General features: G+C 33.0%; 5 protein-coding genes across 8 annotated transcripts; all 5 read left to right on the plus strand.

The window, feature by feature from the left end:
- The first annotated feature begins 13,473 nt into the window (after positions 1–13,473).
- Positions 13,474–20,659, plus strand: LOC132276522 (Golgi SNAP receptor complex member 1-2). The gene is made up of 6 exons (XM_059777979.1): positions 13,474–13,845; positions 15,845–16,041; positions 18,147–18,236; positions 18,312–18,383; positions 20,169–20,298; positions 20,379–20,659. The coding sequence occupies exons 1-6, from the start codon at positions 13,722–13,724 to the stop codon at positions 20,474–20,476; spliced, it is 711 nt and encodes a 236-aa protein (XP_059633962.1). The 5' UTR covers positions 13,474–13,721; the 3' UTR covers positions 20,477–20,659.
- Positions 20,660–30,619: 9,960 nt separating this feature from the next.
- LOC132276523 (axial regulator YABBY 1) lies at positions 30,620–34,275 on the plus strand. 2 transcript variants are annotated; one of them, XM_059777980.1, is made up of 7 exons: positions 30,620–31,008; positions 31,222–31,374; positions 31,692–31,812; positions 32,638–32,686; positions 33,430–33,505; positions 33,714–33,788; positions 33,926–34,275. In XM_059777980.1, exons 1-7 carry the CDS (start codon positions 30,901–30,903, stop codon positions 33,992–33,994), a joined length of 651 nt encoding a protein of 216 aa, XP_059633963.1. In that variant the 5' UTR covers positions 30,620–30,900; the 3' UTR covers positions 33,995–34,275. The 2 variants fall into 2 exon arrangements, with proteins under 2 accessions (XP_059633963.1, XP_059633964.1); XM_059777981.1 differs by lacking the exon at positions 30,620–31,008 and adding an exon at positions 31,027–31,122 and having other exon boundaries at positions 31,227–31,374.
- A 2,683-nt stretch (positions 34,276–36,958) lies between these two features.
- Positions 36,959–46,173, plus strand: LOC132276524 (probable tRNA N6-adenosine threonylcarbamoyltransferase, mitochondrial). 3 transcript variants are annotated; one of them, XR_009470895.1, is made up of 14 exons: positions 36,959–37,368; positions 37,488–37,532; positions 39,529–39,603; positions 39,749–39,845; positions 40,144–40,234; positions 40,513–40,562; positions 42,055–42,245; positions 42,339–42,424; positions 43,610–43,685; positions 43,821–43,904; positions 44,033–44,147; positions 44,800–44,888; positions 45,622–45,834; positions 45,924–46,173. XR_009470895.1 is itself a non-coding variant. In XM_059777982.1 (13 exons), the coding sequence occupies exons 1-13, from the start codon at positions 37,087–37,089 to the stop codon at positions 45,754–45,756; spliced, it is 1,416 nt and encodes a 471-aa protein (XP_059633965.1). In that variant the 5' UTR covers positions 36,959–37,086; the 3' UTR covers positions 45,757–46,173. The 3 variants fall into 3 exon arrangements, 1 of the variants encoding a protein (XP_059633965.1); XR_009470894.1 differs by having other exon boundaries at positions 36,960–37,368; positions 45,914–46,173; XM_059777982.1 differs by having other exon boundaries at positions 45,622–46,173.
- Positions 46,174–48,843: 2,670 nt separating this feature from the next.
- On the plus strand, positions 48,844–53,293 carry LOC132276525 (transketolase, chloroplastic). Its single transcript, XM_059777983.1, has 7 exons — positions 48,844–49,450; positions 50,145–50,235; positions 50,331–50,436; positions 50,548–50,830; positions 51,256–51,404; positions 51,493–51,646; positions 52,011–53,293. The coding sequence occupies exons 1-7, from the start codon at positions 48,950–48,952 to the stop codon at positions 52,968–52,970; spliced, it is 2,244 nt and encodes a 747-aa protein (XP_059633966.1). The 5' UTR covers positions 48,844–48,949; the 3' UTR covers positions 52,971–53,293.
- Positions 53,294–58,783: 5,490 nt separating this feature from the next.
- Positions 58,784–60,670, plus strand: LOC132276527 (UDP-glucuronate 4-epimerase 3-like). The gene is made up of 2 exons (XM_059777984.1): positions 58,784–60,333; positions 60,447–60,670. The coding sequence occupies exon 1, from the start codon at positions 59,003–59,005 to the stop codon at positions 60,311–60,313; it is 1,311 nt and encodes a 436-aa protein (XP_059633967.1). The 5' UTR covers positions 58,784–59,002; the 3' UTR covers positions 60,314–60,333; positions 60,447–60,670.
- The last annotated feature ends 278 nt before the right edge of the window (positions 60,671–60,948 follow it).

Consider the following 60,948-nt stretch of genomic DNA (forward strand, 5'->3'; position numbering starts at 1 on the left):
ATACCAGATATAGTAACTCAATTTGAAGAGATTACAGCGGAAACGATCGTCAACCTTCTCCTATGTCTGCAAAACTGGATAATGGATTCCAAGGCCTTTTACGCATATATATAGTGAGGGTTGGGACTGCTTCATTCATAGGTGAAGAGATGTGTTGGTTCCATCAACCGACACAACTTTTTATATGTAACTATTCATTCTAAGGGTGCAACCTCTCTTATATGCATATATAAATAATATATTTAATTAATTATTGACAGACTACTAATTTGCTTACATTCTTCCACTTAGTCTAACAATAATTAATTCCGATTACTTAAAGATCATAATGATCATTAAGTGTACGACAAAAATTAATTCATATATTTATAAGAAACACCTCTACCATTTGGAGTACCTTCGAGTTTACTAATATGGGATCAAGGGTGTCATTATATCATCAATGATATAAGACATCAATGGTCATTGATACTAACAAACTCAATTCCAATGTCATATATATTTTGCATGTGCATCTATTCAATACAATATTTATGTCATGCATCGGTCCTACCGTGTCTCAATAAGGACACACCGTGTCTCAAAACAGGACACTTAAGTCACAAAATTTTCCATACACACGTGCACTAATATGAAAAATCTAGTAAATGAGGATAATAACTGTGATCACAAAATAAAATTGTCTTTACCTGAGCCAAATACAACCTCCCACTAACTAAGTAAATTAATGTTGTCAAAAAGAAATTTGCATACTTACTACACAACATTAGCGGCAAACCTTTAGTTATGGGATCAATAATCTTTTGTTGGGTATCAATGTGCTCAATCAGACACTAGCTGGTTCTGTATCCTCTATTTCACAACAAGGTATTAACGGTCATATTTTAGACCAACTTGAACTGTTGTTGTTTCTTTAATATAAGATTGTAGCAGTATTGACCTAAAGTCCAAAACTGATATTTTATAAAGCATGAAATGTGGCCTTATAACATGCAAATAAACTACACTTCTATAATTTATCATAATAGTAAAACAATACTTGAAGTGGATTTGTATACTGTCCTGACAACCAGCAAAGTCAATTTTCACCACTCCTAAAAAGATATGGTTCTTAATTATTTGCAGATACCTTATAAATTTCTTTACCGCGTACTATAGATCCAAACTAGGATCACTGTGATATCTGTTTAACTAGCAAATGCTATATTATAATTAACCATATGCAAAATGTAATACCCCTAATTTTAAAAGGATAGTCTCGGCATTTAATTATTATTTTTATTGTATTTTTGCGTGATTATTTGGTTTAATTATTTTTATTTATTAATTTTATGTGACATGTATTTAGTTGGCATTTATTGTTTAAGTGTTTTAATTGTTTAATTATGAATTTTTTTTTCGTTAATTGTTTCTTCTTTTCTTTAATTGGGTTGTGTATTTAGTTATATGTGTATTTTCTGTAATTGGATTAGTTGGTCATTCTAATGTGTAAATTGGTTTATATAAATATTTTAATTAGATTAAATTATAGTTTAAATTAGTATCAGTTACTGTATTAAAATAAATTACTAACTGGTCTAATTTTAAACAGTAAGGTTTCCTAAGAGGTTACGCGTATGTAGCCGAGTATCTTATAACCTAGATTGCTATATGGGCCGACTGATTAGAGTTTCAGGGCTCTGGCTGAATTAAACAAAGCTTAGGGTTTAGGACTTTTACGCCTATTTATACATAGTTGTATCTGTATTAAGGGTTGGAAAACCCCTACTCACGTAACATAGAGACAGAGAGTTACAGAGTGAGGCTTTGAGAGAACAGAGCAAATTTGTGAGGTTTCCAACCGAGGCTTCAAGATTTGGCTTAGGAAAAGGGAAGAACAGAAGTAATAGGAGGCTAGACAGTGTTGCAGTGGTTGCCGGAAGTTAGGACGACGGCGACAAAGTTTTGAGTCCAAAACTGCAGGCAAGTTCTTATCTTCCTCTTTTCCTTTGGCTCGTGTTCTGTGCACCTAGATAGTCTCTAGGGATTAACTAGTTAGTAATTGAAACTTATGTGTTTAATGTATGCTTGTTGATGATCTGTTTGCATTGAATTCAAATATGTTTACAGTTCGTGTATTGTTGCTCCCAGTTCTATTCATTAAAGCATATGAAAATCTGTTGAGATTTTAGTTACGATTCTTGCTTTATCTTCTGTAAACAAACCCTGGGGATGTTAATGGGATGATATAAGACTCCTAAAATCAGTTTGTGAAGAGGAACAGAGAGGTTGGAATAGAATTAGAGTTTCAGTTTTGTTCCTAACGCGAGTTAGTTCGGTAGCAAATTTAATCTCTGTAATTGATTTTAATTGTTGTTATCAAGCCATTGGGATGCTACTAGGTATTAATATGACACCTAAGATTAGTTTTAAAAACTAACAGAGTGATAGGAATAAGCCGGAGAAAGAGCACAAAAGCTGAAACGAAGCACCGGGGACTGAAGGCTTTCAAAGGAGGTGAGAGCCGGCTCCATAGAAGTGGGAGTTGGCTCCCACAACAAGTAGAGCAGGCTCTAGGCTGAAAGAGCCTTCTCCCAAAATTTGGAGCAGGCTCCCTTTTCATTTTATGTTTTGTTTTAATTTTTTTTTAGTTTTCTACGTACTGTGTTTTACTATTGGAGCATGGGATTTAATCTGTTGGTTCTGGGGTTCCACAGAGAGATTAGAAGGCTGAATTTGGGTGTTATTAGGACCTTAAATTAATTAAGGTTTAATTCTAAATTGTCGGGACAAACAGTGTAAAAATTAAGGCACTTCCTATGTTGTTAACAAATGGAAGATAAATTAATTGTTGAATTAAATTTCAGCAATTTGATGGAATATAATATGTTTATAAAACTTATTTTAGAATGCATTCAAATGCATGATAAGGTCATTTAATTATTAATTTTGATCTATGCATGCTTAGGAGGCTAGTTGCTGAATTATTAAATCGTTTCCTGCAACTATATGGTTAATGCTTGGATTTAAATTGCTGAAACATTAAACAATCTTCTGAAATTGTTTTAGCAATTTATTGGATAATAATAGGATTATTTAACCTATTCACATGCATGATGGAGTCCCTGACATATTAAATTTGGTCTATGCATGCTCTGGATGTTAGTTGTTGATTTATTAAATCGTCTCCTGCAACTATATGGTTAAATGCTTGGATTTAAATTGCTGAAACTTTAAATATTTTTCTGCAATTATTTGGATGGTGGTTTTTGGTCTGTAAATTATTGAACTGTTATATATGTTGTAATTTACATGGATATGGAGGATTGTATGTACCGGTATGGGACGGTGACATACTAGGGACGGTTTAGCTCAAAACGCATAAACCTAACCTAATGGATTAATGGAATGGATTGAAAGATATCGAATCCTAATTGTGACTAAGTCAGATCAGCTGTAACCAAGTTGGATGACTTCCTGGATTAACGGATAGTAGTTAAGTCATATCAACTGAATAAGTTGAGTGACTAACTAGTTGGTTTATTGTATGTCAGTTTAATAAATAGTTGAATTACATACCCTGGATTTGGACGGACTTTATATATATGTTTATGGTACCACGAGTTGAGCTTGAGTCTCAGACTCATTGGTTAGGGTGCGTATATGTAGTGGATGCGTAGCTGGTTATAATAGGTTAAGGTGTACCCTGTTTGGTCTAGGTACTCATGCCCACCTTTGGGTGCGTATTCGCATGTTACCTTCTATTTAGGTTGAGACCCCTATTATAGACTAGTGAATGTCCCTTAGTGTGGATATATTTATACGTATGGACTAGATAGATATTGTGAGGTGTCTACGGTGTATCTGCGTATCGGATCGCTGTATGAATTGCAGTTAGATTAGAACTTGCTCGTGGGTCTGACCCACTCCTTCATTATTCTTTTCAGGTACAGGACGGTTCCAGCCTTAGAGCTTGATCGTGCTTGTCGAGGACAGTCTCACCTTCATCTGATTACGTAGGACTTCTCTCGATGTTTCTAGCATTATCTATTTTCAGTTTTCAGTTTCAGTTGAACTTTTGGTTAGGGGTCCATCAGTGGATTCCCAAGTTGTAACCTTGAAGTTTTGGAGGATTGGAGTTTCAATTTTCAGTTATACATGAAGGGTTTTATTATTATTATTTCTTTCAGCTTTATTCTATCTTTATTGTTTCTTTTTGTCATCTGTGTTCGTTTTAAAATACTTTAATTGTTTGATATTCCCTCAGGTTTGGGCCTGGGCCTGATCAATCCGTGTCTCGGATCCGAGGGGTATCACACAAAACCTGAGCATACATTAGGTTCCCAAAGGCGTAAAAAATGCATTTTGCCTAATACTACTATAAATATTTTCTTCGTAATTGGATTACCAAATCTCTTAACTTTTACAATGGGTGCAATTCTACCTCTACAGTGTTATATGTCAAATACTTTCAGAACTTTAATTAAGTAGGTTCTTTCTAATAATCCAAGAATTTCATAAGATTCATTTCGGTGAAACTTAATGCCAATAAAAGGCTTCACCAAGACCTTCATCTCAAATGCTTGAGAAGTTAAATTGTTTAATATCATGTACAATAATGTCACTGTCATCCACATTCACACTAAAGATGAATTTTACTCCTACTGACTTTGAGAATAACTAAGGCCATACATTTATAGTTTAATTGATGGGAAGGTCAACTAAACTTTCTAGAGTTAATTAAATAATGCCTCAAAATAATTAACTTTGAATGGGATCAACATAACATATAATAATCTTTCATTTGGGCCAAAATTATCATGTATTAGTCTCCCACTGGTGAATTAACTTTCACCTTTGAAGTTAATTAATCATAGAAAATACAATAACAACTTATGCTTCTTTGGGCGTAGTGAGTCATCAGTTGTGTCTTCTACACTAATTATTTCAATCCTTTTAGTTGGACAAATTCAATAACCCACGTTTGGGCTTGATCATTGCTCGTCTTTACTAAGCGCCGACACAATCCTTTAACTTTAATAAAATAAAAATTTTGCCATTAATTACAAATATCATTAAAATTTTCACGAGTGTGCCACTTTAGTGACTAAACACCCGATCAAACTTAATGACACTTGTGCTTAAAATTGCAAAATATGATTCAATTTTCCTGAATGAATCAAACATATACATATACATATTATGCAATAATATGAACATAAGGCACATGCATAATTATGTATATAATTTCAATAACATGTATAATTTCACAATTCATATATACTATGAGACCAAATATGTAATCATTAATTATGCCATGTATATCATTAAAGATATAAAATATTTAAATAGTGATAGATGACATAACTAATTAATATTTATAAAAGATTACTAAGGCACAAAATTAGATCTCAAGCTTTATACAATTTATACATGCTATAAAAAGAATATTGGGACTAAAATTGAATTATGAATCTTATTTCAGTCATGTAATTATTTTTTAGAACAATCACCCACACTCTAATTGAGTTTATAGCAAAACACCTTTAAAATACCATGCATATAACTCTTGGTGCATAGACACAAAGCCTATGTATCGGTGCATGCAACATGCATGACTCTCTAGGTACAGAGACATGTCTGTTGGTTCAAATCCAAATATATATATATATATATATATATATATATATATATATATATATATATATATATATGTCGGTTTGGTTTAAACCTAAAAAGACATGTCTGTTGGTTCAAATCCAAAACGACATGACTGTTAATTTGAACTCCATAAATTATGACTTTTGAGAATATTTGTAACCTAAACAATTTGCCATGGTACTGTTTCACTTACAACCATCCCTTAAAGATTTGTGCAGATATGTCTAACGTGATATGTATGGATACCAAAGAAGAAATTACATTTACGTCACATTCATGTTACTGTCTAATATTACAGTAACATTACAGTAATATAACATTACAGTAAATTTATTTAGTTTTCTAAATAGGAATCTCTGAGTTATTCATTCTAAACAAATTAGAGAGAATTCAGTTATAATAAATAACTGCGTGTGTAGGAAAATATTCATTTTGTTGTCATCAACACCCCAAAATAAAAAATGTTGTCCCAAAATGACATTTACTTTATTGTCAAACACATTCACGTTGTTATCAAACACATCCACGTTAAAACAACTATGATAACAATTGTATAAAAACTATTCATGTATTTCATATTCAGTACATGCATATACATTATCTTATTGTACAAATATTTGTCCCAAAATAATAACGTACATATATTAATATATATGAATATCAATATTTTTGTATGCACATAAATTTTGAAGATCTTGGGCAGACATGTTTGTAATATAATATAATTGTACTAAGATATTTGATACTTTCACGCATACATAGTGTGTAAATATGCGTATATATGAAAAACAGAGTATATATATACATATATATCTGTGTCATTTTCCATCTCAAACATGTATTGCATATAAATTTCATACTATACTATTAACAATATATTGTTAATAAATAAATTAAATTTATGCATTAGAGTCCATGTTGGCTCTAATACCACATGTAAGAAATTTCATTATAAATAGAATTCATGGATCAAATGCATAAACTTAACAAGAAGAAGACATACCAGATATAGTAACTCAATTTGAAGAGATTACAGCGGAAACGATCTTCAACCCTCTCCTATGTCTGCAAAACTGGATAATGGATTCCAAGGCCTTTTACGCATATATATATAGTGTGGGTTGGGACCGCTTCATTCATAGGTGAAGAGATGTGTTGGTTCCATCAACCGACACAACTCTTTATATGTGACTATTCATTCTAAGGGTACAACCTCTCTCATATACATGTATAAATAATATATTTAATTAATTATTGACAGACTACTAACTTGCTTACAAGAATGCCATGGATTCCTCCACTTGGCTCTTGAGTCTTGACTTGGTGTGTGTGAAATTTTAGAACTTAGGATTTGGCATAGCTAGTTAATGTGATTTGAAAATAATATATAAATGATAAATTAATTTATTATAGAATCTATTTATTGGGTTGGGTACAAGTTCAGGACTATATTGTAAAATTTATTATTATTATATTATAAAATATATTCTAATCATATATAAGATATATTATTATTATATTATAGAATATATCACATATATGTAATTTTATACATAGGTAATTCTATAAGATTAGAATATATTTAGTTATCATATATATACCATATATATATATATATATATATGGTGTATCTATTCATCATGCATAATCTTTGCTATATAGACCCATTTTATATACACATTAATACAATATACAGAGTTCTTTGTTTCTCTTTTAATTTCTAAAGACGATAAACATAAATAATTGTAAAAGATTGCAATTTTTCATAATTTATAGGGCAAAGTACAGAAAACCCCCCCTCGACTTGTAACATTTTTCAGTAAACCCCCTTTTTCTATTTTTTTTTTATCAAAGAACCCCCCTCAACTTGTAGTATTTTTCCAATAAATCCCCCTTATCTAATTTTTTTACCAAAGAACCCCTCTCAACTATCTGAAGGGGGTAAAATAGTTGATATTTGGACTAAAATACCCTTTAATTTAAATCTTAATTTTTCCGAATTTCAAAAATTCATATATCACAAATCGTAAATTTAAAAATTGTAAATGATATATGCACGGAAAGCTTATAAAATAAAGACTCTAGAAATATAAGATTTGTAAAACAAACCTTCATAACCAGAGAGAAATAGGCAATCTAAAAATCTACTCTAATAATCTTATTTTGTTTTAAAAAATAAAATACTCAAGATATTTGTAAGAAAATTTTCAGAATTATTCACTTACATATGAAGCCAAATATATAAAAAAATTTAGCTCCAACAGAGATTGATTTCATGAGATATTATATTTTGCGTCAAAGTATTTTTATTCTTTTATAGGCTCACACTTTAAAAATGAATATTCGGTCTCTATTAGGGCTAATTTTTTTATACATTATGCTTCATAAGAAAATGAATAATTCTTAAAATTTTCTTGCAAATAATCTGAGTATTTTATAAAAAAATAAAATAAAATAAGATTCTTGCAGTAGATTTTTAGATTATCTATTTCTCTCTGGGTATGTAGTTTTGTTGAACAAATCTTATATTTCTGGAATTCTTGTTTTACAAGCTTTCCGTGAATATACTATTTACAATATTTGGATGTACGGTTTGTGAGATATAAATGTTTGAAATTCGAGATAATTAAGATTTAAATAAAAGGACATTTTGGTCCAAAAATCAACTATTTTACCTCCTTAAATGGTTGAGGGGATTCTTTGGTAAAAAATTATATAAGGGGAATTTATTGGAAAGGGTTACAAATCGAGAGAGAATCTTTGATAAAAAATTAGACAAGGAGGGTTTATTGAAAAAAGTTACAAATTGAAGAGGATTTTCTATATTTTGCCCTAATTTATAATATATTTGTCTACCTAACCTTCTTGGTTTAGAAGCCTCCTTCTTGAACCCGTCAAATTATTTGAATTCCCATATACATCACATTATTTAAAACGATAATGAATGGAATAAGTTTTTATCGTGTTCGATCTTTTTCAAAGTCGAGCGAGTGTGTGTGTGTCTATATATATAAATATAAATATATAAATATATATATATAGATATATTGTTTTGAATGAAGATGAAGTCTCACCCACTGTCAAACACGTGAGTCGTACTTGAAAGTGAAGACGTACAGGTATATGGATCTATGTTGCACTGATCGTACAATTTCTTTTGAATTGTGTAAGGTATGCTAATAGTTGCTATAATTTTATTCTATTATTATTATTAATTTTTTTTTGGCAATATAGGATAAATAGTAAAATTAATACATATATATATATATATATATATATATAATTTTATTATTGTTATTAATTTTTTTTGGCAATATAGGATAAATAGTAAAATTAATACATATATATATATATATATATATATATATATATATATATATATATATATAAAATCATAAAAATATTTTTTAAAAAATATCCATATTATTTATTATGTACATATAAGTCTCTAGCATCTGAAAATATTTACAAATTATTCATTAATACTGTTAATGAAAATTATTCATAAATTTTTTTAAAAATAAAAATTCTAAAATATTCTTAATAATTTCTCCCTCATCCTGTAATAAGTTTTTTTTTTAATTTTTTATTCTTAAATAAATTTTAGATATTTCAATCTTTAAGGAGGCTTTTTGAATGACAAGGAGTACTTTGCACTTTATCATAAATATTTTATTGCCTCGATTATATTAATGATATGATATTACTAACTAATTAAATATTAATACACTTACTAAAGTAAAATATTTTTGAAAAATGAATTTTACACGAATGAATTTGACCGATTACTTTGATAGAATCTATGTGGCACTAGTCGATAAAATTTACCATTTGTGTTAGTGTTTCTATTAAGTTAATAAGGCATTAAAGGCACAAATATTTTTAGACAAAAGTACCCTTTCAAAATATGGGGACACTGTTGGGCAAAATTATTCTTCTTTCACCTCTTTTATCTTTCTATTTTATAGTACCCATATATACATATATAAACGACTATCATCCTACCGAATATACTGACAACTTCTTGGTGTTTAAGCATATGTGAGGACAACAATGGAGGGGTCGATATTGGCACTGTATGAATTGTATGGATCTCCACCTTTGAAACCTGCCATGAGTAACACATTGTTCCTTTTCGTCGATCTGGAACCAACCTCCTTATATATATACATATTCAATTCAATTATTTTAAGTGACTTTATTTAAAAATCAATAATTTTTCATATAAAGTATATAGTTATGGACGAGCATGCTGCTTAAAACAAACTATTCTCTGAAAAAAGATTAATTACATAACCACCGGCGTAGTCTATGGCACCCCAGTGAAACAAGAAGCCACCGCCACCGCCCCATATGCTAAAAGTCCCCACTACCAGCTTGAGTTTAGGGCTTGATTTGGTTGATAAAGTCGTCCGCTGGGGTGCTTCTTCTATGGAGGTTTTGGGAATAGGAAATGATGAGAAATATGCTGAAAATCTAAGGGTAATTTTGTCTAAAAACTTGTGCATTCCCAAATATCTTTTAAATATACATTAATTAATAGAGTCCATGTATTCTGCCACATAGATTCGGTCAGGGAAATAGATCATTTGATTCGGTGCAAGTATCATCACTTAATATTTTTACTTAGGTGATAAAGATTTAATTAATTGAAGCCGAAATCATATCTTCTATTGCATTTTTATTTATTTTTATTGGGCTAGAATGATAGTGTGCTGCGTGTGATTAGGCCAACGACAACACTTTAATTTTCGTTCAACCATAAAGAGACATGAGTTCCTTTACGAATCTGAAATTAGTAAAAGAGTGTTGAACTATCGGTCTATCACTAAAGAGTCCGTATTGGTGTATGGGTTTTCAATTAAAGTTTATAATATCTATGTGTGTACGTGTGTTTGTAACACGATAAGATATATATAAAAAATTATTAGATGGTTAGAGATCATCTATTTTCATTTAATCACAAGTAATTAATATATTAAATAAAGTTATATATTTAATTACGTGATAGCTTGTGATTAGTCAGATCATATAATCCCTAATCACTTAAATATTTCTTGATAAAATAAATTTTATTCATTCTAGAAAGCAATATTTTTCAACCTTTCATCCTCTCATTAATATTATTGACAACCATCACTCATCATTTACACATTGCGTGACTTCTGTAATGTAATATCTTCAAGAAGGCATTGCAAAGAATCTCCATGAAGTAGTTAATTTGAGAACCTAAATCAAACCAGTGTCTTTCATAATGGATCCCAGACATTTAATGGATGAGAAATGTAATTATCACATAAGGGAATAAGACCTATTCATTCAAAAAAAAAAAAAAAAAAACGAAAAGAAAAAAAAAGAAAAGAAAAAGAAGTGTTTTTCTATTTTTTAAAAGTGAATTACGTCTCTCAGCTAGGGCTACCCTTTATATTGTTTAGAATCTTACCCAAACCGTTCATTAATACTATAAGTTTAGTTCGAGAGGTAGTCGCATGTTTTTCTGAACTAAGTTAGAGATCTGGTTGAAAAAAATTAAAGACCAATCTGAGACATGCTCATGTTTTTACAAAATGCAATTTTCATGAGTGGCATAGTTTGAATCACTTTTCAATTAAAAATTTAAATTTTTTTTTATAAAATATTACCCCGACTTTTAAAGAGTTTAGTATATATTATTCTACTTAACTTTCTACTTCTTGTGTGGTGTTTATGTTTCCAAAATTCTCTGTTGGACGCATACTCCAGTCATATTATCCCAACTCCAACCTTATTATACATTATACGTTACAAACTAGTAGTATTCTGCTTTATGGTATTTTATCATGTACCGAAATAAAAGCGTTGCCTGCTTCATTACAAAAACATTGAAAGGAGTATTAACAAACCCAAACTAGCTCTCATCGACATACAACCGCTTCAGAATAACAATATTCGAGTTTGCGCTCTATCAGTGTATTGCGTTTCCGAACAACAATATTCGAGACACCGCTCAATCATTACGATTAAGAATAACAATATTCAATTTACCTACAACAATGATGTCGTAATACTAACAATGATATTAAATTACTCTGCAAAGAGGGGAAAAAAAAATCATTATAATAGTTTTAACTTTAAATACCAGAGCATAATATAAAACTACAACAATTAAATCTGATAGAACTATAAATTAAATACTGGATTTCATATCTCATAACTGACATTTACATCACTTGTCTACAACATATGGGTAGAAAGAAATCGCAGAATCTTCAAGAAGAAAAGAATTTCAGCGAACTCCCTTATTTACAAAGTTCTTGAATGCTAAACTTTCGTTGCCGGATCCTATTTGCTACACCTATTTAGTTTACTCTTTCCATTATTTGTTGCATTTTCAATGAAGTTTTGATCGATCGAAACCCAGTTCGATTGATTGTGTGAATTTATGGCTTTTCATCTTCTATTTCGATCTGTCAAAGCTCATCTCAATTGATCGAAATCCATTTGGATCGATCAAAACTAATCCCAAGGATTCTCTGAGTAAGAACCACAATTCTCACTATAAAAGGGCAATTACCCCATAAATCTTAGTTCCTTTGAACAATTACGGACTTTTGAAACCATTCTATAATTTTGAGTTTCAAATTTTCATTTTAAAGTCTATTTTAGGCATTTTTGAGGTTCGAATAGGTCGTATTTTATATCGGGCCTCATTATCGGAAGAAAAATGTTTCTACTAAAAATAGTAATTTAGGAAAGTATGTATATTTATCTTTTTAATAAAGTATATTTCTAAGGAATCTTATTTACATATCTTCTCCCTTGTTTAGAAAATATGGATGATTGGTGTAGAAGATCATCTCAGCTCCACCTTGCTGCTACCCAATGGCTGTTTTACCGGATTGTGGTGGGATTAACTGTCATGTTTGCTTGCTTTGGGACTAACTGTCATGTTGGGCCTCTTATGGGCTGGGTTTTGTTCTTCTATTTGGGTTGGGTTCTTTTTTGTAATTCGTATGTCCTAGCCTCCTCAGGCTAACTTTATGTCTGTACATATTTTCTATTTATTCAATTACCTTTTATCTTTCAATATATATATAAATATATATATATATATAATTGTCGCTCCACTTTCTTTTCTTTCTTTCTTTTTATTTTTTAATTTAATTACAAAAGAGTCCATGTATCAAAGAATTCTTAATTCTAATATTTTTGATAACATGATTTTCATTCTCTATAACATCTGACCTATTATTAGTTAGATTTTACTTTTTATGTGATTAGGGATAAAAGTATTTGAGTTTGAAGCAAACTTTATAACAATGAAAAAAAATCCATCTCACAAAACATTAAATTGAAAGCAAATCAATTTCTACTATAATAATAATTTTTAATTGATTTTTTTTTTTTTTTAAATGTATGCTTAATTGAATTGAAAATCAAAGAAAACCTAATTTTTTTCAAACTTAGATGATAAGTGAATTTTCCTATACTAAATATCTACTTTAATACATTTTAATACATTTAAAAGTTACATTTTGAAAATTATTTTCCTTTTGAATCATATTTTTTTTTAGAAGAAAATTGTACATAAAACTATAACACATTTAGTAAGTTAACTAGTGATAACATGATTTATTTTTCAATTGTTAAATTTAGATATGTAGATAAAAAAAAATATATAATAATAATAATTAGAGGAAAAAAATAAATAATAATTAGACGTGGCTGCTTTGAGAGAATAATGTACGGATTTTTAAATAAAAAAAAAAGTGTATGCCTGAATAATTTGCAATAAATAAATAATTCTATATTGAAAAAACAAAACAAGGGTTACAAATGGTAATTTAACCCAGAGGATCCCAAATCTCAAATGTCTCTCCGCGTATGTAAAGCCGATCGAAAACAGAGGAAAGAAGCTAAGCAGGTGTGCAGAGCAGTGCGATTGAATGGGCATTTGGTTCCAACTGTAATAACAGAAAAAATAACCGTCTCTTCATGTAGATGTAGAGAAGAGAAGTAGAAATAATAGAGCAAAGAACACTTGAGTACGAAGAGGATAAAGGAGGAGTTAAAGGTTCGGATCCATCGAGATCCGGGTGGGAATGGCGGAGTTGTTACAGGAGTCGGGTTGGGAGGAACTCAGGAAGGAGGCTCGCAAGATCGAGGGCGATCTCGACGTCAAGCTCTCTTCCTATGCTAAACTGGGCGCCAGATTGACTCAAGGAGGTTTTTTTTCTCTCTCTATATATGTTATTTGTATGTTTACTTCTGAATCTTAGATCTTATTCTGTTATATTTACAACAACTAAGCCAAGAGTTAGAAATTGTCCCTGGTAATTGACATTGTTGTGATTTGTCTAGATCTTACTGAATTGAACTGCTGACCCCGAATTCCCAATATATATATATTCCTTATACACACACACATGCGCATGACGTTTCTATAATTGCATTGCTTATAAGGAAAAAATTACTTTACTTTATTCTTCACTTTTGAAGGTCTCTTTTGGGTTATGAAACTTCGTAAAAGCATTCGTAGTTAGTAATCTACTTGGAAGCTTTGACTATAAAGAAAACACATGGGGAAGTAATGACCTTTCATTTTGACTTAGATGCAAAAGAGGAGAAATTGGAAATTCTTTTTACTTTGTAACCAAAACCTTTTGGGAATTGGACGTCAAAAAGTTGAAGGAATTTCAAAGGATTTGAAATGAGCTAGAATTTAAGATGCTAAAATGGGGATAAAGTTGGATAAACTGCAAATTGGTTTACTTAATTCCAAACGCCAGAAACCTGACCATTTTCATGAGATTTAAAAATACTACATTTTAATATTTGAAACCCTTTAAATCTTATCCCATTGTCTACTCAATCCATTCCAACAATCGGAATTCTATTGCAAAATCCAAATTCTGTCAAATCACGTTATTCCAAGCACGCCTTAATTTTTTTGTTCTTCAATTTTCTGTTTGAAAGGGTTGAAACGAGGTACCATAAAGCCCTCATCGAGGTTCCTTTCCAATCTAAAGGAGCCTTCATGTAAACTCTGAATGCATTATCCAACCATTTGAAAGATGCCACTAGAAAATTTTGAATGTAGTTATGAATCCATTTCTTATTCCACAATATATATATATATATATATATATATATATATTTGATAAGTTCCACAATAAATGTTTTCTTAGATGATAAGTTTGCACTACCATCTGCTTTGACATGTCCCAAACTATCGTATTCATAAGGCATCCTCCAAGTGCTCTTGACCTAATGCCTATTTGCTTCCACTTGGATATTTACTTGCATAAGTAATAAATTTCAAGGTTCTTTCTATTAACATGTGTTTTATGTGGAAGAAGGCAGGGGAATACACTGATCACCTCTTCCTTAATTCTGAAGTTGTTCTTTAAGTGTGAAACCAAGAAGATTTGCCTATCCAATACAAACAACCTAATCATTATCTGGATCCATTTCGACAAATTTTAGATTTTTACCAACCAGATTCCTCTTTTTACTTAGAAATAGTGTGTGCAAGGACCATGGGGCAGGTGCCCTTGTGATGTTGCGAAGCAAAAGAAAGTAGAGGAAGGACCTAAAATGCTCGAACCAAAACCTAAACCTTGAATCCACATGTCAGCTGAGAAAAATAAAACATCATTTAGCGGAAACTAAATAGTGATCTATTTACAATAACATTCTCCAAATCTTTTAAAATAAGAAAAAGCAAAAATCCTAGAAAAATGAACACATTGGCAATTTGATTTAGGATTTTTAAATAATACATATTGACACAGTAATCATGAAATGATACATATCTAAAATTTTAGATGTAATGAATTACTATTTAGCCTTGAAAACATTTTTTTTTCTCTCATCTTGACCACTTATACCATGGTTAATCCAGACCACATGATAGACATTGGCGTAAATTTGATCCTTAGTTATAACTATGAGTTTATGTTGTTTGCAGATGCAGAATTGTTTTTCCTGTTTACTAGCTGTAACTAAAACATTTTGATGTGTTTTTTGTTGATTTTGCAATCAACTGATAAGGATATTATTATCATAATTTTGGGTAGCTTTTAATTAACTGCTGCTAAATTTATAAGTCAAGTGGAGCAAAATGCAGCAACACAACGATGTAGCTTATGGGTTATTACTGGTTCACATCTTCCACATTTGGCAAGGCTTTCTGCCTTTCTTCTGATTATATATATGGGTTCAGGTTATGTCGATAGCGGGTCACCAACTGTTGGATCCGGCAGGTCATGGAAGTCCATGGAAATGGAAATTCAATCTTTGCTTGAGAAATTACTGGATACCAATGATGCTATGAGTCGATGTGCTGCATCTGCTGCACCTACTACTTCAGTTACCCAAAAGCTTGCAAGGCACAGGGACATACTTCACGAGTTTACCCAGGTTCAATTCCATTGTTGTGCAATTCCTATTTTGGTGATATCTCGTTATCCTGAACATTTGCCAGTTCAGAAAATTTTTTTCACTTCATAATCTACTAAGGAACTTCTTAAACTTATTTACACGTTGCATGTTCGATGATCTAATGCTCATAATTTCCAGTGCAGCTCTTACCTTTGAACTTTTTTTTTTTTACTTTGCATCAATAGTTATTAATTGCTAATATCAAATTATTACACAATGCAGTCACAATTTACATTAATGAGCAGGCTTTGCTGAAGCCACTGGTGTACCGTAGTAGTGAATTAGAACTAGTGAACTGGTGTGTAAAGCTTCTATTTATTTCCTTGATGCTATTAATTGGGCAATGACTGTGCCTCATACAACTCTTCTGGAAACACGTGTCTCTTCAAAATTCTTTGATATGATACATAAAGATGCAATGGAAAATTTTCTACATGTTTTCCTTGTTGATTTTTGAAATAATAAAAGGAAATCATCATGTGCTGTATCTGCTAACTGAACAATATCATTTTGGAATACTAAATTAGAAAGTGCACCATAAATATAGTTATCTCCTTTTAAATAGAAGACTAAAAATGCTAAATATTGCTAATGCTATAATCCTACTAGTTGTAGTTTGAAAGAACCATATTTGTCTTCTATGGTGTTGGATTGGTTTTTAGTTTTTACAACTTGGGACTTGACTCTTCAGTAGTTCTGCATTTATACTAGAGCACCATAATGGAAACAAATTGCTAAAACTTGTTTAAACTTGTAATACGGTAATACCTGAATTAACTGAAGCTGAGAATAGTTCTAAAGTTACACCCCCTTGTAGACCAACTCTGATTATGGCATTATGCAAATCCAAAACCTTTCTCACTTGGCTGTGGGGGAAAATGTAAGTCCAGAATCCGTCTCACTTAGCTGTGGGGCAGGTTTCCTAGTTGACCTATTTTTTCCTATATAGACCTTGAACTGAAAAAGAGTAATCCCTAGCTCAGCTGGAAATATATTTGGCCCTGCAATCTGGTCTTATGTCCAACTCAGGTTTCTATCTTGCAAAATATTCCTGAATGAGCAGTTTCTGTGCAGCTCGGTCATTTGTTTTCTTGCCCCTTTTGCTCCTGTTCCTTACTTTTTGCTCATGGCTTGGGCCTAGAAGGGTCTAAATTTATTTTGTGAAGTTTGGTGTCCATATGAGTATTTTAGATCAGTGTTAGTTGTTTTTCTGGTCCCATGTGGCCGTGCCCTCATAAAAAGTAAAGATTTGTATGATCAATATACTTGCATTTCTTGTAATGCGCAAAACTAATAATTGTTTTCATTTGCTTTGTTACAGCAAATAATTTTATAAATTACTTCTTATCCACAGAAGAAATTTGTGCTCGCTGAGTTATAAAAAATATTATTTTGAACATGGCAGCGTACAATCTCATGTTTTTTTGTTTTTGTTTTGTTTTGGAGAGCATAAACGTCTGTTTTGTTTTTATAAATGCTCTGCAGATCTGATGGGTTGGTAATTCCTCATTTATTAAATTTAGCCCTTCCCAAATGAGCATGCTCTTTCATGGGCTTGGGAAGTATATAATACGCGTAGATTTATATAGTGAGCTTAATGATGGGAATTGGATATATTTTGGGCACTCAAGAAATGCTCATAGAAATTTCACAGTTGCCTATTTTTTGTCATGAAGAAAGTACAAGAAATGTTTGGCTTTTGCTTCTCTAGAACCAGCATAGGCCCTGGAAATACATTATTTTCTGCTTCATAAGGTTAGTTTGGTATTTTCCCAGCAGCATTTCACTCTAAAGTCCTAGCCCAACCTAGGATCCTGAATTACATCTTATTGCTAAGACTATTTTGTGTATATTTATTTGATATTTGGAAGTTCGATCTCACAATATGCTGATGTTAGTCTGGTAGTTTTTAAGAGTGTTTCTTGTAGTTCTATCTCAGTACAATTTCTTGGAGGAGCTAGAAACCCTCAACTATGCTGCCTGCACACTAACCTTTTACTGCTGTATAGGCATTTGTATTTCCTTAACTAAGTAGTTGGATTTTTCCTTTTGGCCACTGACCAAATATCATGTTTTTCTTTTAGGAATTTAGACGAACCAAGGGGAATATAAACTCAATGAGAGAACATGCTGAGCTTCTCAGTTCTGTAAGAGATGATATCAGTGAGTACAAGGTGAGCGAGATTTTATTAAACTTTTATTATTACCACCACTGTTGTTTCTTAAAGCTAAGATCCGCCTTTATGCAGGCATCTGGTAGTATGTCTCCAAGAATGCAGTTACTACGGGAGAGAGCTGCCATACATGGAAGCATTGCTCATGTAATACTTCACTCAGTTCACTGCTCTTAGATCTATTTCCATTATATATTTGTTAAGATGCTTTTTTTGCCATACATGGAAGCATTGCTCATGTAATACTTCACTCAGTTCACTGCTCTTTGATATATTTCCATTATATATTTGTTAAGTTGCTTTTTTTGTTGAACTTCCATAATGTTATCATTGTACTGTTGAAAAACATGGTTTCAATATTTGTGACTAATCACATAAAGCTGATCACACAAACAACATAACACCACCTGGAGGCAATTGATGTAAACAGATAGTCCACATGGTAAAAATGTTTAAGACTAGTATATGCTTGCATAATCTCATAACATTATTAATGCTGCATTTGGTAGGAGTGAAGGAAGGGGAGGGAGGAAAGAGAGGATGGATGGAACAAGTCTACATTGTTTGGTGCAAGGGAGATTTTGAGGGAAGGAATAGATGTATGAGCCATCTTCCCCACCATTTTTCATCCCTCCAGAATTGGACGGAAGAGAGGAGGGAAGAGAAGGATAAGTATTTATATATTATAATGCGACATTATTACTCCTCATCATTTCTTCTTTCCTTCCAGATTACCAAATAATAGAGAGGTGTCACCTCTTTTTACTCCTTTCACCCAACCAAACAAAAAGATAAACGGACACCTTTCCTTCTCTAGGTGTACTTTTAAATTGAATAAATTTGTTTAATTTTTTAGAAATAATGTGTTTAAATATAATATTACAACTAATTTGAAGTTTACTGATATTTCACATACCCAATACCTAAAAGTAATAGCTCAGTCAATGTGACATAGCTTATATGTGTTAAGAGTTTAATGAGGGGTTCTACTTTGGCGGGCTTAGACTGTTACCAATTTTACCTGATCCCATCCCAATCATTACATGCAGCGAGATAACTAGACTAATTTAAAGAGGCATAATAGGAAGTCACCTTGTGTAATAATAGATATCTGTAGGACTCAAATATTGTCAAACTAACCATTAGATTCAATATTTTTATTGTGATCATGCACACCAAATACCAAGTTGATCGGATATGGTAGGTATCTGATTCAAAAGCCTATTTTTCTATCAATAAAGTGTTAAAATAGAACTATAATTATAATGTGATGTCAATGTAATAATAGTTCTGCATATTTGATCAACTTGTGTTTTTGAATGAACCACAGAATAGTATTGACATTTAATCCAATGTTGAGGTTGACAAAAGATGAATTGTCCAGAAAATAATTTATGGGTGTTTGAATAGAAATTTCTACACTAAATGTAATTTGATCTTGCCTCAGATTGTCATGCCTTTTTAAGGAAAGAAGTAAGAATCAAGCTGGTGTTGATATTATTATTTACTAGTCTAACCTGCACAAACCAGTTTACTAGGTTAAGTTATGTTTGCTCTAATCAGATCATTCTTGTAAAAGGTTTGGCCTGGTTAATAGAGTGGTTTGGAAAAATGAAAAAAATTAGTGTATGTTGTGTTATTTATAAATAATCATTTTGAAAAGCTGTTAACTGATTTGTGAAACAAAGTTTGGAAAATTTTGATTCATCTACAAAAGAGAGAAAGAAAAAAGAAAAAGGAGGAAAGAAAAATTCAGACGTAATTGATTGATAAAGTTGACAAATTTAGTGAATTGATCTAGAGGGAGAGGAGGGACCTTTTCGCATCATTCTTGAAAGCAACAATTGCACTTTACTTGATTCGCTGCTAATCTCTGTGAGAAGTTTTTTCTTTTTGTTATTTAAACACGGTGTTGAGTTTACTTCTATGCAGATGGATGATGTGATTAGTCAAGCTCAATCTACAAGGGCAGCCTTGGGTTCACAGAGGGCTTTTTTTGGTGATGTTCAAGGGAAAGTGAAGCTACTAAGCGATAAATTTCCTATTATACGTGGTTTACTTGGTAATTTCTTGAAGCCATTATTTGACTGAGTTCCCCTTCTTTAAAATTAGTTTTCATTAATCTTTTTGCTGTGGTTACAGGTTCAATTAGGAGAAAGCGATCAAGAGATACTCTCATTCTGTCTGCCGTCATTGCAGCTTGTACATTATTTCTTATTATTTATTGGCTTTCGAAATAACTTTGTCCTTGATTTATAGAAAAGACAAGTCAGAAAGATGGTGGGTCTTATTTTCAGGAATTTTGCATATGTTACTTGTTAGAACAAATCAAGTTCACTGTTTAAAGATTGTGGTACCTTTTTGTGGTGCCGTTACCTTACAAACTTCCCATTGTGTATTTAAAGTAGTTTCTCTCTTTCAAACTTTTGCCAAATATTGTTATTGGCATTGCATAGACAAATTAAAGGAAGAAATAGAAAAAGAAGAAAAGTAATGCACGTGTCTGCTTGATTGTTTGTTAAATTGTCTGGATGGTACACCATACATGCGAGTGCTTATCTTGCTAACATTTCATTTGTGTGGATCCATCCATGTCCCATTCCTTTGTGGTCCAGAGAACTTTGCCGTGTGCCAACTTAAACCTAGCCCCAGTAGATATTCTATAGGCCAATAATCTACCTTGAAATAGATAGTTTTCCTTGATCTATTGTCTCTACAATCTTAGAAGTCAACAATATGATTCCATGCATACAAGCTTTTGCAACTGTTTTGCTATCTAGTGAGTAGCGAGTCCTATGAATGTACACGGTAGCTTAGTAAAATTTACGTGAAAACATGAACAAGTGAATATTGATAATTTGGGACACCTGTTGATGATAATTGTGTTGTGATGAGCATTTTGGAAGTAAAGAGAATTGAAAAATCTACAGAATTAGAATGATGGATGAAGTGGATGGGACCCTGTGGAGTTGTTGTTTGGATAGGAGGTATTTGGCCTCTTGACCACTCAACTAAACCTTCTCAAAACATGCGTTCCTTCCATATGGGATGTTATAGTATTGAAATTTGGTCCTGCTTATTTGGAATGCTATTTGGAGAAGAAGACAGGAGATTGCACAACATTTGGTATTACTGTGTAGTGTGTAGAGTAGAGTAATTATTCAAAAAAAAGAAAAGGACATAATGTTTGGATATGTGTGTGTGTGTGTGTGTGTGTGTGTGTGTGTATTGATGGACAACTGTGTTCCAGTGATTTTTGTGCTGTCCAATTATGTAGCTTAACACTTACAGGGAAGATTCATATTGCTGATATGGACTTGTGTGCTGTGTGTAGGGGACACCTAGTGTGAACATACATGCTTGCAATGGCCACTCCCCCACAAGGGCTCTAAGACTCTAAGTATAGGGTGGGTCACGCATGCCTTCTTGGCTAATATATGAGAGAGGTAGGATCTTGGATAGAAAGAGAATTAATATATGGCTAGATAATAGATATAGGACATGGTACTACAAGCCGACACTTGCTTATCCATAACCAAGCCTAGCCCAATTTTTAGGACCCCCCTCTCCAATTAGGGTTTCTAAGATTGATTACAAACAAACATCAAAGTATGATGGCAAAAAAGTAGTACCTGCTGGCTATTGCTGATTCTATTTACCACTTTCCTGGCATGGGAAGTCTGTGTAGCGTGTGTACTGTAGTCAAACACTGGTGAGGAGGCATTGAGGTATCTATAGCTTTAGATACCTCTCAACTTGTATATTATGTACTTTGTGTCTAAAGAGCAGTATTGAGACTCGGATGCCAAAAAAGAATCAGCTTCTGCAACTCAGTAAATGTGTCCTTTTATGATTTTTACCATATTTATATTTACATATTAATTTAATAGAGAGAGTGACCCAAAATATTTAAGGCAACAAAACCTCCTTCCTCATAGCGCTTTTTATAAGAGAGGAAAGCTGTATACATTAAGCGTGAATGTAAGTGTATTGGCTTTGGTGTATGCAGCTACTTATACTTTATCTGACAACTGCATATCATAACCAGAAGAAATATAAACATGGATATATATATATAAAGGGTAACTTACACTGATCTCCCATGATGTTTACACACTGGTAGAACATTTAGTCTTTATTATTCTGACCTCTCCTGAGATTTTGCCATTAATGAAAATTTTAAAATGACTAAGTTACTATTTTCTTGTGTTAAAAGACTTTAATATCCTTATATTTTGACATTTTTTCTGGATTAGTACTTATATGTTGACATGAAATAACAAAAATACCATGACCTTAATATCCTGACAAAAATATTATTATTTTTTGGTTATTGACATTTGATTAGGTTTTTTATTTTTTATTTTTTATTTTTTATTTTTTTATGTTGACATGAAATAACAAAAATACCATGACCTTAATATGACAAAAATATTATTATTTTTTGGTTATTGACATTTGATTAGGTTTTTTTATTATTTTTTATTATTATTTTTTATTTTTTATGTTGACATGAAATAACAAAAATACCATGACCTTAATATCCTGACAAAAACCTAATCAAATGTCAATAACCAAAAAAAAAAAAAAAAAAACCTAATAAATGTCAATAACCAAAAAATAATAATATTTTTGTCAGGATATTAAGGTCATGGTATTTTTGTTATTTCATGTCAACATATAAGTACTAATCCAGAAAAAATGTCAAATAAAAAAAAAAAAAAAAAATTAGATAAGAGTAATATACTAGTGTTTGCAGATGCCTCGATAGCCTAGTGGATTAGGGTCTTCGGTGAATTTTAGAGTGTCGGGCTTCGACTCTCTGCATCTACTAATCTAACTTCTAACAATTCTTGCCTCGTAATATATATATATGTTAGTGTTTACAAGATGGGAAAAAAATGGTTATAAAGTTTTTTTTTTTTTTTTTAAAAAAAAAAACTACCATTAAATTAGATAAGGGTATAAAAAATATTTAACATTTTTAGAGAAGATCAAAGTTAAATATACCTATGAAATTTGTCCAAACCTCAAGGGAGGTTAATGTAATTTACCTTATAATATATGTAACGGTATCATATATTTACACCTGCATAAAATTTTAATATATGGTCTCTTATTCTTGTGATCATGGGTTTTTGATATGTTTGTATGAGATAATTGAATGTAACTATTATGAAAATATATATATATATATATCACACGAACATAAGAAAATTATCCTCTATAGTTTCACCGAAAAAGCCTTAATTTTCTTTATTTAGATATAATTATGGGATTCGGGTCATGACTTGTTGGGTTTAAATGATTAAAAGCTTGAATTGAAGGGGGTTTTTAGTATATTTTAGATTGGAGGCCCAAGGTTTTAAAAAATTTGGGGTGACAAAGATGTAAATTACATGAAAATATATACAATATGTACAAAATTAAAATAAGAAAAATTGGTTGTGTGTTCCAAAAACGGGGAGGAAAAGAAGAGAAAATTGATCAAATTAGAAATGATGAAAAAAATGATAGAAATACTATCAAATAGATTTTTTAATTTTATTTTTTAATTTTATTTTTTATGACAAAAAACTTGGAATCATGGAACTGGCAGGAACCGCATTGAATCAGTCGCATTGTTCTTTTATGATTAAGTTCTCATTCCAATTCCGATTTCAAATTTATTGGAACTAAACCGAACCGTAAATGATAATACTAATAAACAATAATATAATATACAGAATGTCACAAAGACAAAAAATTATACATGAACACAACAATATTTTTTTTAGACTACACACAAAAATAAGGTTACCCTCAAAAAGTTTTTTATTTCTAAATTTCATATTTGTTTCACAATATATATATAATAATAATAATAATAATATAACAGTAGCTCATTTGCTTTTAGAGTACGATATATTTTATTTTTTGGTTGAGAGGTTTTATTATTGTTCATTTGTTGTATAAATTTGTATTTATTTCAATAAACCAAATTGATGTGATGAGGTTTTTTTTTTTTTTTTTTTCCAAAGGTTAATTAAAAAAAAGAAGAAGAAGAGGAGGAGTGGTGAGGAACCGAACTAAACCGGTTTTTTATGGTTCGGTTCTAAACCTCAACGATTTTGATTCTGATTTCAATTTTTTTAAAAATTATTAGAATCGATTTGACTCCAATTTAATTTGAAATTGCACTAAACCGGACCGAATTGTATACGCCTCTTAAAAACAATGTATTTAGATTTTAAGATACTGTCTCCATTTTAATATATCCATTTCGATCATTCACCGTCTGTTTGGACCTAGACATAATTAACACTAGCTTGGTGACAGAAATGGACAAAAACCAATAAAATCAAGACGGGAGATATTCCAAATTCTTACACTAAGTCCGATAATCATTCTCAATAGATGTTGATCTTATGTATCGAATGCGCTCCCGCTCTCACGCTTCGCTCGCGTTCTTACTCAAATTCTCACTATTTATGACATAATTTTGCCACTCTCACGCTCCTGCTCTCAAATTTACTCCCGCTTTACGTGACTTAGTTTCTACAAAGAATATTCAATTATTTGAGCAGAAAGGATACCATTGGAAATTGGAGTATTTGTAATTAGTGGGGAAATATATATCACCCACCACGAGCACCTTTGTTTGGATTACTTTTCAAAAAATGGGAAAACGAAGAACAATTTAGAGCCACCTTTAGTTGTAAGTTTCTTTCAAAACTAAGTGAAGAAATAGATTGATTTCAATATTTTGTAATTCTATTGTTAGGGTGATTTCAGAATATTGTCAGATTGATTTCAGAATACAAATACTCCAATTTCCAATGCTTACATGACCTTACTAAACCAATAAGTTTTAACCCGTTATGTGTGTTATATAAACAAGTTTTAACCCGTTATAACGTGTAATTTGAATTTGGGATCCTAACATAAACTCTAAATATTTGCAATCATTCGGTCACAACATTTAATTTAGATTAAACGTCTTTCTTGTCTAGATCAAGGCCTTTTAATGCTTACATGACCTTACTAAACCAATAAGTGATTATATAAGATTTGTACGTAACAACAGCTTGGAAATAAGATATGAATTACAGTAATTCTTTATGAAAATGAAATATATATATATATATATATATATATATATATATATATATATATATATAATGGGAAAAGAGAGGGTAAATTGTAGATGCAGCAGTGAGGCAGGCAATAGGACTGGAGAGTTATTTAGCAGGAGGAGGACTCATTCAATTACTACGTGTAGTCTGCACCGTACCATCTGACCCTTTGATGGATCCATGTCATGTACCGAAATGTAAAGTTCATTGTCACAGGCCATGTTCTTCCCAATTTGTTTTGTCTCCTTAATTTAATGTTTTGTCTCCTAATCTATCCTAAAAACTTTATATTTTAACCATGGTGATATAATCAAATGTAAAAATAATAACACAAGAATCTCTAGTCTAATCATATATAGGACATGTTTGGTTTGTAATTTTGAAAATAATTTTTAAAAATTCAGAATATAGAAAATAGTTTTCAGATAACAATAAAATACAGCTCTTTGAAAACAGATCTTTTTCAAAAAATTGGATCAAGGAGAATTTTTTGTATAGCTTTTTATTTTTAATATTTTGAAAATAGAAAACTCTTCTCACCGTTACAAACTAAATAGGCTCATAATCTCCTTCTCTTCTTTGAGAATGGGAAGAGTTTGAAATGTGTGTATTTACTTTGCCATTCAAACAAAACAAAAACAAAAAATACAAAAAATTTTGAAACGTCAGAGATTGATGTCTAAAGAATCTTTTTATAAGATTAAATTGTTACCGCATTATTATTTTAAATGAAACTATTATAGTAAAACTAGAAGGTGGATGCTTCAAATTTTCATATGATATATAAGTGTGTAAGTGTATTTTTGGTCAAAGGTAAAATAAATAAATAAATAAATAAAATGATAGAAAAGACTAAATGTGACGATTTCTGTGGGCGGGTGTGATATGGGCGAGCATTGACAGGTTTTAGGGTGTCATGATCCCACATTGTTTGGAAAATGTGAAGTGTTATATTTAGGTTCTATACCCTTTTATGACACAACGCATTTTAAACTTGTAATTAACGTGAACCTATCTGGAGTAGTATTAGAATTAGTGACCCTTAAAAACTCTTTGGTCCAAGAGAATCGAAAGTGAACAATATTGTGTCTGAAATTAGTTGATCCAATTATTCTGAGGACTGGAGTGAAAATTCTCGTCTCAGCAAAAGGGAAGTGGTTAATTTGCAACCAATGTAATGTAATAATGTCAACTATGCAGAGTTGATGTGAGCCCTCCAGAGGACTACTTAATTGTTTGGCATTTAATAAGCTAGAGAGTGATGATGAACAACTTACTTAATTGGTCCGATTTTGAATGAGATTAATGTTAGAGACTTATATATTTTTGCCTCTTCCATGTGGAAAGGGTGAGAATTCAATTGGATGCGTGTTGAATTTGTGTATCTCACGTCGCTAATCATTTTTATTGATTAAATAGGGTTAAGTGTAAAAAAAAAAAAAAAAAAACTCAAGCTATATAAAAAAATGTGTAAAATAATTTTTGACATTTGAAAATAGGTACAAATTGTCTCTTAATATTTGTTGACAGTTAATTTTGACCAAATTTTTTTTTATAAAATCCACAAAAAAATTTTATTTTTATTTTTTCTTAAAGGGCATTTTAAGTAATTCGGCCTTCAAATTGAGAAAATGTATTTATTTGCCCAATTTGAAAAATGTAGAAATTTTTTTGAACAGCAAGAAATATTTGCACTGCACATTCTATATACAGAGTAAAAGTTTTTTACACTTTACCGTTAATTAGAAAGGAAGTCAATTTTCATGTTTTCACGAATTTTAAACTTATCAACCTTTTTGGTGTGACAATTTCATGTCAGCATGGTGCATTGGCTATGTTTTTCAATGGAATTATGTCATTACTGAAGGCTAGTCACAAAATACCCAAAATAAATTTACAATGAATAGATAGGATCCCATGGAACTTCTTGATAAAATGATCAAAATAAACTGATACCCATTTTGGTAAATTTACTCTACCCCCACCCCCACCCAAAAAAAATGAAAAAGTTTCTACAGCAAATGGTTAGAGGAATATATATATTCAGTACGGTCTATAATAATCTAGAAATATATATTTAGGTCATTTTCAGTTTGGTCTCCAATTATAGTACCGAGGGTTTTAGGTCCTTTTTAAGAGCTTAAATTGCATCAATAACCTGCTAATGATGGACCAAACCATTGTTAAAAAATTAAACAAGTTTATAATTAATATATTCTGGGACTAAAACACTAAATAGGTCTGCCAACTGAAAACTTATCTGTGTGTAAAGATAGATCAAAATCTTTTCATGCATTACAATGTATTTGTTCCAACTAATAAAAAAAATATTAAAATATAAAACCAAACGTCACAGCATTTTCATGTCACTAATTTTTCTTATCGGTTGGGGCGGATGCAATTTAGGAGGATTTAGTTGTTGAGAAGATATTACCTTTTAAGGGCAATTTTGGGAAGAGAAAAGCTTGGGGGCACAAACATGCATGAATGAGGTTGGGATGTGATAGTTTTTTCAATTGTGTTGGGGAAAAGACAGGCCCATCTTTTTCAGCAAAGTTAGGGTTACTTTTGTAACATCCCTGTAGGGATGGATATGTCGTGTACGTGGAGGAGGTTAAGACCTAACTAAATTATTACTCGAAAAGATTTAGAATTATATATATATATATATATATATATGTGAGGACAAACTTTACATATATACTCGTATCATAATTCTTGCCTTTTGTTCTCGATCACTGACAGTATATGGATGGAGCATCTTTTTATGGGAGGGGGAGGGGGGGGGGGGGGGTTGTGTTTGAATCCTCCGCTGTAATCGTACTAATATATTTTTTAATAAAATATATTTTTAATACAGTGATTTTTAACCCATTAGATTTGACCGGAGAAAAAAGAGATATAAATATGTTAAAAATATGTATAATGAACATCAAAATTTATAGCAGAGTAACAATCTGGTTGCCTCTTGTTAGTGCTCCTACTTATCAAACTAATCATCCCAAAATGTTGACAGACGATTCAACAATACAAATAAAATCTTGTCATACAAAAATGGCTCCAAATAAAAATGATAAATTTTACAATCTAAAACACGCAATTGATGAATAACAAATAAAAATAAAAGGAAGCTCTTTGTTTCTTGGAGGGCACACGATCTGCAAGATAAATATATATATATGTATTAGTACTCAAATGAAATATATTATAAGGAGGAATGGAATTCTTTTTTTTTTTTTTTCCTAAGGAGGAATGGAATTGAGTAATAGAAAATTTAAGTCGTTTATATTTATATTTATAAGTATAGCTTAATTTATAATCTGATTTCGTTCTCCACCTAGGTCTGTTTAGGTTAATATGTTTCTCCTCCTCCTACCTTTTTTTTTTTTTTTTTTTTTTTTTTTTGGAGCCTACATTTATTTATTTATAATTCTGGCAAAAGAGTCTCACAATGATCTTGGAAAGTTTGAAGGTTTTTATTTGGTACACCATCTCCACCCTTATTTACCAACTTCGCCACGCGTACTCCGTTTATTGTGAGGCGGGGCGGGTTATGTCACTTTTATTATATATTAAAAAAAAAAAAAAAAAAAACTCAATGTGCTCAATTTGACTGCTAAATAAACTTACCAATCTTTAAAATTACTAAGTAATGAATAATCATATATTAATTGACACTTCCAATAAAGTAACAAAGTCTTAAAAATATTATATATATATATATATATATATATATATATATATATATATATATAATCGGGGCAAGAGGGGGTGGGTTCATCACTATATCCTTCCCAAATTCATTTAAGGAGTTCCGAAATCTATCCCATTAGGAGCAGAGCGGCGCGAAAACCCGCTGTATCGGAGGAAATTGTCATCCCCAATCAACTTTATACCATTTCTAATAGTTTAAACTTTTAGAATAAATGGTAATTATTAGTTCACATGGAATTAAAGCAGTTAATTAAAGATCCTAAGTAGGCCACAAGTTAGGATGCATGCCAAGCGCGAAAACCCGCTGTATCGGAGGAAATTGTCATCCCCAATCAAGTTTATACTATTTCTAATAGTTTAAACTTTTAGAATAAATGGTAATTATTAGTTAACATGGAATTAAAGCAGTTAATTAAAGATCCTAAGTAGGCCACAAGTTAGGATGCATGCCAAGCGCGAAAACCCGTTGTATCAGAGAAAATTGTCATCCCCAATCAAGTTTATACCATTTCTAATAGTTTAAACTTTTAGAATAACAGGTAATTATTAGTTAACATGGAATTAAAGCAGTTAATTAAAGATCCTAAGTAGGCCACAAGTTAGGATGCATGCCAGAAGATTTAAATATTCTGTTGCCTTGATAAACCCTCTAAACCTCAAATAAATTGAAGCAAATATTGGACTAAAAGAAAACCACTTGTTGAGACATGCTAGAGTGTTTAAACAAATTTTTTTCACTTATTTTTGACCTTTATATATATATATATATATATTAAAACTTATTAGCTGTGTTGTGCTGTAGTTTATTTTGGTAAAGAAATATATATAACCACTAATGGTGATCTTTATTATTATTTTTTTTTTCGGAAGGTAAATGGTGATCTTTATTTGTCACCATCATGTTGGTAGCCACAAACCAATTTGTTTCTAGGAATGTACTTCTCTAACATTAACACTTATTAGCTGTGTGTGCTGTAGTTTATTTTGGTAAAGAAACACAGCTAATAAGTGTTAATGTTAGAGAAGTACATTCCTAGAAACAAATTGGTTTGTGGCTACCAACGTGATGGTGACAAATAAAGATCACCATTTACCTTCCGAAAAAAAAATAATAATAAAGATCACCATTAGTGGTTGCACCCTTAACATTTGTTGTGCTTCCAATTATGCCCTTGGGAGAGACTAGACAGAAATGAATTTGACTTTTCTAGACATCCTGCGTTGTTGTTATTGTAATTACCTAAAAGCTAAGTGAAGGGAGTGCCCGTTCTTTAAGGCTTTAATAAGCTGTGTTTGAGTTGGGTAGTGTTAAGAAATATATGTTGGGAAGCGAGAAAAAGGCTTTACACAACCCCTCTTTAACTATGAAAACAACAGCTGAATGAGGTAAAGGCTAATCACCCCATGCACACGTCCCTTTCTCACTCCTTTCCCCCACCTCTGCCGCCTCTGCCCTTTCTCTCTCTCTCTGTCTCTCTCATCCATCGGGAATGCTAACCATACAATTCTCTTTCTCTCTCTACAACTCTCTCTCTCTCTCTCTCTCTCTCTCTCTCTGTATGTATGATACATCAATTACAACCTGTACATGAATGATCTATAGTAAACAGAGCTAGCAAATAAAACACTCGGCTAAATACACTGATGATATAGGGTGCCTCTCTCTCTCTCTCTCTCTCTCTCTCTCTCTCTCCTTTCCTTGTCTTGATCATAACTCAACATTCAAGGAGATATCAGATCCAAGGTGGTTAATCTGTCTCTCATCAATCCAAACATATATACATCGATCAGTCAATCAATCATCAATCAAATCAGGGAATCATCAAAGAAAAAAGATGTCCTCCTCATCATCTGCCTTTTCATCGGACCACCACCACCAGCATCTCTCTCCCTCCGACCAGCTTTGTTATGTCCATTGCAACTTTTGTGACACTGTCCTCGCGGTATATATATACATATATACATTCTCCCCCTCCCTCTCTTCCCTAATAATAATGCTATAACCTTATCATCATTTTAGTTTACCCTTCCCCTAACAATTTTCTCATGAGTACTCCGTCTCTCTTCTCTCTCTCACACACAAAGCCCTAACCCTACTTTTCTTCATTAATATATATTTTATGGGCTTCTTAATTTGTTTAATTTCTTGTATGTAGGTCAGTGTTCCTTGCAGCAGTTTGTTCAAGACTGTTACGGTTCGATGCGGTCACTGCACAAACCTTTTGTCTGTCAACATGAGTGGCCTGCTTCTTCCTGCAGCTAATCAGCTTCATCTTGGACATTCTTTCTTTGCTCCTCAAAATCTCCTGGTATATAATCACTACTATCGTATTCCAAATTAGGGTTTAGTATTTATACATACATATATATGTATGTATAATTATGACAACCCTTAACTTTCTATGTAGATAACACACACACACACATTCACTCGATGACTTTCTTTCTCCAAATAATTATTTGAATGGTGGAGGAGATATCACACAAGCCAATGCTTGGCGTTACAGCCCAAAGATTTCCTCATTCCCAAATTAATTTTGTGAATTTAGCTGTTTTATCTTTTTGGGTAACCGTATTATATCTTGGCGTTAATTTTTTGACTATATATTTGATGTGTTTACATTAGGAGGACATCCGAAGCTTGCCATCAAATATGTCAATGAATCAGGCCAATCCGAATGAATCAATCATGCCGATTCGAGGAGTTGATCATCATGAGATCCCTAAACCCCTAGTCACTAACCGACGTGAGAGTCTTCACATTAACCCTTTCGCGCATTTCTCTCTCTCTCTCTGATGCCTAGCATACTTTCTTGCTAATACAAGCAGCTATGAAGTCAATTGCTTTTCTCTTTTGAATAATTGAAATTCTTTTCCTCAACACTTTAAACTTTAGTCTTTCTAATATACAGTAGTCTCTTAGCCAATTAGGAAAAGGTAGTCCTATAAAGAACTTAAAAACTTGTACATCCTAAGTCTAGTTCCAAACAGTGTGTAAACTTTATTGGTTTGTTTCAAGACGGAATGGTCATTTTTACATTTATCTCATGTTTTCCTTTCTTCTCTATGTTATTCCATATATAACATGTACCACCAAAAAGGCCAACTTTAAAACTTCAAACTATAGCTCATTTGCATTGTTATTCAACATCTTCCAATTTATGAATCATTATCTTTACCCTATTCACTGTGGGACTTCTTACTATACACCTTCCAACAACCCCTTTGTGACCCTACAGTAGTTCTTAATTTTTAGCAACTTTGATTTCCCATTTTTGATCAAATAGACAGCAAATCTGAACCCTAAAAAACACCCCCTTTAAGTTCCTATTATGTACATATTTGTGGTGTGGAAATGCATGCAGTCTCTTACCCGGAAATTTAGATAGTGTAGAATCCATTGGTAGATACAAAGAGTTTGAGATATATATATATATATATATATATATATATATATATATATATATGATGAAGTAATGATGGTGAGATAATTGAAAGCAGAGCTTCACAGAAAGTCAGCAAAGTGTTTTTAATGTGTGTCTGTTTGTCTCTGTATGTCTGTCCATGTCCAGCTCCGGAGAAGAGACAGAGAGTCCCATCTGCCTACAACCGGTTCATCAAGTAAGTACTTTTTTTTTATATCCTTTACCTTTCAATTAAAAAAATTAAAATAAAAATAAGTAAGTACTTATATGTTGGTTATACACACACCTCTCAATTCCAAAATGAAAAATTGTTTTATGTGATCAATTGAACGTGGTGGGACCCACATTCCATCTCAAATTTACTGTTCAAAGTTCGTACTCCGAATCAGCTCTCTTCCAAAATAAATAATACGGAGAAGAAAAGGTTCTCAATTGATTCAGACGTTATAGTACTTATGGGATAAGGATAAAGGAAGATGAAAAATTAAACATTTCACGAAGAGATTTAAAATCATTTTAGAGCACATATATTTAACATTGTCCATTTTTAAATTTTCAAAACTTTAATTTTTTTTTTTTCCTTTATTCTTTAAAAATCACACACTTTTAGTTTGAAAAAAATTTCAAAATTTAAGCATAATTAATTTAGAAAAGTTCTTTTTAATGAAAAATGTTCTATTAATTTTTCACACCAACACATTTATCTTGGAACATCCTAGAAGAGGAAACTATTTTGGGACCTTAGGGAGTATATACATTAGCTTCACTACTATTAATTTTATTTATTTTAAAATGAATTTAGTTCATTTTATCAATAATATTTTTTTAAAAAATCTCAATGGAATGGAAAATGAATGAATACATGCATACATATATATAGAGCATTTATTTGAACTATATATATATATATATATATATTGAATGTGTATGAACCTGCAGAGACGAGATCCAACGTATCAAAGCTGGAAATCCTGATATAAGTCACAGGGAGGCCTTCAGTAAGGCTGCAAAGAACGTAAGATCCAAGGAATAATTCAATCTCAAGTATCTTAGGCTTTCTTTTGCTTTCCTTATACACACACATATAGTATATATACAGTTATATATACACCTGCACACACACACACACACACACACATATATAATGTATCACTATGTATGTATAGTAGTAGTACATTGATATGGATTTTGGACTTGAGGATGTATTGTTTTCTTGCTTTTAGTGGGCCCACTTCCCCCACATTCACTTCGGACTTATGCCTGAACAACCCGTGAAGAAAGCTAATGTGCGCCAGCAGGTAATCTCTAAAGTCTAAACCCTAAGCAACCATTCTGTTACAGGCATACTTTATATATCATACTGTTCACATTATAACACTGCACAAAAAGTATATGCATTCAGAATATTTGAAACAGTGTTTTGGGTATTGTGTAGGAAGGAGATGATGTTACGATGAAAGATGGATTTCTTGTTCCTGCCAATTTGGGTGTGTCCCCTTACTAGCTAATTAAGAAGTACTCGTGAAGTGAAGGATCACATGATTAGGGTTTCTTTGTTAACTTTTCTTAATCTCTTTATGATCATCATCAAATTAGGACTCTAGTTATTAGCTCCTATCTTTCAAGCTAGAACAATGTTAACATGCGCGCTGTTTGGGGTTGTTTGGCTTCTGTGATCTTATGGTAGCTAGTGGGAGAGGATTTTGAAGACTAGAATGTTAATTTGTGAAGTTCAACATCTAATTTCTCTGAACCCACTCGAAATGAAGATCTTAATTTGTTGTTCATAGCTCTTAAGCATGCATGTTATATCTTCAACCTTAATTTTCTTATATATCATTTCTCAATCTAATTATGCCCGGTTACATATGTGCATCCATGGTAGCTAGCTGTTGAGGATCAAATTGATCAATACTCTTTAATTTCCGAAAAAAGGAGTTTTTTTTAATTTCTTTCTTTTCTTTCCCAAAGTCAAGTGTTGACGACCAGTACTCATATTCCCTATTTAATTAATCATCAAGTTTCTTGTTTATCTATACGTGTGTCTTTCTTTCTTTTCTAGGATTTACCTTAATTTCATTGTTTCTCGAAAAAACCATTCAATGTCCACAGTCAACTTACAAAACTAATATCTAGATCTACATAAATTGATGTTTGTGTGGGTGTGCACTAATATATACTCCTATGTTCATTTATTTATACACATATACGCACACATATATATTCATGCAGCAATGATATATCTCTTTCACACTGTTAAGTAAGAAACTTAATTTCTCTACACCAAGCATGGTGACTCTTGGATATATATGATTTAATTGTAAAAACGATAACTACTAAAAAAAATATACTACTAGCAATATTCATATCCAACTTTTATTATATTTGGTGTGGATAAATTTCTTAGTGACTGGTGTGCAAGAGATAATATAATTTTTGTACATACATATATCAAGATGACTCTGCATGGGAGGCTAACCTTGTTTATATATATATCGAGTTGAATATATATAACTATAATATGCAATGCATATATATGTCACCATTATCAACTTTCCATTTTGAACGAAGAAAGAAATAGGTAAAGGAATAGAAAATGATCCAAATGGTAGTGAAAAAAAGAAGATTATATTAGCATTCCCTTTAATTTCCTTCCCATCACTCTCTGATCTCGACATGGTATTTTGTTCATCTGTCTCGGCTTCAATTCTAATTTCCACATCTTCCCACTTTAGGTATTTTATGACTAATTAAATGCAAATTCTATCTTCACTAACATAATGTTTTGTAGAGAATATAGTCCATCGTGTCTGGCAAATAAAAACATTACAACAAAACAGACTTAATGCTTAAAACATTACAATAAAACAGACAAATTGTGAGAATTAATTTGATCTCTCATATATGTAAATTGAGCCTTGCTAGCAAGCTGCATGTGTTAATTTATAATACCTTGATATATGTAGAGAGAGAGGAATTCCAGAATCTTTTCTGCCTTGGGTTTTTTCCTCCGCCTCTAATGTACTTCATAACGCATTAACTCTCTCTTTCTCTCTCTCTACACACACACACACACACACACACACACACACACATATATATATATATTCGGAATAGACTCCTCTCTGTTTATGACAGTCGAGCATTGCTTCTCTCAAACCTAATCCTCATCTTTAATACAGGTGCAGCTTTGTTGTTCAGTTGTCGGTTGGAATTTGTTAGTAGTTGCCCTCTGGGTGGTTCTCATGCATCTTGGTTTGTCTGTTGGGCTTTTACCCGTTTCTCTGTTGTTTGCCTTCTTGGGCTTGCATTGGGCCTTTTGTTGCCCTTTTGTGTAACTCCTTCTTTCTTCTAATAAAAAATTTCATTTACCGGGCGATAAAAGAAACAAAACGTATTTAGTGGAGAAATTAATTTATATAAAGGTTAAGTTGGAAATTAATTTATATAAAGGCTAAATTACACTCACCTCCATAGGTTTGGGCAAATTGCATACCTTGAGCATTTATTATATGAGATTTGATGCATGAGTACTTTTGTCATTCATTTGTAGAAAATGCATATAATAATATATTATTATATTTTAAAGACTTTTCATGCTTAAGCCACCTTCGAGATTTGAATTTAGAGAAAGTTAAAGTAATAATTTATTCACATGTAATTTGTTCAAGTTTCAGTAAGGTATCCCTTATATAAAATATAAGCAATACAATTTATCTTTGAAAATTAATTAAAATATTGTAAAAAATATTACAAGATTTTTGTTGGGAAATGGACGAAAAAAAAAGGGATTAAAATAACCTATTTAGATTAAATGTCTGTTGGGATTATATCTCTGTTGGTAAATTTGCAAAAGACCAATTGTTTTTTAAAAAATCATTATGTAATAAAGTCTTTTTTTTTGTTGACAAAGATGATATCGAAACTCTTAAAGCACTTCATAATTCATCACCGAATATATGTAATTTCCTTGTTCAACATGTATAAAACAATTATTAAAAAAATTCGCAGGAGTGGTACCAAAACTTCTTGACGATAATTTTTTACTTTGAAAACAAATAAGAAATTACAAGTCTTTGTAATTTTAAAATTCTAAGATAGAGCTGACCGAATTCACAATAGGCACCCAAAAAAAAAAAAAAAAAAAAAAACCTAGACTCTTTTCCATTTCTAATATGATGTTGTCGTCCAAGAGTCCAAGGCTCATCCTCTGGCTAGCTAGGTGACAAATTTATCCTCCTTAAAATCACTAGTTTTTAATCATAAAAAATATATAATGTAACAGTTTTATACACATACTAATATTCCAATAAATAAACAATATTATGCGAATATATTCATAATTTCATACAAAAAAAAATCAACTTATTAAATATAATACTTATGAGAATTAATATATATTTTTTATATATATATATATCTCTTTCGCAAATTGGGATCGGATTAACAAATTTTGTTGATGCGATGGTATACAAATATTTATTTATATATAATCAATTTGGATAAAATTCTGATGGATTCCGAATCCGAATCGTTTGGAGGTGTGGCACAAGCGCAACTCTCTGTAAATTCCCTCTCACACACACATAAGTGAAAATGGCGTCGTTGGTGCCGACCCTTTCTTCAACTATTTCCCGCCTAAATCTTCTTCCCAGACCCTCGCTTCAGCACACGCTAAGAGGGCTTAGAATATTACCACTGCATCGAAGACCCATTTGGTCTCCTCTCAACTCTTCATTCAATTGTTTGTCAGCTCATCTCTCTACTTCAAATTTCAATTCCCCCAAACCCTGTAGCGGAAATTCAGCAATTATGGACGATGATGATTTGGTTGTCCTAGGCATCGAGACAAGCTGCGACGATACTGCTGCCGCAGTTGTAAGTTTTACATATATGTGTATTTCATTTATATTTTGTATCAGACTGTGCTTTTTTCAATTTGAAGATATTAGATGTGGCCTTTTGGAGTTTGATTGTATGTACTTGTCTGATCTTAGGTTCGGAGCAATGGTGAAATTCTTAGCCAAGTTGTGTCTTCTCAGGTAGTGTGTGTATTTTTCTGTATAACACATGTATATATTTATTAGGTTTTTTGGTTTTCAGTTTGGTGTTTATTACTCTACTTTGTGTTGGAAACAACGTGCATCTGCGACAACCCTTTGCACTAATTTGTTCAGTAATCATGTAGATTATTATTATTATTTTTATTCATAATTTTTTTATTTTTCATAATTTGTTCACTATTTTTTTTGGAGGGGGTATTCAAGTATGCATTTGATTTTTTCCTACTCTGTTTATATTTTTTTCATGCCTCTTTTATTGCCCCATGTGGGGTCTAAATGGTTCTTCTCTCCAATGGCCTGGTGATTTTTAGTTATTCTTTTACTGGTATCTTTTTTACATTTTTTAGAAATCCTGCAACATTTGAATTGGTGCCGTTTAAATTGTATGCTTCTAACATTTGTAGCAACAATGGTCAACTATTAATTTCCTCTCACAGCTGCATGAATTTACCTAATATTTTTCCCCCATGGGTATTTACACTCGTTTGAAGTCCAAGATGTTTAAATGGGATAAAATCTTGCAAAGAAAAAATGACAAGTCAATATGATCATTATTAATCATTAAGAGTTGATGGGGAGACAATAGTGGTTGGTTTAAGAAAATAAAGCAGAATCAATGTATGCGTTGACTTAATTGATGACAGGCATGATGGGGCAGTACTTGTTATGAGTTCTGTTAAAAAAGAGAGGTGATTACCTTTGCGGTGGCAGTTTTGCATTTTGATGGGCGTTCTAATGGGGGATGTCCTGTAATAATTCCAACGGTGTATGTTGTTTGCTAGTCTCATTGTGTTTGTTGCTAAGAGTTGACTAGAGATAAGTCCAAGTTAGGACTTGGAACTATGAAGATATATTTTAACATCAATTGTTATGGTTACTTAGCTATATATAATCAGGAATAAAATGGAGTTAATAGTGAAGATTGACTGATTGAGGACCACGAGATTCCACATGGTGCCGATTTGTTACTGGGAGTGTGTTATTGTAGAAGTGAATGGGACATAGCCAAGAACTATAACTGGGAGGGGAAGTGCTTTTGGTACATGTTTTTTTTTTTTTTTTTTTTTTTGTTGGTTTCATCTAGTAGATTCTGGTTCAACTAATACTTATTAAAGATGTGTGTGGTGGTAAACTTGAGATCTTTCAAGTGTAATGTGGTTTGAGATTAAGAGTAGCCAATATGTGCATGATAAGGTTAAAACATTACGTATGTATGCAATTCATTCCTCCCAACAACCTACATAGAGGGGACCTACATTGGTTGATGGCTTTTGCATATAATTCCGAGTAAATGGTTAGAAGATAATTTTTACTCTGTGCTAGAAATTCTGCAGTCAATAATATAAAAGTTCAATCAATATTAGCTTAACTGGAATGAGGACGTAGAGATGGATGAGTGATAAGTTTTGAGAAAAGAATTAGAAATGAACCCGCTTATAAGAAATGAGAGGTTGCATTATTTGAGAACAAAATGAGAGGAGCTGGTGAGATTGTTCAGTCATATGCATCAATGGCAAATGATTGGACGAGTGAATTGGTTCAACTGGAAGGTGTTGCAAAGAGGGTGGCACATATGAAGTTGGTTGCAGCAAGGAAAGGTTGGGCAAGTGTAAAACAGGTTGGTTTCACCTATCCAATTTCTCCAAAAGGAAAAAGAAAGTCACCACCGAAAATGAAGATATGCATTCTCTAGTTAGGGGTACCCAACTATAATTATAAAAAAAACCCTAGAATGTAGAAGTGAGCTTCTTTTGTTGAGTTTCTGATTGCACTTAAACTTTCAAGGTTCATGAGCTAGAACTACAAAAAATGGCCTATTAAGGCTTACCAGAAGAGCGAGAGTGGAAAATTTAGAGAACCAATATGTTGGGGTGTTGTGCTAATTCTTAGCAACCTGAAAAAATAAATAAAACTGACAATTTTTGCTTATAATATATGCATGTAGCTATTAATATTAAATTTTCTCTACATCAAGGCACATTTGCTTGCCCAATATGGTGGAGTTGCTCCTAAAATGGCAGAAGAAGCACACTCACAAGTGATTGACCAGGTACATCTACAGTGCATAAACCGTCTTTATTATACACTTGCTTGTCTTTGTGCCATGTGAATCACCTTGCATCAAAATCTGTAAAACTTTAATCTCTGTCATGCCTCCGTACTAGTTTGCTAATATCTGCTTGCCATTGTTTTAGGTTGTACAGGAAGCACTTGATAAAGCTAATTTAATCGAGAAGGATCTTTCTGCAGTTGCCGTCACTATTGGTCCTGGGTTAAGCCTTTGTCTACGTGGTATTGGAATTGTTAAAACTATAATTATTATTATTATTATTATTCTGTATTTTGCACTGTTGAGCTGAACCCTAGTAGTTTGGAGGAGGTATTTTATGGGCTATCTGATTGAGGACAAATTTAATGATTACTTCATTAATTATATCAGTTCTGCTATTATCTTACACTATATCGAGAATTGTTGCTCAGAGTTGTTGAGTACAGTAAAAACTCGGTCATGTGACTCAATTTAGTATTTTGGGTTGAAATAATATTTTAAAAAGAGGTCTTATACCTTCTTTGTGCAATTGCAACATAGTTGGTGTGCAGAAAGCTAGGAAAATTGCTGGTAGTTTCAATCTCCCTATTATTGGTGTCCATCACATGGAAGCTCATGCTTTAGTAGCCAGGTATGTACTTGAGATTTACTAATTTTTTATCTTGCTTAATGATCATGAAAAGTGAAGACGAAGTCATATTCTAAATCATGGAGTTAAATACAAGTTAAGAGGTTGCATTGCTGTGCTACACTAAAAATATGGAAGAATCCAAATAGGGCAAACATCAGATATTAGCTAAACTGTATTTAGTTGCTATCCTTGACCCAAAAAAATTGGATGGCTATGCTTTTATATGCACTCAAGTATCGCATCTACTACAACCTGAAAGTGAATTCCATTTTGTCTAGATTAATTGAGAGAGATTTGCAGTTTCCTTTCATGGCCTTGCTCATTTCAGGTATGAATTTTTACTTCTGCAATCATTTAGGTTTGTTTTACTTCATCTTCTAGTTTATAAGTTGAGATGGTGTTTGCATATTTAGATAAGAGGGAAATAGATATAAAAATTACTTTAACTATATATATATATTGATATTTGATAGGTAAAAATTGTTTTTCTGATCTTTAAAACAATCACCTAATCAGAAGGGGAAAAAGAAAGAAGAAAGAAAGATTCTCAAAACAATCTTATGACTGTGCACAAGCAACTGACACATCATTGGTCAAAAAGAAGTGTAAATGGAGAGTGGAGGCTTCTGAGGGATTGTAATACTTTTGCCTACATTTATGTGTGTCAGACTGTCAATTAATGTTTGGATGATTTAACTTTCATGTTGCTTAGAAGTTCACTTTTTAGTAACCATGTAAAGTCATAATTTGTCTAGTTCAAAAGATATAAAAATAGGTCCATTCCTCTAGAGCACCACTAGAAGTTTCAAATGCTGGCTGGGAAAATCAATGAATTAAGGGGGATTTGGCATTTTACAGCCCATTCACAAAGGCGCCTCATATAACTTGAGTTGTCAAAAACAATCAGAGATCAATGTGCCAAAGTTCCCAAGCTCTACAACTGTAAATCAGAGGGGGGGAGAGAGAGAGAGAGAAACGAGAGCTAAAGGCTGTTCAGATATTCAATATTTGTACCAATTTTTCCTCTAACAAGCCTATTTATAAGTCTTACAAAACCATAAAAACACAAAGACACATTTTATAATTATACCCCAAATAGAAACAAAGGGTAAAAAATTACCCAGTATTTCATTAATCAAGGGTGTCGGGAGGGGTAAATTAGATACAGACTTGACCTTTGGCATTAATTGCATAAAGGGGTTGCTCTCAGGATTCAAACTCGTGCTCTCACACTTGATAGCTTGAGTTTTTACTACTACACCAGGCAATCCTATACAAAATAGAAACAATGTCCCAAATTCTATTCCTGAAATCATTAAACATTCTATAAAACTAGAAATGCCTCAGTAGTATTGGGAAGATCTCCTAATAATATTTAATTACTACTATATCATAATGTCATATTTTCATGGATTTTATGCCAAATAGACCCGCAAAGTTATGCTGATGTGATGAAGCCTACCATAATCAAAGGCCTACAATTTTAGTGTCCAGCAGTGGCTGCCTTGTCTAGGTCTTGGTACCCCCAATAAAGACTAATTCTCCATGAGTCGGTGGACCATCTTTTCATATGTTGCCGTATAGGATGAGTTTAGGCATGTTTTACAAACTTTTGGGATTCTCTAGGTTCTTTCTTTTCCTACGGATTGATTTGTTCTTAAATTATTGGACCTTTCAGTTTCAGTACTAGAGGAGAACTTCAGAGTTTGGTCCATTTCTCCATGTTTTAGTATCTTTAGAGAGAAACGATATTTCATCTTTTGAATACCTCTGGTCATGAGGCTTATGACATTTATTGTCTTTATTTATTTGTTTCTCAGGAGGACACAATCTTTTAATTCTTGCACGTGATCTTGGTCAATATATACAACTCGGGACTACAATAGATGATGCAATTGGTGAGGCATATGATAAGACAGCAAAATGGCTTGGTCTTGATCTGAGGAGGAGTGGGGGCCCGGCTATAGAGGAGCTTGCCCAAGAGGGTGATGCAGGATCAGTCAATTTCTCTGTAAATTATTTTCTAGTTTTTCAGTGTCAGAAGGTTATGTTATACGACTCTGGTTATCGCATTGTCTTAAAAGTTTGAGACTTTTTTTCTTAGGTGCCAATGAAACAACATAAAGATTGCAACTTCTCATATGCTGGTCTGAAGACTCAAGTGAGATTGGCAATTGAATCCAAAAATATGTATGTAAATTATCTCAAAAGATCTATAGCTTTTTCTGGTATTAATTTTCCTAAAAATAAATGCTTGCTTTGGTGCTTTTCATTTCTGCATGCCAAGTTAGAAAACTTTAAGATACAAATTAGTGCCCATAGCCCATTATTGTTTGTTTTTCTTCTATTAAGTAAAGAAATAATGCTTCAATAGAGCCCTAACAACTAATTCCTAGCACATGCTTTATATCACAAGTTTACTGAATCTGTTGGCTCTAAAGATAAAAATGACAAGACTTTATTGTTATAATTACCTTCTTCCTTGTTAGGGAATTTTTTAGTGTTCCAAGTATTGTTAGATATCCTTTACTAACAAACTTCTGAATAAGGTGGCCAATGTCTTTGCTATTTTAGCAACTTATTGAGTTGAGGTGACCCATGTGTGCCTTTGAGGTTTTCTTTGGCGGCCTGTGGTATGGTTTCGTGCTTGGAGTATGATGGTAATTGGATTATCTTTCCTTTGTTTACTGTGAGAGTTCATTTTAGATGGTTAGTATGCCTTTCCCTAAAGTTGTGAGAGGCTGTTGCTGGCAGATTTGTTGAGCTTATCATTGATAATATCTAAGCTTACCTACTTTAGAAAAAAAAATCTTTCTACATTTGTGAGAACTTTTTTTTTTGGGGTGGGGGGGGGGGGGCCGCGGCGGGTTTAATTGGTGTTGGAGATGCTTTGGTCTCTAAAAGTTGGAAGGGAGATGCTTTGGTCTCTAAAAGTTGGAAGAGGGTATTGAAGAAAGCTCTTCCGGTGTTTGATGATGCTTTTTATATATTATTCTAAAAAGAAAAAAAAATTAGGAATGCAATTGAATCATATATTTTTTTTTACTTCATGAAATACTATCTGTAATGGGGTTTTGGGTCATGAATTCTTCAAGGTGAAAATCACAAATTAAACCAATTTTACTTTGGAATGGCCTGGTTCTATTAGCTTTGATCAATTTAGTCTGTTCAACCTGGTTTTTTAGCCACTAAAATGTCACCAGGTGGTGTGGAAAATACATCATTGGAGGTGTATCAGTGATAAATATTGTTGGTGCCTACTACATGAGTTATGAATATAATGTGATAGTGAACCACTGGCCAATGAGTTATTCAGATGTTTCAATAGTTTCTCTCATCTTTCCATCTATTGATACATGTATAAGCTATGTGCAGAAATGCCAAAATTCCCATTTCTTCAGCGAGCACCCAAGAAAGAAATTCACGTGCAGATATTGCCGCCTCTTTCCAGGTAATAATTATCTATATACATCATTTAAGTAGCGTCTGTCTGTCACATAGTTAAACTGAAATGAGTCCATAGTGTATATGTTATCTTTGGACTCTTCTTTATTTCTTTTGCCCCTATAATTAATGCATCATGCAGCGTGTTGCAGTATTACATCTAGAGGAAAGGTGTGAACGAGCAATTGAGTGGGCATTGGATATTGACCCTTCCATTAAATATTTGGTGATGTGAAGTGCAATTTATCAATTTTTTTGTTTACTTTAAACCATTCCAACTGGGTGCAACATATGTTTGTTTATTTTCTTATCATGTTTCAATCAGTGATGCCAATCTTGTCATGACTACTGCAGGTAATCTCTGGAGGTGTTGCATCAAATCAGTATGTCAGGTCTCGGCTTAATCAGGTTGTAACAAAGAACGGCCTGCAACTTGTATGTCCTCCTCCCAGCCTCTGTACTGACAACGGTGAGTCATTCCTTGTGTGTTGGCTCACATTGATTGTATTTGACACAGTGGATAAAAGAGAGTCTGAGTAAGTTATGTGAGAGTGCTTGTCAGACATGAAATCTATGATGTTTGGAACAACTTTAGATGGAGATGATTATAATGTGTCTTGAGCTATTATAAGTGTTAAACAGAAAATTTCCTTCATTGGTACAAATTTTTTTATTTTATTTTAAAAAATGATAATAATTAGATGCTGAACAGCAGCATTCATATATAATTTTGCATATAACTTCTATAATGTGCTCTTATGCACTCTCCTTCATCACCTAAAAGCAGCAGTATCCGTCAGAAGTTCATGTTGTATAGTTTGATACAAAACAGATGGTGTTTTGTTAAACATGAACAGGGGATATAGACATACTTGACGTTCCATTGTAATTGTAGTACTTAGATTCCATATCTTTGTTTTTTTTGCCTCCTATCAGCAAACTTACAGGATAATTAATCTGAATAACTTATAATGTAATTTCTTCTGGACCAACAGGTCAGCAGCATTTGATGCTTCAGAAAGTTGACTAGATGTAAATATATATATATAATGTTGCTTATTGAAAGGTTAGCTCATCATGATCTCATATGGAAGACTGATGTCTTTTCCTCATCTGAGTAGGGGTAATGGTTGCTTGGACTGGTATTGAGCAATTCCGTGTGGGAAGATTTGATCCTCCACCACCTGCCAATGAACCTGAAGATACTAAGGTTTGTTTGCATACTTTGATTCCTTGTTACTGTTTTTGATTTATGTCACTAGCATTTCATTTGGTTTGCTGGATGTGTTATTATAAAGTAGAATCGTGTAACATGATCTTCTTACTGCCAACTTGCTTGTGGAAAAAGGAAAATAAAACTTTTTCAGTCATTGGTCTGAGCATTTTCAGAATAGTACTATAATTTCAGTTTGCATCATCATCATTATCATTATTCCTAGATGCGACGTAGTCAATGGTTGTGTTGATGAACCCTTACATATGAAGTTGTCTAACTATTTTCTTTCCCACCCAGTTTCTTTAAATTATTAATTTACTACATCAAGCTCAAAAAGATTATTGAGCCATAAATTGGGTGAGTTCTTTATGCTTTACAAAAGATTTATGTCTAGTATAATTTATAACAATAAAAATAAGTTTCCGGCCATTCAGACTATAGCACTGTCAATTGCAAGCATCATCCATTCGATTGGGGACTGTTTGGCCAAGCAACCTAAATAGTTACAGAAGAGACTGCATATGCCTTGAAAATCAACTTTTAATATTTTTAAAAAATAGCTTTTTTTACTAAATAAAATAAAATCAATTATACATAGTCCATAAAGGTGACCAGTGCAAGCTTAGTCTGAATTGAGTTCGTTAGGATTTTTTTTTCAATTGTACTTCATATTTTTTTTTTTTATTTCTCATAAACTTGAGCTTTACATGTTCGGTTCATGTATTAGGTTGATCTACGACCAAGGTGGCCACTGGGGGAGGAATATGCCAGAGGAAGAAGTGAAGCTCGCTCTTTGAGAACGGCCCGAGTTCATCCATCTCTTACATCTGTCATTCAGGCATCTCTACAGCAACAGTCTTAACTGGCTTCGCAATTGTTTATATGGTTATTTCATTTGCAAGCAATACCATTTCTTTGAATTAAATGATCTCCAGTTGTGGTAAGTCTTGCCATTTTCACCCTGAAAAAAGTTCAGATTGGAGAATAAAAAGAGATTAGCGATAACATTGTCATTTTAGGATAATGCAGTGGCATCAAGGGAAGGTTCCATACTCGGTCGTGAAATCGCAGCCAGTCTTGAAGATTTACTTGCTGGCAAAGGTATTCTTTAAAATGGATAGAACTCTTTGTAAGATTTGCTTTTGTTTACTTATGTTGAATTAAAATCTGTACCATTTTGATATAACTCCCACCATTGATTGGATTTGTACCCTTGGAGGGGATGGTGATGGTTGGAGTCGCTGGAATAAGATGTGCCATATTGTTGGATTTTATTATATCCTCACATCTTTAACTTATTTTGAATATGCCGAAAACAAAAAAAAAAAAAAAAAAGAAAAAAACTTATTTTGAAAATGTAACCAAGTAATTTAGGTCAGTTTTTTTTTTAATTTTTCAAGGAAAAAATAGCAAATTTTTTATTGCTTCGTTTTCATTTTCAAGTTGGGAGTTAGGGGCAAACAGTTGCAAAGTTTGAATAAGCATCTGTGTATTTCTGGGACTATGTTGTTATTTAAACATTTGATTGAACCAACTGTTTACGTGAAAATGAAATTAAGTACTGCGGTGGATTGTTACATGTTTATTGACATATTAGATTCATATTTACAACATAAAGTATTCATAATGATCTTTAGCTGTTACGAGACAAAACCAACTTGTCACGTCTCCAATAATTTATAAGCTCGTGATCCTTGCTTCATATTCCATGTTTTCTTTTTCACTTTCTTGTACCACCTTTTGTGAACAACCATTTGCAATTACAGATTATGGGTTTGCTTTATGGCTGTTTGGGTTACAAAAGAATTTACCATGCAAAAGAGTTTAGTAGTTTTTAGTGGGTCCCAGTGTGCTACCTGTCTTTTTAAGTGGATCTTTCTCATTAAACGCTTTTATGTATGGTATTCTGAAGCAGAGTTTGAGACCATGATTAAGTAAGTACTACTGGTATAGCATTGGGTTATATACATGCATATAAATATATATGTAATGATTTGGGACAGATCTCCTACTCAATGGCAATGATTTAGGATTTTCTTCAATTGTGTGTGTTAGGGGGGAAGAGAGATGTACAAGAAGGTTGTATTTGGACGTTAGGTGTAAATGGTTTTTTTATTTTTTTTGGGGGTCAAAAATTGAACTAAACTTCTGTCGAAGTCTATTGAACCAAATCTTCAACACAAAGACTGAAGCTACTCCTTTTCCTTGACCGACCCTCATCTCAACAAACTCTTTTTTCTTTTCCGCCAAACGACAGCAACAACCACCCATTTTCATTGTTTAGGTGAAGACAGTGGTCTATGTGCATTGGAAAATTGGATCGTGAAAAATGAATCTGGCATTGTTTTGAACTCTAGTAATTGCTGCAGATGTCAAAATGCACTTTTGAACAGCCCCCAAGTCTGCATCAGATGAGTCTGTGTGTTTCCCATCTCTAGACTATACTTAAAAAACATGCACCATACCCTATGTATGTTACAGCTGCGCGGGTTGTAGGAAGGAAAGGTTCAGAACACATGCCTGAAAATCCGACACATCCCACTACATTTACTTTGATTAAGGGAAGAAGTAATTATATTTAATGAGTCATTTCCCAACCCAGAAGTTCGCTGGATTTCTTACCTGTTGAATCTAAATTTTCCGAACCAACTAAAAACTTTGGATTGCTTATCCTTCGTTGAGGCATGAACTCTTGACCTTCATTTAAAAAGTAAGAACATGATATTGTTAGACTACTAGTCCATTGATCAAATCTTTAATTATTTCTAATTTAATATGAGATCATAGGTTTGAAATAAATAAATTAGAAATAAATAGTGGCATCTTATAAAATGGACCCTACAATTTATTGACCAAACAACTCATCAAATAATGCTACTTTTAATTAGTGAAACATTAGAACCGTTAGGGTCAGTAGGACATAATTAGAAATTTGGAATTGAAATTGGTAAAATTAGAAAAAAAGTAATTCAAAAAATTAAACAATTTTTTTTTTTCAATTCCACCTATTCTAATTTTAAAACTGCAATTTCATACAGGCAAACATGACTAACTTATATGCCTCTATTTAGATACCCACGTATCTACATTTACCAATTAGACTGCCAGCCTAAATGAGGAGATCATTTATGGCTATATTTAGATACCCACGTTTCTACCTTTACCAATTAGGCTGCTAGCCTAAATGAGAACATTTATCAACAAGCAAGAAAAGTTTGCTCGGTGCAATATTTTTGGCACTTTCATACTCTTATTATGTATTATGACACGAAATCATTAACTAATTAAATATTAATCTGTAATGCGATAACAATTGTTAAATAATTAAATTTTTTATATAATAAAATATAATTAATTGATAACACCAATTATATGGTATAATTAATTAATAACACCAATTATATGGTATATATCTGTACACGAAAACCTTTCTTGACATTGAAGTTGCAAATCTTATTATATCAAACACATTTAAATGTTTTAGAGAAAAATATAAAAATAATAGTTAAATGTTTTTCCAGTTCACTTCAAATATCAAGTTATATTATGTTAAGGGTATATATATATAGTTAAGTGTCTCCCTGATAAAAATTAACATAAGTCAGATGCTGATTATGCCACATCTGGTGTTTAAAAAAAAAATTAAATAAAAAAAAATTATGCCACATCCAACTTCACCGAGTCCACAGTCCACTAGGCGGCGGATCCTACATATACATATATATAATACATATAAAATTGTCAGCGGATAATCCAATGAAATGAAAGTAAATAAAACAAATACGGAGTTGTATTTATATAATTCCTAAAAAAATCAAAAGCATTCATTTCCTACCCTCAGTCAACGGTCCCGATCTGTCTTCCTCAAATCTAACGGTCATATCTCCCCACCCATCTCACCAGAAGATCAATCAAGCGTTGTATATACACTCTCTCTCTCAAAATAAACGGACCCATCTCTTTCTCCACCTTACAAATCAAAAGAGGGTCGTCGGAGAGGTCGAAGCTATTTTACACACCCTCTCTCTTTCTCTCTCTAAAAAACATCTCTCTCTATGGCTGCTGCTTCATCGCTGACTGTATCCGGCTCCATCATTTCCCGCACCACACCTGAACATGGCTCAAACCCCAACTCCGACCGTCTTTCTCTCTCTACTTTCTCTCTCCCCACCTTCTCCGGCCTCAAATCCTCGTCTTCGACATCCTCATTGTCTTCTCGCTCCGCCACCAACTCTCGCCGGCGGATGAACTCTCGCAATCCAGTCCGCGCCTCCGCCACCGTGGAAACACTCGACAAGACGGAGACGTCTCTTGTCGAGAAATCCGTCAACACGATCCGATTTCTCGCAATCGATGCCGTGGAGAAGGCGAATTCGGGTCACCCGGGTCTGCCCATGGGGTGTGCTCCGATGGGTCACATACTGTACGATGAAATCATGAGGTACAACCCAAAGAACCCTTACTGGTTCAATCGTGACCGCTTCGTTCTCTCAGCTGGACACGGTTGCATGCTTCAGTATGCTCTGCTTCACCTTGCTGGATACGACAGCGTCCTGGTTCGTCTCTTTAAATACTCTGTTTTCATCAGATTAAACACACTAACGTGCATGTATCTATTTGTATACACACACACTCACATATGTATCAATTGCTTTAAATCTGTATTAGTATTTCAAAATTTTTGTGTGTGAATCAATTTAGGATCTGGGTTATTTTTAAAGTAAGTGGATCTGTTTTTTGTTTGCTAGAGAAAAGTTACATTTTCTTAAAAATTTGTCTGTTTGCCTAGATAGAAAAGCAAAAGGTTTGAGAAAAGCTATATTTGGACTTTGGACAAAATTATAATGGTCAATATAGACTTGTTTTCAATTTTGTTTGTATGGATTACATGCTGTTTCTGTTTTTGTCAAAACTTGTTGGAATTCAGTATATTGTTTGCTGAATCTTATTTATTTTTGTAACTTTTTCCTACATATTTCTTTCATGTAACAGATATGACCTATATGTTAATGTGGTAGTGTTTCAGAATTTAGCCTTTTAATTTGGGTTATTGAATTTGATAAATTAACTGGGATTCTCTCTCACATAATTTAGTGGATCAAATAAAGCAATTTCTTTTGGGGGTAAAAAATATGCTGTTCTCTTTTACTTTTGTAGTTATTTTGGTTACTTTGAACTTAACTTTATGTGGAAAATAGAGTACAAATTTTTACAGTCCTAATTTTTTTGTGTATTGGATCAATCTACTAGGAAGAAGACTTGAAGGGTTTCCGTCAGTGGGGAAGCAGAACCCCAGGTCACCCTGAGAACTTTGAGACCCCTGGTATTGAAGTGACCACTGGTAAGAGGGCACTCTTCAGAGTTACGTTCTTCTGCTTGTATAAGTTCAATAGAAATTATGTACGTCATATTTATCTTTGCTTCAATCTTATGCAGGCCCTCTTGGTCAGGGTGTTGCCAATGCTGTTGGCCTGGCCCTTGCGGAGAAGCATTTGGCTGCTCGTTTCAACAAACCCGACAGTGAAATTGTTGACCACTACACGTAAAATTACTTCTTCGATATTTGTGTTTAGCTTGTTCTCTACTTAGATATTAAATTTATGTAGGGCTTCATCTTATTTTGACTTGTTGGCATTTGCATTCTGTAATATAGATATGTGATACTCGGTGATGGTTGTCAAATGGAGGGGATTGCAAATGAAGCTTCTTCCCTTGCAGGGCATTGGGGACTTGGAAAATTGATTGCCTTTTATGATGACAACCACATCTCTATTGATGGTGACACAGAGATTGCATTCACTGAGAGTGTTGACACCCGTTTTGAAGGTCTTGGGTGGCATGTTATCTGGGTGAAGAATGGTAACACAGGCTATGATGAAATTCGTGCTGCAATCAAGGAAGCAAAGGCTGTCAAAGACAAACCTACTTTGATCAAGGTCAGATGCTAACTTTATGGATTTCAGTAGATTAGGAAAGTGAGGTCAAGGAGGAATGACGGTTTTACATATGTGCGTTTAATTTTCATGCAAGTTTCACGGTTCTATTGATAAGTTCTGGCAATTTTTCAGTTGAAAGGTTTTGGAAAGAGACATAATATGCTTCTTGAGAAAAACTAAAATGGTCTATTAAAGTTGGCTGGCTTAATTATTGAATCTTCACCATTTTTTTATTCGTATGTAACAAATGATTTCTAAATGAGGCTATTAATAATCATTATTGTGGTGCGGTAAAGGTATTTCTTCATTGAATTTGCTTCAAGAAAGAGATCCTTATTTTTCTTCTATTATTATTATTTTATTTTTTGGGTCTTGGTATTCATAGAAGTAGGGCTTTGTTTTTGACGAGTTGTTCATCTTCACAGGTTACTACAACCATTGGTTATGGGTCTCCTAACAAGGCAAACTCGTACAGTGTGCACGGGAGTGCATTAGGTGCTAAGGAAGTCGATGCCACTAGGAAGAATCTTGGATGGCCTCATGGGCCTTTTCACGTGCCGGAGGATGTGAAGAAGTATGGAAACTTTTATTATGCTTTTCTATGATTAACTTGAATCTTTAGATCATTATCTGATGAATACATTTGGTTTTTCTCCCTGTAGGCATTGGAGCCGCCATGTCCCTGAGGGTGCTGTTCTTGAAGCTGAATGGAATGCTAAGTTTGCTGAATACGAGAAGAAGTATAAGGAGGAAGCTGCAGAGTTGAAGTCAATTATCAGTGGTGAACTACCTGCTGGTTGGGAGAAAGCTCTTCCAGTGAGTATTGCTTTGATTTTATTGTTTGGTCTTCATTTTGTCCTTGCTAATCTGTTCAACAACAATTTTATATTTTGGCTAACTGAACATGAACACAAAAGCTTTCTTAGCCAACATTTTTCTATTAGGTTGAAGTGGTACCAAAATTTTCGCTGAAAACATTTTTGAGCAAATTTTTCATCCCCTGCATTAACTTATTATTTTATAAGTTGTAGGTAGGCAATTTTTAACAAATTCAGATTCACTGGCCTGACTTTGAAATTCCTCATAAGCTCCTGACTTTAAGTTGTGTGATCAAAAATTGATTTAGCATTATATAAAAACTACCTATCATTTTTAAGATCATTTACTTGCATTTTCTCAGACATACACTCCAGAGAGCCCTGCTGATGCCACCAGAAATCTCTCTCAACAATGCCTTAATGCCCTCGCAAAGGTTCTTCCTGGCCTTCTTGGTGGCAGTGCTGATCTTGCTTCCTCCAACATGACCCTGCTGAAAATGTTTGGGGACTTCCAAAAGAACACGCCAGAAGAACGTAACGTCAGGTTCGGTGTTCGTGAGCATGGCATGGGAGCCATCTGCAACGGGATTGCCCTCCACAGCCCTGGCCTCATTCCCTACTGTGCAACTTTCTTCGTTTTCACTGACTACATGAGAGCGGCTATGAGGATTTCCGCTTTATGTGAAGCTGGAGTTATCTATGTCATGACCCACGACTCAATTGGACTTGGAGAAGATGGCCCAACCCATCAGCCTATTGAGCATTTGGCAAGCTTCCGAGCAATGCCCAATATTTTGATGCTCCGTCCAGCTGACGGCAATGAAACAGCTGGTGCATACAGGGTTGCTGTCCTCAACAGGAAGAGACCATCTGTTCTTGCCCTTTCTCGTCAAAAACTTCCCAATCTTCCTGGAAGTTCCATTGAAGGAGTAGAGAAGGGTGGATATATTTTATCAGACAATTCTTCGGGTAATAAGCCGGATGTCATTTTGATTGGAACAGGTTCTGAATTGGAAATTGCCGCCAAAGCTGCTGATGAACTCAGAAAGGAAGGAAAGGCCGTAAGAGTTGTCTCCTTTGTTTCTTGGGAGCTATTTGATGATCAATCAGATGCTTACAAGGAAAGTGTTCTACCAGCAGCTGTATCGGCCAGGGTTAGCATTGAAGCTGGGTCAACATTTGGGTGGGCAAAGATTGTTGGCAACAAAGGGAAGGCAATCGGGATTGACAAATTTGGTGCAAGTGCACCAGCGGGGACAATTTACAAGGAGTATGGCATTACAGCAGAGGCTGTTGTAGCAGCGGCTAAATCAATTTGCTAGGCTTTGTCATTTGAGGTTCTTGGATGCCGGTAGACAACTGAAATTGTTTACACAAGTTTGAATTAGGAAAGTTAGTGAAGAGTCCATTCTCAAGTGACACTGCAGTTCTTGGCCTCTCACATTTCATAATAAAAGATGAAGTTTTCTTTTTGTCCCTTCTGTCTTCTTCAGTGGAGCAGCTGAGTCTGCAACCTGAATCAAGATCAATAGAGAAATGATGGTTTATGATGTTCATAAATTTGTACCAACTACCAACTCTTGGACCAGTGCTGAATTTTGTAATGTTATGGGGTTCATTGTTAAATGAGATTTATATTTTCCTACGTTATATTGTTCAGCTTTAAATTATTTCAGAAGAAAAATGGATGATCTCATTTATAACTCTAATGATTGTTTCAACTATTGGTGTGAGTTGTTGGTACCATGGATTGATGCAGGGCATTGGGTAGATTAATTTAGCAAAACAATACGTCTTTAACATAGTGTATCTTTGTAGCGACTTATAAAGTGAGTGTATAAATATGTTTCTTGTCAGGTACGTCAAGGGAAAAATAATAAAAATAATAATAAAATCCCAATACAATTAAGTTGCATTTGATTATTCTGAATAGATGGTCTAAATTTTCAGTGAATTGGATTGGGTTGAGTGGTGAATTCAAGCCATTCAAGAAGGGCAGGGCAATCTGATATCGTGACCCATGCAATGGGTTATGTATGGGGTCCTCATAAGGGCAAGATTATATGTGATGTGGGGCCTATCAGAAATTAAGTAAATGAGGGATATTGACACACTTGATGACTGTGTGGTTGTTGAGAGCCCGCCTGCCTATCCACATTGTCTTCTACTGACTTCCTACTCTCCACATATTGTTGTTGGTAGTGAGGTCAGAAGGTTTGGTTTTAAGCTTTCCTTCAATTATATTGGATAGTTTTTTGTTGTTGAATTGAAAGTTTTAAGTTTGGTATGGACAAGGGGAGTGGGACCCATGTTTACCCAAGAACAATGTTTGGGAATTTAGCATATTCTTTACCTTTCTGCCCTATTCTGGTGGTGGAAGGTCCATACTACACTGTTGTCAACTGCCACGTAATTGACAGTATATTTGTTTTATATTATTATATGACAATATATTTGTTTTATATTATTATATGGACTAATTATGTGAGCCTTTTACTTCTTCCTTTCTTGGGTTTGAGTCGTTTGACACATGTATCATTAGATCACTGTCCGTTAATCTAGCTAATCTAGCTACTTAGTTAAATTCACACACGCATTCAATAGGTTGTTTGAACAATGAACATGATAATTTGATATGTGCATCAGATTGATATATTATGTATACAATCTGCCTTTTGTCTTGTAAATATCTTATTTATCAAAAACGTAAATGAAAAGGAAACAAAAAAAAAAACAAAGATTGTTGTTTTCTGACTTTGTGATTGCTAAAAATTTAGTATAATTCTTCTGCGTGCACCACGGTTGGCCGTTGGACTACCATTATTATATCATGGCATGAAGCTACACCCATTGATGCATGAATCATGACATGAACTTGTTTGAACAATTGAATTCTTTTTGCTCAGCTGAATTTTAAAATAGGCTTATATTTAGAGTCAATTTACAAATGGATGCCAATGTCAATCTCTTGAGAACAACAATTTCCTTTATACGCTTCTTTTTTTTTTTTTTTTTTTTTTTTTTTTGGTATTTGTACTATTTGATTTTAAGAAAAAACAACGTTTTTACTTGTATATAAATGCTATACCAACCTAGCCCTTTTCAGATTTGGATTTGAATGTCAAAAGGCTTCTTTACTCAGAATGCATTGAAAATCTTGATCCAATTTGACCCTGAAGAGTTTAAAATGGAGAATTGGAACTTGTAGGTGATGGGCTTTCAATCCAATGAAAACGCAAAAATATATAGCCAGCCTTATTTATGAGTATATGTACTCCATTATTTATTGGACCCATTAAAGGAACCTTAGGTCATGCCTTGGTCTGGGCTTACTAGAGGTTTGGACTGGACACTGGTCCATCAGATTTTTTTTCACAACAGCCTTATAGCCCATTGCAGCTCCAATTTTCCAAATTTAATCTTGTGAGTTGTGTCTGAAATGTATGCCAAAGGAGTAATGATATTAAGCATCACTTGTTAGGTTTATTTATCAAAGTGAAACAATTAAAATCATTGACAGCATAGGGGGACTCCATTTTAGACTCCACTTTAGGCCATCAATGGCCTTAATTGTTTCATTTTGGCTTGGATATCATTTTTCCATGCCAAAATAGTTCTAACTAGTAGTTGTGACGGACTTAGTATTCTCTTTGAATACTTTCTAATGAAAATTATTCTTAAACAATTTTTCAACTCGATGTGAATAGTCGAATGAGTATTTATCCCTTTGATGTAGTGGGATGAGTCTCGCACTTGAATTTATCAACTACATTTAAAAAAAAAAAAACCCAAAAAAAAAAAAAATTCAACCTTCCCGCTATATACATCCTAAAGAAATAGGTTCAAATAGATCAAGGAGGCATATGAAAACATTGGGTAAGATGATTTTGGACTTTAGTAGCTGGCATGTAATTGAAGCCATTTGACCCAAAAAGTTTCATTATTTGATATTGGTATTAAGAGTCGGAATCCTCTGCAATACAACACAAGCATTGTATTACATTTGACGGTTCTCATTCTCATTACATATTAGTGATGTGAATTGTTGAATGCAGTACATCACTTGATATTGAATGAAGTACATTAAGATGGTACTAAGAAATATTTCTTTTTTTTCTTTTTTAAATTTTTGTTGGTGATCTCAGTCCAAATTAGGATTATTTTCTCAATTTGGTTTAAAAGTTGCAGAAAAATTCGGTAGATCTGTCCATGAAACTTGAGGCTGTAAAGTATTCCATGGTGGATAGTTTATTTTAAAATATATATATATATATATATAGTTTTGACCAGCAATTTCCAAGAAAGTGTAATTTAAATAAAAAAGATTAATTGTTGAGCATACAACTTACATTATTAAGTAGAAGGCATGGAACATGATGATGCTTGGGTGTAAAGAAAGAACTGTCTGTCTCTCTATACCGGACTGTCACATGCTCCATGTGCTTGTCATGTGCATATTTTTATTTCTTCTTTCTTTTCCTAACTCACTCACGGACAAGGAAATTACAAATTTCATGATGGTCTTTTAAGTTGAATTTTTGATAATGAAATAATTATATTCTTTAAGCTAAATTTAATAAATTTTAAAATGTATAAAGACCTAATTGTTTAATTGGTCGGTTTAATAGGATGTATTAGAAATATAAGATTATTCGTGAACGATGATGTAATGAGAAAGTCAACATATAATAATTTATAAATTATTGGTTCAAAATAAAAAAAAAATTAATCTCTATACGAACATAAAAATTTCTTATATGGATTAGCTTTCTGCTGAAGCAAAGCAAAGCTTTGTGATTTTGCTTTGCGGTTGTAAGACGTTTTTATTTAACATAAATTAAAACATAAGATACATAATAAAAATAAATAAACTGCCTTCATTGTGGAATTGATTTTGACTTGTCAAAGTATTCCGATCATGATAAAGGAACGATTTTGACCGTAGGATCAAATCTCATTCAACTCAGGAGGTTGAACAATTACATCAATTGTCTTAACATCACTACTCTTTGAACCAATAATATTTACAGTCTAAACCCATCAGTTTTATAAATCCTTAATCAGCTTCTTAAGGACCACTATATATCACAGTGTTAATAATGTCATCATACAATAGATATGTGACCTAGATTTAATCTAACAGTTTGCATATAAAGTGTGGATAAATTATGTTGTTCGTTGGTGAGCAAGAGATTATATATATATATATACTTGTATTACTGTCTATATAATAAAAAAAAATATTACTAGAAAAAAAGTAAAGAGTAGTAATACTGACATTACCGAACACTTGAACACTTGCAGTGAATTGCCTAACTAAATAATTTTTAATTAGTTATTTATACCAAATACAACTAAGTGGAGGGCTCCATTTCTTATTTGTTGTATAATTGAACAATTAAAAGAGTATATCTAACAATTCACTTTAACTATTCGGTATAAGAATCATTTCCCAAAAGTAAAATAGAGAAAGAGAGGGAAACCTAGTATAATTGTTTGTTCTATCCTTTTCCTTCAATCAACAATTTGTTTAGTTTGTTAACACAGGAACACACAAATGTATAAAATAATAAAGTGTAATATTCATTAAAATAGAGAATATTAATGTTTTTTTAGTTATCACCACATTAAATTCAAGATAAAATCTAAATTTTTAATTCGAGATGTGTAGAATGCAAAATATATATATATATATATATATATATATATATATATATATATATATATTATTGCATAATATATTTGTTCAATTTTGATTGGTAGAGAATACACTTAGCACACATTTTTTTTCTTTCCTTACTTACCATACATTTCAAAATATAGAATCATCATATATATACATTTAAAATTTTGGTTTTTCATTTTATTTGTAAGTATATATATATATATAGAAAAATCCAAAATCATATAACCAAATCGAATAGAATCAAAACACTTTGGCTCGGATGTATTGCTTCCAATAGTTCGATTCCGTTTCCAAAAACAATTAGAATCAGTTTACTCTAATTTATTTTAGGACAAGATTTACTTACCCATTACTCACCACTAATGTGGTCCAATCACAAATATATAAATAATTTATAATTATAAAATTAAGAAAGTAATAAATAAGAAAATCAGACTTTAATCTAAAAAAAATTAATTATCCTTATTTATCACTTTCCTAATTTTATAATTAGGAACTATTTGGACATTTTATGATTAAACCATAGGTGATTAGAGATGACCAACTCACCAATGAGTAGGCATATCTTGTCCTTTGTTTTAAACCAGATCCAAAAAAATGTTGACATACCTAAAAAAGAAAATACTAAATTGTGATTATCTCTCAAATTATGTCAGCTAAGTTGGAAAGTGATTATTATTCACGTGTGACATGAGCCATCTTTCCTCCTAAAAAAATAAAAATTGAAAAAAAATGTCTCAGTGGGGTTTTAAAAAATAGAGTGATAAAACAATTCGTTCCATAAAACACTTTAAAATAATTGAAATTTTATTATTAATATTTTATTATTAATTAAAAATTCTTATTAAACACTCTTTATTGGAACACTTGAAAATGAGAGACTTTATCATAAATTATTGTGTAAAATTCTTGGTAGACACTTCTTCTAATAAATAAATTTAATAATGCATCATCAAGCCATACCTTCTGCGGAATATGTGACACTCATCATGGGTTTCAAGCCAATGGAGAATGACTTCAATGGTGTGACATTTAGCAACTCCCCATAATTAGGTAGACTCAACACCTCACACTGTTCACTCCTCCCCCTAAATATAGTGTTTTTTTTTTTACCCACAGTTAGTTTTGATTTGATGAAGTAAAACTGTAAAACCCAATGGGATAAATACACTTTTTTACTATTTTCTCTCTTTTCATTCAACTGACACAAGATCTGATTTTTCTTGGAATAAACCCTTGTTTATACCCTTAATCAAACTCACTTAATTACACTTCTCTTGACTATTCTTTACTTGGTCTTCTTCACTAATCCATTTTTAATCCTTAAAAAAGTCAAAACCCCGCTTATTTCCATCTTCATTAGTCTCTCTCTAATCACCCCCATTTGCCTAATCAAACAGCAAGTCTCCATCTTTTTTCTATGTAAAGCCTCAAATATGACAAAAAACAATCAATTCCTCCAAGAAACCATAAGATTCCCATAAATAAAGAGAAAAGCTGAGACACCACCATCACCACCAGCACAACACACCCTTTTCATCTCTCTCTCTCTCTTTCTCATCTTCAACAGCAGAACTAAAAATCTATTGTGTGAAATAGAAATCTCCCAAACCCTAACCCTAGATAAACAGAAGGGAAAAAATCTAGGGTTTTGATTTCCCCGAGAAAATGAAGCAAATGTCCCTCATGGACAACATCCCATCGACGCCAGGGAAGTTCAAGATGGAGAAATCTCCATACCTTCACAGGCTCAGGTGGCACTCTTCTCTCACCAAGATCACATTCTGGTCTTTGGCCTTCTTGTTCTTGATTTTGTTCTTCTTTTTAAAATCTCCCTCCCCAGCCTCTCCATCGTCCTCCGATCTCTCTCGCCGATCGCTCCGAACCGAATCTTGGGGCGGCCCGTCATGGGAGAAACGGGTCCGGTCATCTGCCCGAGTCCGATCTCGTAATGGGTTCTCCGTCCTCGTCACCGGAGCCGCCGGCTTCGTCGGAACCCATGTCTCCATGGCCCTCAAACGCCGCGGCGATGGAGTTCTCGGGCTCGACAATTTCAACGACTACTACGATCCGTCGCTGAAACGGGACCGCCAGAGGCTCCTAGAGCGCACCGGAGTGTTCATCGTCGACGGCGATATCAACAACGCGACCCTGCTTCGGAGGCTTTTCGACATTGTGGCATTTACCCATGTAATGCATTTGGCAGCTCAGGCTGGTGTGAGGTACGCTATGGAAAATCCTAGTGCTTATGTGCATAGTAACATTGCTGGGTTTGTTAATGTTCTTGAAGTGTGTAAGTCTGCGAATCCACAGCCTGCAATTGTGTGGGCATCGTCGAGTTCTGTGTATGGACTCAATTCAAAGGTGCCATTTTCTGAAAAAGATCGAACAGACCAGCCTGCAAGTCTCTATGCAGCCACTAAGAAGGCTGGTGAAGAGATTGCTCATACTTATAATCATATATATGGACTTTCGCTTACTGGTTTGCGGTTCTTTACGGTTTATGGTCCGTGGGGAAGACCAGATATGGCTTATTTCTTCTTTACCAGGGATATATTGAATAGAAAGTCTATACCAATCTTTCAAGCGCCTAACCATGGAACGGTCGCGCGGGATTTTACGTACATTGATGATATTGTAAGGGGTTGCTTGGCTGCATTGGATACTGCGGAGAAGAGTACTGGCAGTGGTGGGAAGAAGAAGGGGCCAGCTCAATTGAGGGTGTTCAATTTGGGGAATACTTCCCCGGTGCCAGTTTCGGACCTTGTGAGCATTTTGGAGAGGCTTTTGAAAGTGAAGGCGAAAAGAAAAATTATGAAGTTGCCGCGGAATGGGGATGTGCAATTTACACATGCAAATATAAGCTTGGCTCAGAGGGAGCTTGGGTATAAGCCCACAACTGATCTGCAGACGGGTTTGAAGAAGTTTGTTCGATGGTACCTGAGTTACAATGGTTCTGGAAAGAGGAGTGTGCAGTGATACATTCTTTCAATTGTGTGGTAGGGTCATTCACATTGTTGTTCATTTCAATTCTTGTGATTGTTTTTAATCTATCTATGTTCTTTGCCTAATTATCTCATTTTCACGTATCTTAATGATGCCACATGAGTAGGGAATTTGCATCCCACGACGAAGAAGATTTTTGGGTTGCTGGACACTGTTTGCTGGATTCCTAGCTATCCAGAACCATCCATTTTAATTCTTGGGAAAGTAATTGTTGTAGATTTATTATTGTAGAATTCATGACTGATAGAGCGTCTTGAGATTGGTGAACTTGTATAATCTCTATGGAATTTCAATAATATATGAGAATCATTAGTTTGGCTTTTCTGTTCTCTTTATACATTTCATTGAATTTCATTTGACTCTGTGTATTGCACACTCCTACTAAACTACTATAACATATGGGGTGTATTGATATTGTTAATTTGCTACGTAGATGCGCTTTTATATGAATTTTGTGTTTTAAATGGTGGCTCTATCAATGTGCCAATTCACCTGTCCCACTGGCCCTGCAATTGTTTCATCCTACCTCAATCAAGTGCAAAATCACATGATGTGCATGTTCTTATATTTATTTTTCAAAATGTATAATTATTATTCTCCACTTAACA

Source organism: Cornus florida, unplaced genomic scaffold, assembly GCF_030987335.1.
Source record: "Cornus florida cultivar Cherokee Brave unplaced genomic scaffold, ASM3098733v1 CherokeeBrave_3.0.0_Hap2_Chr10, whole genome shotgun sequence".
NCBI classification, from domain to species: Eukaryota; Viridiplantae; Streptophyta; class Magnoliopsida; order Cornales; family Cornaceae; genus Cornus; species Cornus florida.

Coding starts and splice junctions, on each gene's coding strand:
- LOC132276522 (XM_059777979.1), top strand. CDS start 13,722: ATGGCGGAGTTGTTACAGGAGTCGGGTTGGGAGGAACTCAGGAAGGAG. Junction 18,384..20,168: donor TACATGGAAGCATTGCTCAT/GTAATACTTCAC, acceptor ACTTCTATGCAG/ATGGATGATGTGATTAGTCA. Junction 20,299..20,378: donor TATTATACGTGGTTTACTTG/GTAATTTCTTGA, acceptor CTGTGGTTACAG/GTTCAATTAGGAGAAAGCGA.
- LOC132276523 (XM_059777980.1), top strand. CDS start 30,901: ATGTCCTCCTCATCATCTGCCTTTTCATCGGACCACCACCACCAGCAT. Junction 31,375..31,691: donor TTGCTCCTCAAAATCTCCTG/GTATATAATCAC, acceptor TGTTTACATTAG/GAGGACATCCGAAGCTTGCC. Junction 33,789..33,925: donor AAGCTAATGTGCGCCAGCAG/GTAATCTCTAAA, acceptor GGTATTGTGTAG/GAAGGAGATGATGTTACGAT.
- LOC132276524 (XM_059777982.1), top strand. CDS start 37,087: ATGGCGTCGTTGGTGCCGACCCTTTCTTCAACTATTTCCCGCCTAAAT. Junction 39,846..40,143: donor GTTAAGCCTTTGTCTACGTG/GTATTGGAATTG, acceptor ATTGCAACATAG/TTGGTGTGCAGAAAGCTAGG. Junction 44,889..45,621: donor ATGAACCTGAAGATACTAAG/GTTTGTTTGCAT, acceptor TTCATGTATTAG/GTTGATCTACGACCAAGGTG.
- LOC132276525 (XM_059777983.1), top strand. CDS start 48,950: ATGGCTGCTGCTTCATCGCTGACTGTATCCGGCTCCATCATTTCCCGC. Junction 51,405..51,492: donor GTGCCGGAGGATGTGAAGAA/GTATGGAAACTT, acceptor TTCTCCCTGTAG/GCATTGGAGCCGCCATGTCC. Junction 51,647..52,010: donor GTTGGGAGAAAGCTCTTCCA/GTGAGTATTGCT, acceptor GCATTTTCTCAG/ACATACACTCCAGAGAGCCC.
- LOC132276527 (XM_059777984.1), top strand. CDS start 59,003: ATGAAGCAAATGTCCCTCATGGACAACATCCCATCGACGCCAGGGAAG.